Source organism: Neltuma alba, unplaced genomic scaffold, assembly GCF_004799145.2.
Source record: "Neltuma alba isolate B1F8T4 unplaced genomic scaffold, ASM479914v2 tig00003226_pilon, whole genome shotgun sequence".
Taxonomy (NCBI): domain Eukaryota; kingdom Viridiplantae; phylum Streptophyta; class Magnoliopsida; order Fabales; family Fabaceae; genus Neltuma; species Neltuma alba.
Window position 1 is genome coordinate 63,941 of NW_021633195.1, and position 72,089 is coordinate 136,029.

Below are 72,089 nucleotides of genomic sequence, written 5' to 3' on the forward strand. Positions count from 1 at the left end.
CATAACCGCTTTTGTCTTTTTCTTAGATATTTTCCTCTATTTACTTGGCTCTCATTTTTTAGGGTTTCTTCATGGCTTTTTGGAGCTCTAAAAATTATTCTGTCTACTCCAAAAATTCTTTTTACCTTTAGAAAAAATCTATGAATTTTCTTAAGCCATGACTCATCCTGTAGGCCCCACTTAAAAATCATGCTTTAAAATGGCATTTTATCAGCATAATCAGCTTTATATTTTGTTAAAGCCATTTCATTGGCCTTCTGGGAGCAGAACTAATTTTATAAATTAGTACAACCTTTTAAGTATTTAACATTATTTTTGCCTACATTTTTTAGGTCTCTTGCTATTTTAAATAATTATCTTAAATGGTGTACTTTTTACTGGCCATAATCTTATAAATTCTATTTAAGTTGCCTCAGGGGTATTCTCATCATTTCTCTTCACAAAAGAGTCTTAAAATAATATTTTCCATTTTCTAGGATCTTCCTGGAATTTTTTGTTTACTTTTCATTTTTACCCTTATCGACCATAACTTTCTAAAATTATAATTTAGTCTCTGCTTGGACTTAACCTTCTAAAACATCTCTTTGAGGCTTCTAACTTAACCTTTGGCCTGTATCTAGCCACTTTTCTCTTTATGGACCCTTGAGACTCTCTTGAAATCTTAACATTATTTACACGTTTGCCTCCTAGTAATTTTCTTACTTTACAGTTTAGTCTCTGAAACTGCTTTGACTTCTTTTCTCATTTTTGGGACTTTTGCTTCGAGGGGCTTAGTAGCCTAACTATTTTGGGCTACTCCCAGGGCTCCTAAGTCTAAAAATTAGGATGTGACAAAGACATTTTTAGACCAGCCTGGATTTGTGAAACTTATGGCGGAAATCGCGGAGATTGGCCATACACAGCAGGTCAAAATTTGTGCTATCATTATGGAATAACCCAGACACTTTGCGAGGGAGTATTGCCTTGACAAAAGAGGGAACTTGTAAGTAACCTAAGGTGACTTGAGATATGATTTGTATAAATAATTTAATGATTATTTATACGCCAGCCATTTTTATATTACATGATTATAATGGGTAATTAGGCTTTCCTGTGATATGTCGCCATGTGAATTCTATATTTTCACTCCCACTAGCACTAGAGTGGTACCCTTTGGTGTGTATTTGAATTTTGTTGTCTGGTATGTGTCTTGCTAAACCATTCTTGACCTGATATGTGTGTTGTCTTGTGATATTGATTTGGAAATTGGCCTGAATTGATTTTCATTTAACAATATTTCCCCTGACTGTAAACATTTGAAACTTTAATCTTTCCCCCCCCAAGGAACTTGTCTCTTGCCTAGAGGTGAGATAAATTTTACTGATGAGACCCGAACAGTGAAATATTAAGGTAGGATTGCCAAGGATACATGGTAACTTTTTGGTAAAAGCAGAGATAGAAGAGGAAGTAGAGGAAATGCCAATGATAAGGGAATGTTCGGAGAAATTCCCAAAAGAGATTAATAAGCTTCTACTGGAAAAGGAAGTGGAATTTATGATTGAGGAGATACCCAGAACGGGTTTGATTTTTAAAGGCTCCTCATTGTAATAAAACAATTGAGAATATGGTAAGCGCGATAGAAGTAAGAGTCTATGACGAAAGCAGAGTGACAACTTAAACCTCAAGTAATCGATGTAACCTTGAAAGAGACAAGGTAACAAGACAAAATGTTTGAGGTTCGTTAAATCCCTAAATAGTGGTAGAAATTCCTAAGGAATGGTAAACCAAGAGGGACAGAGATTAGATGATGTTGAATGGAGAATTAATGATAAGTTAAATGCCTAACTAGATACAACACAGTAAGGTGATTAAATCGTTGCTGTGTAATATGATTGGCCTGTGATCATCAATATTTAACCATGGGAATGATTGATCAAAAGGTAAAGAAGTTAGTAAAATTGGTTTTATGACCAAATTACCCTAAGAGAAATTAGAAAAGAATTTAAGGGTGATTTAGGCCAATTTAAGGGATTTTATTTGGAAAATTTCAAATAAATATTTTTAAGGAGAATAAAATCCCAACGAATTATAAGAGATTATGAAATTAAATGAAGACTCTCAAATATCCAAAATTTTTTCCAATACCTTTGAAAAGTGAAAAAAATCCCTAAAGAGAAGGAAATTAGTTTTCCTTTTTATTTAATTATTGAAAATTAATTTTGAGACAAAGAGGGCATTTTGTGTCACATCCAGTAATATGACATTTAGGAATAGAGATATTTCTAAATAATTAAGGGTCAAGAATGATTATGGAAAAATATTTCTAAGCCTCAAAAAATTAAGAAAAAATAAGTATGATATCCCTTGAAAATTATATGGGATTATAAAATTGGTTTTATGACCAAATTGCCCTTAGAGAAATTACAAAGGAATTTAAGAGCGATTTAAGCTAGTTTAAGGTCCTTTATTTGGAAAATTCCAAATAAATATTCTTAAGGAGGATAAAATCCCAAGAAAATTCCTATGACATCCCAAAGAATTATAAGAGATTATGGAATTAAAAGAAAACTCTCAAGTATCTAAGATTTTTTCCAATTCCTTTGAAAAGTGAAAAAATCAATAAGGAGAAGGAAATCAGTTTTTCCTTTTATTTAATTATTGGAAAATTAAATTTGAGACAAAGAGGGTAATTCAGGAAGATAAAAATGAGGAGAATAATTTATGGATCTAACAGAAAATAATTACAGAGGCCAGAGCACTGTAATTATAGAAAAGAAGTTAAACCCGGAGTCAAAGTGCACCGATAAAGCAAGACTAGAGTCTTACAATTCAAATGGTTCACATTTAGCCATGTGTCAAGCCCCTAATGGAGAGGATTTAAAGCTTTCCAAGTATCAAGCCTCAAGTGGAGGAGAGTTTGACTTTTAGAAATTAATTACACTTGGAATTAAGTGATTAAGAGGGAAATTTCAAGAAAGAGTAGGCTTTTGACACTTGGCTTCTCATTAATGCTAGTAGGTGAAATATTTTATGCACACTAAATGATTAATCCTCCCCCTAAATCAGATGCTAGTTTCGTCCAAGAGCAAACCAAGAGGGAAAAGAGAGAGTTCGAGGGAAAATCAAGAGAAAAGGCACCAACTTTGATCATCCAACCAAGATCCAAGGTTAGTTTTTTGTTCTAAGTTATTCCTTGCCTTGTTTGCTTGAGTTATATGGTTGAAATTTCTGGTTTTCTTCCTTCCTTGGTGCTGGCCAAAATTTATAATAAGTAAGGGAGGAAGTTTTATGGTTCAATCTTGCTAGAACACTTCAAAGCATGTTAGATCCTAGTGGTTACAAGAGTTTGTAGGTTAATTTTGAAGTGTTTTCTTTGTTATGTTGCATGAGAACCTTTTAGGCCAAAGTAAGATCTGGATCCTAGGATGTGTTCTTCAAAGTTTTGAGGCTTCCATTATGTTCAAAATGAAAAATGGTATAGGGTAAAGCTAAAGAACAAGTGTTGGAAGCCATAGAATCAAAGTTGCAATTTTTGGATTTTGAACCCTAATGGTTCGGCCCAGCTGAAACTAAAAAAAGGGATTTTATTTTGTTAAATCCAAGTAGATATTTGGAATCTACATGAAAAATCATGTAAGAATGAGTCAAGAGGGAATTTTTAGGGTTTAAGGAAACAAACTCTAAAATTTAAAGAACAAAGGTGGATGCTTTAAGGGACAAAGGTTGTCTTTGAGTTATGTTGTGGACTTTTATGTGGAATGGTTGATGATTCTTGCTACCCATTTTGTGGATTGCCATGTTAGGGTTTGGCATTTATGGAAGCAAGAAAGAAGAATAAGAAAATCAAAGAGCATTGGATCAAGGTAGTAAGATTTAATTAACCTTAATGTTGAGTGTTACATTGATTGCTATGCAATTTCATGTGCTATTATGTGGTTAAACTAGATGATGATGATGATGATTGTGTAGCTATACTCCTTGCTTTATGTGCCTTGACTATTGCATGTTAGAGTACTATATGTATGAGGTAAAGTAGTTCCCTATTAATAGCAAAAGGTTGGAATGCTTGTAATTGATGCATATTAATGTTTTGGTTGATTGATCTTGCTACTGGGATTTCTTAAAATCTCATCCCCCAAATACAATCTAACATTTTAGGACCTAAAAATTCCAAGAGCAAGCTGCAGATTGGAGGCTAAATTATGGTTCACACCATAAAAATTCGTGGACTTTTCGTTATGTAAATATTCGGCTGGACAGTGTTGTAATCCCTAAGCAGGATGTCAGTTTAGAGCCACGTTTTATTAAGTTGGTGAATGAATTTCTGCACGAAATTTAGTATGGTTAAATTTGACGTCATGAGCTTCAAATTGATAGGCAGTGCGTTAATTTCATAAAAACCTGATACTTTTTCAAATGGAATTGGTTCATAAGATTATTTTTCCTTGAAAAAGAATTCAAAGAGCTTTTTATAGAATTTTGAACCACTCCATTTTGATTCTTTTAGATTAAGTTATGAATTTTTGAAGTTGGGCCAGAAAATTGAATTTTTACCCTATGAACAGTAAAAATCTGAAAATTAGCGTTTTTCATGAATTTTTGAGCGCAAGACCATCCAATGTAGTCTAAAATGGTTCTAATTAAACCCTAAGTGGATCTCATAGTAAGGTGTGACATTTTGGGAAGATAAAAATGAGAAAACTAAATTAGGGATCTAATAGAAAATAATTATAGAGGCCAGAATACTGTAATTATAGAAAAGAAGTTAAACCCAAAGTCAAAGTACACCGATAAAGCAAGACTAGAGTCTTGCAATTCAAATGGTTCACATTTAGCCATGTGTCAAGTCTCTAATGGAGAGGATTTGAACTTGCCAAATGTCATTCCTCAAATGGAGAGGATTTTGACTTTTGGTAATTAATTTCATTTGGATTTAGTTAATTATGAAAGAGAAAGTAAGATTAAAGGGGGTAATGACACTTGGAATTGCATCTATGATGGTGGTTGGGATATTTTGGCTCATTAAACAAGCACTCCTCCCCCTAATTTTAGATGTTATGTTCAGCCAAGAGGAGAGAAAGAGGGAAAAGAGAGAATTTCAAGAGGAACCAAGGAGAAAGGCATCAACTTTGAGTATACAAGTGAGAATTAAAGTTAGTTCTTGGTCCTAAATGGATCCTTGTCTTGTTTTCTTGCTTTGTATGGTTGAAAATTCTGTTTCTTCTCCTTATTGGGTGCTGGCCGAACTGATTATCATGTGGGGGAAAAAGTTATGTTGGTCAAACTTGCTAGAACACTTCAAAGCATGATATTTCCTAGTGGTTGCACGTGATTGTAGGTTGTTTTTGAAGTGTTTTCTTTGTTGTTTCTCTTGAGGTTTATTTCAGCCAAGGTAGTAAATGAACCCTGGGATGAGTTTTTCAATGTTTTAATGCTTCCTTTGTGCTAAAAATGAAAAATAGTGTAGGATAAACCTAAAAGAACAAGTGTTGGAAGCATTAAAATCAAAGTTGTAAATTTTGGTTAAGGAACCCTATTGGTTCAGTCAAGAGAAAACTAAAAGGAAGAATTTTATTTTCTTAAATCTAAGCATATATTTGGAATCTACATGAAAAACCATGTAGGAATAAGTCAAGAAGCAATTTTAGGGCTTATGGAAAACAAAGTTCAAAAATAAAAGAACAAAGGTAGAAGCTTTAAGGAGCAAGAGTTATGTTTAAGTTGTGTTCTTGCTTTTCCTTAGTTTGGTTAATGATTCTTGCTGCCCTTTTTGGTGGATTGTCATGCTAAGGTTTGACATTTGTAAAGGAAAAGAAGAGAAACAAAGAAAGCTCAAGCTTTTGGAGCAAGGTAGCAAGTTGAACCTAACTACTAATATTAACTTGGCATTATTGATTATTGCATGATTAATTGCTATTATGTGGATGAACTTTCTTGATTGTGATGTGGCTGCTCTGATTGAGTTTGCCAAATGATAAGCATGCTAGTTCACCAATAGTAGTTAATGTCGTTATGCACAATGATGATGCTTATTGATGATATAGTTGGTTAATTTGCTATTGGGATTTCAATAAAATCTTATCCCCCAAATGCAACCTAACATTTTAGGGCCTAAAACTTCCAAGGGCAAGCTGTAGATTGAAGGTTAAATTATGATATCATACCATAAAAAATTCGTGGACTTTTGGGTTATGTAAATTTTATGCTGGGCAATGCTGTAAACCCATTGACACTGTCATCTTTAAGCGATGTTTTCATTAAGTTCCCAAACGCTTTTAATCATGAAATTTGGCATGATTGTAGATCAACGTTATGAGCTTCATTTTGATAGCTAACACGTTAAAAATGGCCAACTACATGATTTTTTAGTGATTTTTTAAAGTTAAGGTTCAGAATCTGGAAAAAGGGTTTTGCCTAATTGACAGAGGTGATTCACAAAAACTTGATGCTTTTTCCAATAGAATTGGTTCACAAGATTATTTTTTCTTGAAAGAGAATTCAAAGAGATTTTTATAGAATTTTGAACCACTCTATTTTTATTTTTCTAGATTAAGTTATGAATTTTTGAAGTTTGGCCAAAAAACTGGAATTTTACCCGATGAACAGTAAAAATCCGAAAATCAGCATTTTTTGGGATAAAATTGAGCCCAAGACCATCTAATTGGTCTAAAATAATTTTAATTAAACCCTAAGACGATGTGATAGTAAGGTGTAACAACGCCACTGCCTATGGAATTAAGCAATTTTAGTACAGAGGGTCCTTTTAATAGGGATATGGTATTGACAAGTGTACCCTGATAGAGATTGAATACAAGGAAGGTCTTGACTATGAAGTACCTCTCCAAGATTAGATGCGCTCCTCTGCCACAGAATTAATACTGATCTTATGAGAGCAAGTTAATCTTGACAGAAATTATAGATGAATAGCCTGAATGGAGTTGATAGTGATATATCCCCCATCGGTAGTACTGGAAATAGTGGATAGATAGTTGCTCTGGTATGAGCAATGCATCCTCTCACGAGGACAAATCCTCTAACAAGGATAACGGGAAGCAGCCGAGGCAAGGCACGGAGTGGATCTTATCCTGAGGAGAACGAAACTGGTCAAGAGTAATGGCAAAAGTATTATGAGGTAGATACATGAGACTCCTCGAACTTAATAGGGTACTATAATATGGTGACGAATAATGAGAATATGATGATATAAGTCCTCTCCCGATACTATTTCAAATTGATAAGAGGTAGTAAGGACTATAAAGTCCTAATGCAAGGCAGATCAACATTAACATGATGACAAGCTAATAAGCTCTACAGATGGGCCAGTGCCTGAAGATTCAAGAGGTACCATGATAGCATACCAGAAGGCATTCAATTTGGAGGTCATGAAACCCAAATAGCACTCAGCCCAAATAGCACTCCAAAGTATTCAAGGAATTTATAACTCGAGAATGCTTACATGGATCATTCCTTGGATAATGACATGGACACGTGGAGCTTGACATGACATATGGAAGGCCACCCTAAAAGCCACCATGGCATGTTAGTCATTGGAATATGAATACTTGGACCTTGTGGAAGACAAAAGCATATTCTAAGAGCCTAAAAGGAGCGTTTGAATTCAATTCCCATCTTATTTCCATCCACTTCATTTCTTATCAATGCTTCTACCCCTTCTGTTGTTTTTTTAAGTGACTTTGTTTATCCTTGCATTAGGAGGGAAAAAACAAAACAAAAAAGAGAAAAAAATCGTGCCAAGAAACAAAAAAAATTCATCCAAAAAAAGAAAAAAAGTGATGTTATGCTGAAAAGAAAGGGTGAACAAAAAAAAAAAAGAAAAGAAAAAAAAGGTGCAATTGTGTTAGGAGAAAAAGGCAGAACAATTGAAAAAAAAGGAAAAAAATTTAGAAAGTTAAAACTTGATACGAGGGGATGTACAGACCAGCTAGAAACAAGTATAGGAACGGAATGAGACCCCAAGAGAACCTGCCTCTTGTAAACCTAAACACAAAGAATCAAACAGATGATTGAGGTAGGACCTTAAGAGAACATATCTCTTACAACCTTAGCCATGAAGACACCACAAGGCTGATCAATCCCTTGATACTATCACGTATTCTCACAAGAATATTAAGATACAAACAAAGCTCATACAGAGAGAAATAAAATTCTCATATTATTCAAAATCATCTCTCCTCTAAAAAGAGTACACATGAATTATTTATAAACTAAGACTCTTGAAAACCCTAGTATCAAAACCCTAATTAGTTAACCTAAGCCATATAAGCCCATTATAAGCTATTAGAGCCTAAAATACTAACTAAATAAAATGCATCAAAAATAGATGCGAAAATACATTAAAATTGGGAAAATCAGAAGACCTTCTAGAACACTCTAACTTGCTAGCCAAGATAGAATAATCTAGATCACAAACTACCTAAGAGAATCCCATCATTAATGAGAAGGATCTTTATTTGACTCTACTAATTAATGAAATACATATTAGGTAAGTCTTTGCCTTCAAGAAGCAATTAATACAAAATAGGAAATTGTAAAATAGAAAACTAATTAAAACAAACAGAATTCTATCTAATGTCATATTAGATCACTCTTAATGCTTCTTAAATCTTCTTGGATCTTTCGAATTGATCTTCATAAATGCTATTCACGTCCATAAGTATATATGGGTCTTTTAGACATCTATTTGGCCTTGAATATGGTTTAATCACATTCTGAAACTCCCATGGTCCATAACATAATGTATTTGGGCCCCAATTTAAAGGATTATAGCTCTAATACACTCCTCCATACACATAATTGTGTTGGGCCTTTAAAAAGAATGAAATTGACTTCAAATGCTCTTTTTGGGCTCTTAGAACATGCTCTTGTCTTCCTCAAGGTCCAAGTGTTCATATTCCAATGACTAATATGCCATGGTGGCTTTCAGGGTGGCCTTCTATATGTCATGTCAAGCTTTGCATATATCCATGTCATCATCCAAGGAATGATCCATGTAAGCATTCTCGAGTTATAAAATTCCTTGAATACTTTGGAGGGCTAGTTGGGCCTCTAATTGAATGAGTGCTAGTTGGGCTTCATGACCTCCATATTGAATGCTTCTTGGTATACTATCATTTAGGGGAAAGTGACCTAAAGTAGCTAAACTCAAGGGTTAAGGAAATATGAGAAAGGTAAGAATTTTGAAGTTAACAGGAAGCATTAAGGAAGGTCTAAGAAGACAATATTGGTATCTGTGATCAATCTTGGGAAATGATTAGTCAAGTTATCTATGAAGTGGAGATGACTTATTTTATTACTCAATCCTGTGGTCTAGGATCTCCTAGAGGTCTTAACATGGCAAGTGATGATGAGGATAATAGTAATGGTAATGATGATGATGATGATAATGAGAATGACAAGGATGATATTCCAAGGTCACAGTAGATCCTAAAGAGGCTTACAATGAAGCACAGCGGCTCCCAAGGTCGTGTTAGACCAAGCCTAAAGGGAAGATGCTAAGCTGAGAGGGTGATGCCTCTTGAGGTATGAGCATGAGATGACATGCTAAGCCATGAGGGTGATTCCTCTTAAGGCTTGATAACAAGATGACCAGGGATGAGTTTAAGATATAAAAGGCCCCTCTAGTAGTTAACTAGTACAGAGAGAGTACCCTTGACTTTTTCATAGATACCATTGTTGTCGATTAGGCCAAGAGCTATAAGTCCTGAATAGTATGCATTTAGGCAAGCTAATTGTAAAAGGAGAAGGTAAAAGAAGAAAAATAGACCTTTAAGGTAAAGAGAAGATGATTGAATGTGCCAACACACTTGTTAAAGGTAAACGTTGCCTGTGATAATAGTTACCATTCCAACATACCAGTGGCTTTGTGTGAATCCTTATACGGCAGGAAGTGCTGATTACCACTGTGTTGGACTGAACTAAGAATAAGAAGAGTTTATAGTCCACGGATGGTGAATCAAGTTTCAGGGCAAAGAAAGATGAATCGACAAAGATTATTAGCAGTATAAAGTAAACAGAAAAGCTATGCAGGCGTACAAGGGAAGCCATTAGAGTTTGTGGTTGGAGAGACTAACCACAGGAATGGGTCAAAAACCTAAGGCGAAATATGAAGATATAAAGACCCTTCCAAATTTTGTTAAGAGTTAAGCTGGTAACTTATAAATTGGCCCTAACCCCTAATCTTGATTAGATACATGATGTCTTTCATGTTTCTTAACTGAAGAAGTACCGGTCAGATCCCTCTCACATCTTGAAATATGAAGATATAAAGCTGCAAGATAACCTTACTTTTGAGGTAAAACCAATAAAGATCGTGGATCAACGAACTAAGCAGCTATGGAATAAGACCATTCCAATAATCAAAGGTGATCTGGATAGGTCTAACTCAGGAAGAGGCTACACGGGAAAAAGAAGACAACATGAAGGTTAAATATCCAGAGTTATTTCTATAAGGTATGTTTTAAATTTCGAGGACGAAATTTATTTTGGGAGGAGAAAATGTCACATCCAGCAAAAATTAACCCACGCAATAGATATGAAAGATTAAGTCAAGGGCCAAAATGAAAGGTAGACTGGCTAACAAAGCCAGGCATGACATAAAATCCAAATAGGGTGCGGATTGATGTTTTTAGAATTATCAGTTTAGAAAAGGCAAAATGAAAAAATTCTAGAAAATGGTAAAAAGGTAAATTAGGGGTTTTGGAGCCTCAATGGAGGCCCTAGAGGTGAAAATGGTCTAAAAATAGTTTATTACATAATTTCCTAAAAACGGAGGTTTTTCGAGAAAAAAATAGTGAAAAGTGAGTGAAAAATAATTATTATAATTATTTAATGGCCTCAATAATTCTGGAAAAAATGTGGAATAATTATCTAAATATTTGATAAAATTTATAAAATTGATTTCAGGCACTGAAAGCATAAGAATTAATTTTAGGAAATTTATTCCCAAAAGTCTTACGATAAAGCCCGGAGGAAATTCAAAATAAATTGTTAAATGTGGAGAAAAATTCTAAAATTTTCTAGAATGCATTCTTATATTAAAATAGAATTTTTTATGGAGAAAAATGTGATTTCGGAGGCCTAGCAAAGTTATAAAAAGTTATAAGTAAATAGTAATTGATAAACTTCCATATTGGTTGGAATTGATATCTAAATGGTGGGCCAACTTTTTAGACCATTCCAGCCCAGAAGTGGGCCCCACATTGGGCTAAGAAAGCCAAAAATTCGTGCTAGTTATATGAGGGGATGTACGGACTAACTAGAATCAAGAAATAAACAGACGGTTGATCTGGGTAGGACCTTAAGAGACCCTATCTCTTACAACCCTAGCCATGAAGACACGACAAGGTTGATCAATCCCTTGATACTGTCGAGTATTCTTACAAGAATACAAGAATGTAAGCAAACCTCACACAAAGAGAAATTGATGGAGGAGCATGGTGTGATCAGGAGCACAGGCAAGGAGCCCAAACAAAGAAGTCCAACATTCCAAAAGATCCGCTACAAGGCATTGGAGGCCCAATGACAAGAGCAAGGACCAAAGCTATGAAGGAGGCCCTAAATTGTCTAATAAGAGAGCTAAAAGAGCTGGAGCCCATTTATTTCGAAGAAGCACATTTTAATGAGCCTAAAAGGAGTCCAAAAATGGTGATCACATTGCTAGAAGCCCAACAAGATGATGTATAAGGCCCATGTGGGGTTCAGATTGAAGAATTCACTTAAAATACCATGTGACAAGCATGTGCCTTGGGCAAGGGTCATAAGTGACGTCCAAGAAGGATCAAGAAGGCCTCATTATGAATTGACTATTATTTAAATTCATTTTTTTGGTCAAGAAGTGTTCTAGAAGATCATGTTTTGATCTACTTTTCTATTTTTAAATAGCAGACTTGTTTTTGAAGTTTAAGTTATTTCCTTTTATTTCCATGTAATAAATGGTGCCTCCCATAGTCAAATAATCATAAATGAGGCATCCTCCCTAGCATTTATGTCTTAGGATGCTGATTCTAGAGTGTTCTATTTTGCCTATATATAGGCTACGTTTTTTGTAATTGAATTCAGATTTAGATGAATTAGAATTGAGTTTATCTCTCTCAGTGTGAGCTTTGCTTGCATCCTTATATTCTCGTGAGAATACTCGACAGTATTAAGGAATTGATCATCCTTGTGGTGTTTTCATGGCTAGGGTTGTAAGAGACAGGTTCTCTTAAGATCCTACCTAGATCAACCGTCCGTCTGTTACTTGATTCTAACCGGTCCGTACGTCCCCTCATATCAAGTGGTATAAGAGCTAAGGTTTGCTAGCTTTTAAGTTCTATCCTTTTGGTGTTTTCATTTTTTTTTTGCTTTCTATATTGCTTCCATTTCCCTTTCGTTTCCATTCTCCTCATTTTGTCTCACTCCTTTCTTCCTTATTTCCATCCCTTTTATTATTTTTTTTCATTTTTTTTTCCTTTTCATCTCCTTCCCACCCATTGTTTTTTTTGTTCATTTGACTTGCTTTGTTCTTTTGAGTAGCAAAAACAAAAACAAAAAAAGAAAAAAAATTCGTGAAAGAAAAAGAAGAGAAAAAAAGTGCTGTTGTGTTGAAACAAAAAAAAAAGGCTATAGAATTGCTGGAAAAAAATTCAAAAATTGAAAAAAAAAAAAGGGAAAGAGTTTCAGATTTTGGAGATTGCAACATAAAAGGCAAGTTTCCTAATTTGAAAGAGCTTCCATTTCAAGTCACAATTAATTTCCTAAATCTTTATACTTGGGTGGTAAGACTCCTACTTTCCTATTTCTACTTTTCTTTATTTTATCTAGTTTCCTATTTTGATTTCCTTTCCTTTTCATATTACTTTCCTATTTTCTTTCTTCAAGTTTCCTTCTTTCTTTTGTTTCCTATTCCTTTTCCTTCCTTTTGCATACTACTTTCCTAATTTCAGTTCTTTTCTTGCAAGGTACTCACTTTCCTAAAGTTGTCTCAAGGTAGTACCTTTACTAATTACTTTGTTTCCTATTTTCCTTTACTTTCACAACTTTATTTTCATTTTGCAATTTCTGCTTCCCTTTTCCACGTTTTTTTTCTATCCATTTTTTTTCCATCATAAACTTCTTCTCTTCTCATTTTTCCCCTCCTTTCATTCCATCCTCACGTTTGGCCTATCCTTCTTCTTTCATCTCTTATCTTTTCCCCTCTTTCACATAGTTGCTGGCTCTTACAATTTCTGGTTGTGAAGGTTACCACTTTCTAATATTGTCTCTTGGTTTTTGTTGAGTTTCAATCAATAATACTATAGGAGACAAGCTTGAGTGGTAAAAGGCAAGAGTATTTTACTTCAATATAAAAGCCAAAGTTGAGAGAAACACGAGTGGCACCAAATTGATTGAGTGGCACACGCGAGCAGAGTGGTAAGGTCCTTTATTTCTATTTCTTTTCTCTTTGCTTCAACTAACATCTCAAGTTAAAGATGAGCAGGAAAGAATCCAATAATGAAGAATTCAACACAGATATCAAAGTATTCATGAGGGCTATGAGAGATGAGTTTCTCAAACTCAAGATGGAAATGGAAGAGTTAAAGATATCCAAAGCAGATAATAGTGATGACGGGGTGATTAGATCTGATTCGTCAACTTCAAAGAGCAGGAGCAAACATTCCAAAAATGACACAGCCATAATTGATCCGAAGATCAAGTATCCTACTTTCAAGGGTAATACTGATCCAGACAAATATCTTGATTGGGAGATGAAGTTCGAACAGATTTTCAGATTGAATGATTGGCCTTAAGAAAAGAAGGTAAAATTAGCTTCATTTCATTTTTCTGACTATGCTACTATTTGGTGGGAAGATTTGCAGCTTAAGAGACGCCTTAAGGGCAAAGGTCCCCCTCGTACTTGGGAGAAGCTAAAGAAACTCATGCGCAAGAAGTATGTTCGTAGTTTCTACTATCAAGAGCTTAATAGAAAGTTGCGACTGTTTAGCCAAGACTCTATGATAGTAGAAGAGTATGTACATGAGCTTGATCTTCTTAAGATGTGTGCTGGAGTACAAGAAGATGAAGAATCAAGCATGAGCAGAATTATTGATGGTCTAAGACCTGAAATTAGAGACAAAGTTTAGATGTACACTTTTGTTGATAAGGAGGAGTTGGTGCACAAAGCCATCAAAGTTGAAAAATGGTTTAAAGAGAAACACTCCAAATCCTCATCCCATGGCTGGAGGGACTCTAAACCAACCTCCAAGTGGAAGGATTCCAAGGCTAAGGATGCAGCAAGATTCACCCCTAAGGCCAAGGAGGAATCAAAGCCTAAGGGTGATGGTGGTAAGAAACTTGACTCTAAAACTTCTTTTACTGATAAAACCTCTTCTCTTAAATGTTTTAGATGTCATGGAAAGGGGCATATTGCTTCCAAATGTCCCAATAAGAGAGCCATCATTATCAAAGACAATGGTGAGTATGACAGTGAATATTCTAGTGATGATGACATGCCCTCTTTGGTGACTGACTCTGAATTGGAGATTGATGAAGCTGAACCTGTTACGGGAGAAGCATTGGTGGCTAGAAGATACCTAAATATTCATATAAAGGAAGATGATGAGAAAGAGCAGTGAGAGCTTATCTTCCACACTAGGTGTTTCATAAAGAATAAGGTATGCAGCATGGTTATTGATAGTGGTAGTGTTACCAATGTTGCTAGTACCTTACTTGTTGAAAAGCTGGACTTGCCTACTATGAAGCATCCTAAACGTTATAAATTGCAATGGTTGAATGATAGTGCTGAGGCTAAAGTCACTACGCAGGTTTTGGTTTCTTTTTCTATTGGGAACTATCATACTGAAGTTCTATATGATGTGGTTCCAATGCTTGCTAGACATCTCTTACTCGGAAGGCCATGGCAATTTGATAGCAAAGCTCACCATGATTGTTATAAAAATTGTTATTCTATACCATTCAATGGAAAAATCATTGTATTGAAGCCTCTTAGGCCAAAAGAAGCTTATGAGGACCAAGTAAGGATTGAGCAGGATTGCAAAAGAATGAATGAGTTAAAAGAAAAGGAGAGAGTGGAAAAGAAAGAAACTAAAGAGAGAGAAAAGAAAAAGAAAGAACATGAGAAAAGTGAAAAAAAGATAGAGAGTTTAATTTCTGGAAAAAGTGAGGTTAAGAGAGCACTGTTGAGTGAGCAAGTCTTAGTGCTTGTGTGTACGGATGCTTATTTTTCCCCTAACGATCTTAACCCCTCTTTGCCCTCTAGTGTTGTGTCTTTGTTGCAGGAATTTGGTGATTTATTCCCAAATGAGATACCTGATGGGCTTCCTCCCTTAAGAGGAATTGAGCATAGGATTGATTTTATTCCTGGAGCTTCTCTACCTAATAGACCTGCTTATAGAGCCAATCCTGAGGAAACTAAAGAAATTCAACGCCAAATAGATGAGCTTATGAGGAAAGGCTTTGTGAGAGAAAGCTTGAGCCCATGTGCTGTTCCAGTACTCTTAGTGCCTAAGAAAGATGGTTCGTAGCGAATGTGCGTTGATTATAGAGCCATAAATAAAATAACAGTTAAGTATCGCTACCCCATTCCCAGATTAGATGACATGTTGGATGAGTTGCATGGTGCTACTTTATTCTCTAAAATTGATCTTAGGAGTGGTTATAATCAAATTCGCATGAAAGAGGGAGATGAATGGAAAACAGCATTTAAAACTAAATTTAGATTGTATGAATGGTTAGTTATGCCTTTTGGGTTAACTAATGCACCTAGCACTTTCACGAGCTTGATGAATCATGTTTTTCGTTCATTTATTGGGAAGTTTGTGGTTGTCTACTTTGATGATATTCTTGTATATAGTAGAACAATAGATGACCATGTTATTCACTTGTATGAGGTGTTTCGAACTCTTAGGGAGAATAGCTTATATGCTAATTTTCAGAAATGCTCCTTTTGCATGGATTCTGTTGTGTTTCTTGGTTTTGTTGTAGGTGCTCAAGGGATCCGTGTGGATGAGGAAAAGGTGAAAGCTATAAGAGATTGGCCAACCCCAAAGAATGCCAATGAAGTCAGGAGTTTTCATGGACTAGCAAGTTTCTATAGGAGGTTTGTCAAAGATTTTTCAACTATTGCTGCACCTCTAAATGAGCTTGTTAAGAAGCATGTGACATTTAAATGGGGTAAAACACAAGAAATAGCTTTTAATACCTTGAAAGAGAAATTAACCAATGCACCACTTTTGTGTTTACCTGATTTTAATAAAGTTTTTGAAGTTGAATGTGATGCTTCTGGGATTGGTATTGGTGCTGTTCTAATGCAAGAGTCTAGGCCTATTGCCTACTTCAGTGAGAAATTAAGTGGAGCTTCTTTGAATTACTCTACTTATGATAAGGAACTCTATGCTTTAAAACGAACTTTAGAAACATACAAGAAATAGCTTTTAATACCTTGAAAGAGAAATTAACCAATGCACCACTTTTGTGTTTACCTGATTTTAATAAAGTTTTTGAAGTTGAATGTGATGCTTCTGGGATTGGTATTGGTGCTGTTCTAATGCAAGAGTCTAGGCCTATTGCCTACTTCAGTGAGAAATTAAGTGGAGCTTCTTTGAATTACTCTACTTATGATAAGGAACTCTATGCTTTAAAACGAACTTTAGAAACATACAAGAAATAGCTTTTAATACCTTGAAAGAGAAATTAACCAATGCACCACTTTTGTGTTTACCTGATTTTAATAAAGTTTTTGAAGTTGAATGTGATGCTTCTGGGATTGGTATTGGTGCTGTTCTAATGCAAGAGTCTAGGCCTATTGCCTACTTCAGTGAGAAATTAAGTGGAGCTTCTTTGAATTACTCTACTTATGATAAGGAACTCTATGCTTTAAAACGAACTTTAGAAACATACAAGAAATAGCTTTTAATACCTTGAAAGAGAAATTAACCAATGCACCACTTTTGTGTTTACCTGATTTTAATAAAGTTTTTGAAGTTGAATGTGATGCTTCTGGGATTGGTATTGGTGCTGTTCTAATGCAAGAGTCTAGGCCTATTGCCTACTTCAGTGAGAAATTAAGTGGAGCTTCTTTGAATTACTCTACTTATGATAAGGAACTCTATGCTTTAAAACGAACTTTAGAAACATGGCAACATTATTTATGGCCCAAGGAGTTCATTATTCACTCTGATCATGAAAGTTTGAAGTTTCTAAAGTCTCAAGGTAAGCTTAACAAGAGGCATCCTCGCTGGTTGGAATTCATAGAGACGTTTCCTTATGTGATCAAGCATAAGCAAGGTAAAGAGAATGTTGTTGCTGATGCTCTTTCTAGGAGGTATTCTCTTATCACTTCTCTTCATGCTAGATTACTTGGATTTGAATTATTGAAAGGGTTGTATAACTCTGATTGTGATTTTTCCAAAATTTGGCTTTCTTGTGAAAAGCATGGGGTGAATGACTTTTATAGATCTGATGGGTTTCTTTTTAAAAAAGATAAATTGTGCATTTCCAATTACTCTATGCGTGAGCTGCTTGTAAAAGAAACTCATGGTGGTGGTTTGATGGGTCACTTTGGTGTTGACAAAACATTAGCTATTTTGAATGAACACTTTTATTGGCCTCATATGAAGAAAGATGTCATTTCTGTTTGTACCAAATGTGTCACATGTAAGCATGCAAAGTCTAAGGTTCAACCTCATGGCTTGTATTCCCCTTTACCTGTGCCTTCCCAACCTTGGGTAGATATTTCTATGGATTTTGTGTTGGGTTTGCCTAGGTCTCAATCTGGAAAGGATAGTGTCTTTGTTGTGATTGATAGATTTAGTAAAATGGCTCATTTTATTGCATGTTCTAAAACAAATGATGCAGTCCATATTGCTGACTTGTTTTTCAAGGAAATTGTTAGGTTGCATGGATTGCCCAAAACCATTGTGAGTGACAGGGATGTGAAGTTTCTTAGCCATTTTTGGAGGACTTTATGGAGTAAGCTAGGAACTAAGTTGTTATTTTCTACTGTGGCACATCCCCAAACTGATGGGCAAACTGAGGTAGTCAATAGAACACTTACTACCTTGTTGCGTGCAATAATCCAAAAGAACTTAAAGAATTGGGTCAGTTGTCTGCCTCATATTGAGTTTGCATATAACAGAGCTGTTCACTCTTCTACTTCCTTCTCTCCATTTGAGGTTGTCTATGGCTTTAATCCTTTATCTCCTTTAGATATATTACCATTGCCTTCTAATGAGCAAGCAAATCTTAATGGCAAGAAAAAGGCTGAGTTTGTGCAGGGATTACATGCTAAGGTGAGAGCCAACATAGAGAGGAAGAATGAGCAATATGCTAGGCAAGCTAACAAAGGTCGTCGGAGGATTGTCTTTGAGCCTGGAGATTGGGTTTGGGTATACCTGCGGAAGGAGAGATTTCCCGATCAACTGATATATGGTACGGATGCGGATCGGCTAGAAACAAATCAGGAAACTAGACGAACGATCGAAGGTAGGACCTTAAGAGAACTTGTCTCTTACAACCCTAGCCATGGAGACACCACAAGGATGATCAGTCCTTGATACAGTCGAGTATTCCCACAAGAATACGAGGCGGCAAGCAAAGCTCACTCAAGAGAAATAAAATTCTCTAAAATTCATTCATTCAAATCTGATCCCCAATTACAAAAAATGTAGCCTTATATAGGCAGTAAAAGAACAATCTAGAATCAAAAACCCTAAGTCATAAATGTGCCTTAATGATGATTGACTATCTTGGTTGGCACCAATTAAGGCTAAAGGAAATAGGAAATTACCTTTTCTTGAAGAAAAAGGCTGCTACCTAAAAATAGGAAACTAACCTAAAATATTCTTATGCAATCTTTGACCAAAAGGCCTTATTTAATGCAAATAAAAATGGAAACTTAAAAAAAACGAAATTAAACCATAACTAATACATAAAGACGCCTTCTTGATGCTTCTTGGACCTTCCAAATAGATCTTCATAATTGCTATTCACGTCCATAAGCATGTATGGGCCTTTAAGACACCCATTTGGGCTTGAATATGGTTGAATCACGTTCTGGAACTCCCCTGGTCCATAACACAATGCATTTGGGCCCCAATTTAAAAGATTATAGCTCTAACGGACTCCTCCGGGCACATATAATTATGTTGGGCCTTTTAATAACATAAGAATTGGCTTCAAATGCTCCTTTTGGGCTCTTAGAACACATGTTCTTGTCTTTCTCAAGGTCCAAGTATTTATACTCCAACGACTCATATGCCATGGTGGCTTTCGGGGTGGCCTTCCATATGTCACATTAAGCTCCGCACGTGTCCATGTCATCATCCAAGGAATAATCCATGTCCTCCTCCATGTAAGCATTCTTGAGTTATAAATTTCCTGAATACTCTGGAGGGCTTGTTGGGCCTCTAATTGGATGAGTACTACTTCGGCTTCATGACCTCCATATTGTATGCTATCATCAACGCAAATCTAAGTTACATCCAAGAGGAGATGGCCCTTTCCAAGTCTTAGAGCGGATCAATGACAATGCTTATAAAATAGATTTGCCTAGTTCCTATGGTAATGTTAGTGGTACTTTTAATGTTGCTAATTTGTCTCTCTTTGATGTTACAGATTCGAGGACGAATCCTTTTGAGCAAGGAGGGAATGATGGAGGAGCATAGTGTGATCAGGAGCACACGCAAGGAGCCCAAACAAAGAAGTCCAACATTCCAAAAGATCCGCTACAAGGCATTGGAGGCCCAATGACAAGAGCAAGGACCAAAGCTATGAAGGAGGCCCTAAATTGTCTAATAAGAGAGCTAAAAGAGCTGGAGCCCATTTATTTCGAAGAAGCACATTTTAATGAGCCTAAAAGGAGTCCAAAAATGGTGATCACATTGCTAGAAGCCCAACAAGATGATGTACAAGGCCCATGTGGGGTTCAGATTGAAGAATTCACTTAAAATACCATGTGACAAGCATGTGCCTTGGACAAGGGTCATAAGTGACGTCCAAGAAGGATCAAGAAGGCCTCATTATGAATTGACTATTATTTAAATTCATTTTTTTGGTCAAGGAGTGTTCTAGAAGATCATGTTTTGATCTACTTTCCTATTTTTAAATAGCAGACTTGTTCTTGAAGTTTAAGTTATTTCCTTTTATTTCCATGTAATAAATGGTGCCTCCCATAGTTAAATAATCATTAATGAGGCATCATCCCTAGCATTTATGTCTTAGGATGCTGATTCTAAAGTTATTTCCTTTTATAGGCTACGTTTTTTGTAATTGAATTCAGATTTAGATGAATGAGAATTGAGTTTATCTCTCTCAGTGTGAGCTTTGCTTGCATCCTTATATTCTCGTGAGAATACTCAACAGTATCAAGGGATTGATGAACCTTGTGGTGTCTTCATGGTTAGGGTTGTAAGAGACAGGTTCTCTTAAGGTCCTACCTAGATCAACCGTCCGTCCGTTACTTGATTCTAGCCAGTCCGTACGTCCCCTCATATCAGAAATAAACTTAATTCTTATTCATCTAAGTCTGACAAGTACAAAAAACGTAGCCTATGTTATAGGCAACTATAGAACACTCAAGAATCAAAATCCTAAGACATAAATGCTAAGATGATGCCTCATTGATGATTATTTAACTATGGGAGGCACCATTTATTACATAAAAAGAAAAGAAAATTACTTAAATTTCAAGGATGAGTCTGTTATCTAAAAAAATAGGAAACTAAATCAAAACAAAAGGTTCTAGAACAATCATTGACCAAAAGCCTTATTCAAAGTAAATGAAAATGCAAACTTAAAAAAAAATTAAATCATAACTAATGTATAAGGACACCTTCTAGATGCTTCGTGAATGTTTTTAAATGTTTTTGGATGTCACTTATGACCTGTATCAAAAGGGAAGAAATTAAAATTTTTAAAAATCTTGTGAACACAATATTTACTTAGGAGAAGAATCTTGTATGTGAAGTTATTGGTCCTTGCTAGAACTTGAGAGGGGTCTTGATTCCTTAAAGTCACATGAGGATACTCTAATATTGGAAGTTGGTGAAAAATGCTTTGGGTTAGAAATCTTTTCTTTCTCATATGCACCCAAATATAAATGATAATTTGAACCTCTTGTGTAGCTATAACATAGCCTAGAGCAAAAACAATATCCACATAATAGGAAAGCCTCTTAACCACCACATGCGTATGATAAGAACACCTATGAACAACAAAATTCATGTAACAATTAAAATCCAATGCGTGAAGTTCAAGGCATCTTAAAGAAAACAAGTCATCAAGAATAACAAGATTTAGGCCATCAGAATGAGCTTCAATATTGTTTGAATGACACAAGAATCCATCAGATGGCTCTTTAGGAAACAAATTAAATACCTGCAACATAGTAGAAACACAAGGCAAAGAATGATTAAGATTGGTAGTAATTAAAGAAATATCCTTGCAATCACTCTTAACCTCATTTTTCTCACAATTCTTTTCATGTTCTTTCCACTCAAATCAACACTTTCATTTTTACTCTCATTATTTTCACAACACTCAATGCTCTCTATTGCACTTGTTTCTTTGCTCAAACTCTCTTCTTTTTCATAATTATTCAAACTAATAGAGTTATTGTCATTTGAATTAGATAAGGAGATGACATCTTTCTCTTAGTTATTCTCCTTTGAAGAGGAGCGTTTTCTTTCTGAATGCTTCTTTCTCTTGAGTTCTTGCTTATGCTAGCCAAGTAGAGAAACAAAATCATTAATCTCCATGAAACTGCACATTTCTGCAACACGAGCTAATCTAGGACTAAGCCCACATATAAATGATCCATAGTGGCTTCTGGAGTCTCTTTCACACCAGCTTTAATCATAGTTAACTCTATCTCATGGTAATAATCCTTAACATTCATGGAGCCTTGTTTTAATTCCTGTAATCTTCTATGTAATTCTCCCTTAGATTTGGAGTTGCAACTATACTTCAAATGGTCTAGTTCAGCATTTAGCTTTTGCACTTCTTTTAAGAAGGACTTGAGATCTTCCCTAAGTTCTTTGTGACCATAAATTTTTTGGTGCTTGAAAGATTAGAAATAGAGAGAAAATAGACCTCACTACTCTACTCACATGTATCACTCAAAATAATTTATACCACTTGTGTTTCACTCAAATTTGGCTTTTAAATTGATGTCGTGTAACACTCTTGCCTCTTACCACTCAAGCTTGCCTCCTATAATATTCTTAATTGAAACTCAATAAAATCAAGAGACAATGTTAGTTTGTGGTAATCTTCACAACCAAAATTGGTAAGAAACTATGAGAGAAAGGAAATGAATATGCGATGAAAGTAGGGGATAAAGAAAAATGTGAGAAGTATGTGATGAAAATAAGGACGGGAAAAGGAAAAAAATGTACAGAAAAAATGACAGAAAATGTATGGACATAAATATGAATGTGGAAAGAAGGAAAGTGGAAACAAAGAATTTAGAAAAGGTACTACCTTGAGAGCATTTTAAGAAAGTGAGTACCTTGTAAGAAAATAACTCAAATTAAGCAAATAGTTTGAAAAAGGAAACAAACGAAAGAAGAAAACTTGAAGAAAAAGAATAGAAAAATAAGATAAAAAGAAAAGAAAATCAAAATAAGAAACTAGATAAAAGAAAGGAAAGTAGAAATAGGGTTTAGGCTAAAATAAAATCAGCTACAGATGAGTGCCCAAGTGGTTAAATTGAAGAATGATATCATGCTTTCAAGAATCCTCACATAAAATAGAGCCTACAAGGAGTGTTTCCACTGAATTCTCCTATAGTAACGTGATTTATCTTCTACAGGGCTCAAATAGGCTAAAATAAAAGCGACTCCTGATGAGCACCCAAAAGGTTCAATTTAGTAATGATATCTTGCTTTTTGGAATCCTCATGCAAAATCTAGCCAAACAGGAGTGTTTCCACAGAATTCCAAGATAATGATGACATTTATCTTCTGTAGGCCTCAAACGCGCTAAAATTAAATAAGCTTCTCATGAGTCCCAAATGGTTCAATTTTAGGGATGATATCTTGTTTTATGGAATCCTCTTGCAAAATTGAGCATAACAGGAGTATTTCTCCCGAATTCTGAGACGGTGACGAGATTTTTCTTCTGTAGGTCTCAAACTGGTTCAAATCAAATCAACCAGAGATGAGTGCTTAAACAGTTTAATTTAGGAATGATTTCTTGCATTATAGAATCCTCATTCAAAATCTAGCCAACCAGGAATGTTTCTACCGAATTTCAAGAATAGTGACAAGATTTTTCTTTTGTAGGGCTCAAATAGGTTAAAATCAAATCAGTTTCGGCTGAGCATCCAAATGAACAAATTTAGGAATGATATCTGGCTTTCTAGTGTCCATATACAAAATCAACCCTAACGCAAGCGTTTCTATCAAATTCTGAGATAGTGACGAGATTTTTCTTCTCTTAACCTCAAACAGGCTAAAATAAAATTGGCTACAGATGAGCGCCCATGTGGTTCAATTAAAGAATAATATCCTGGTTTTGGGAATCCTCATGGAAAATAGAGTCTAACAAGAGTGCTTCCACTAAATTTTGAGATAGTGATGAGATTTATCTTCTATAGGGCTCAAACAGGCTAAAATAAAATCAGCTTCTCATGAGTACCCAAATGGTTCAATTCTAGGGATGATATCTTGCTTTTGGAATCCTCATGCAAAATTGAGCCTAATGGGAGTGTTTCCGCTGAATTTTGTGATATGGACAAGATTTTTCTTCCGGTCTCAAACTGGTTCAAATCAAATCATCCAGAGATGAGCGCTCAAATGGTTTAATTTAGGAATGATATCTTGTATTCAAGAATCCTCATTCAAAATCAAGCCAAATGGGAGTGTTTCCACCAAATTTCAAGATCATGACAAGATTTTTCTTCTATAGGGATCAAACAGGGTAAAATCAAATCGGCTTTGGTTGAGCGCACAAATGAACGAATTTAGGAAAGATATCTAGCTTTCTCGAATCCATATACAATATCCATCCTAATGATGCGATACAGCAAGCTAACTCCTCAACTTCCAATGATCCATTGCAAATCCCAACTGGACCAATCACAAGAGCAAGAGCTAAAAGAATTAAGGAAGCTTTGAGTGGGCTAGTGCAAGACACCTTGACAAAGCAAATGGCATTTATTGGAGTATCAAATCTGGATAAAAATGCTGAGGATGTCACTAATGTCATTTGGGCTGAAAATGGAGCTACTGATCATATCTTGGGCTTGGAGACTTCAATTTAAGGAGCTTGGATCAAGTACAACACATGAGAAGACTCATTTGGGCCTAATTAATCATATTTTGGGCTTGATATGCTGATTATATTTCATTAAATGCATTTGTGCGAAAATTCATAATTAGTTGGCAGATTTGACTTTTGAATTTCCAAGTTACCTAAATCAAGTCCTTATGAATTTATTATGTTTTGATTTTCTAGATTGCATTTAATGCTTTTTAGGTCAGATCTTGAATGTATCCTCTATAAGATATTGTAACCCTCATTTTGGGAGGAGATTTGGAATTTTGAATGAAAACTTGCATTTTGCAATTTCTGATTGAGAGGAGTTCTTTCTAGGGTTCTTCATTGAACTAACAGACTTATCAAGGCTTGATCAATCTTGTGGCGTCTTTCAACACTTCGGGTCCTTGTTCTTCTGTGTTCAAGGGTTCAAGTAGATCACCAGACCTTTGTTTACGTTCTTGGGGTGCGTATATTCAGATCGGTTGTGGGTTCGTGGGATTTTTCCTTGTGGGTTCTCACCATCTTGGTATCAGAGCTTTGGATCTAAACTCAGGTCATATTTTTCTGTTAGTTTACCTTCATTTTCGTTCTTCATTTGGTGCCTTTTCTTGTGTCTGTTCGTCTTCTGCGTTTCTGTTCATCACCGAAATTGTCATCCTTGTCCATTCACTTTTCTGTTGAGTTTTGTGAAGTTTAATAGGTCATTTTCATATTTCGGAATCCCTTCTTTCGTCTCGTTTTGGTTTCATCTTAATCCGACTTTTGTAGGGCAAGTTATACCCATTTGAAAAGGACGCGTTTTCTGGAATTTCTGGGTTCAGATTGCTTGTTCTGTTTTGTTATAGTATTTTTGTGATTTTCCTTGCATTATTCAGTGAAAAAAAAAAAGAAAAGAAAAGGGAAAAGACAAGGAAAAAAAAAAAAGGTACCCAAAAGAAAGGGACAGAAAAAAAAAAACGAAAAGAAATTATAGTGCTGGCAGTGTTTTGAGCAAATCATCTTCATATCCAAATTCTATTTTGGCTTTTGCAATACTTGTGTCAATTGAGTTTCTGACTTTTCTTGAAGGTCCATATTCAATACTCTTAATTTCTCAAAGTTCCTAAGTGTTGGCTGATTCTGCATATTGTGATTGCTTTGTTTAAATTGTTTAGTTCTTTAAAGAGCCTCAAGAGGGATTTCAGAGTGGAAAAAGGCAAGAGTGATATACCTCAATTTAAAAGCCAAGTTTGAGTGAAACACGAGTGTTGAGTGTCATTCTTGAGGGAAACACGTGAGGAAATTTGTGAGGAACTTTACTTCACTAACATAATTAATTTTCCTTGAAGTCACAATGTCTAATGCAGATGGGACATCTGGTGGTAGTGGAAATCCAATGAATATTGAAGACACCCTTAGGGCAATGCAGCAACATTTTCAACGGATGAATGTGGTTTATGGAGAGATAAGGGATAGAATGGATAGACAAGATGAAAGGATTGTAAATCTGCAAAGAGCCCAACCTAAACCTAGAAGGCATGGAAGGCAAAGGGAGGTTTCTATGGATGACTTTGAATCTGAAAATAACAAAGTTGGTGGTAGTGAGGATGAAGTCAATTCTGAATCTGAAGTTGAACTGATAAGGAATAGGCATAGAGGGGATAGGTATGGGAGAAGATATGGGAGAAATAACCCAAGGGAGAGAGATAGAGTAGATGGGAACCTTGGGAGCATCAAAATGAAGATACCATCATTCCAAGGTAGAAATGATCCTGAAGCCTACTTAGAGTGGGAAAAGAAAATAGAAATGATCTTTGAGTGTCATAATTATTCTGAAGCTAAAAAGGTGAAGTTGGCAGCAATAGAATTCACTGATTATGCCATTGTTTGGTGGGATAAATTGGGTATTAATAGGAGGAATAATGGAGAGAGGCCTGTAACAACTTGGAGCGAAATGAAAGCTCTAATGAAGAAGAGATTTGTTCCCAACCATTATTTTAGAGAGCTTTATCAAAAGTTGCAGACCCTTACACAAGGTCCTAGGAGTGTAGAGGAGTACAATAAGGAGATGGAATTGGCCATGATAAGAGCTAATGTGCAAGAAGATAGAGAAGCAACAATGGCCCGATTTCTAAGTGGGTTGAACAAAGATATAGCTGATATAGTTGAATTGCATCATTATGTAGAACTAGAAGACATGGTGCATATGGCTATTAAGGTGGAAAAGCAACTCAAGCGAAAAGGTGCTTCAAAATTTCATTCTGGATCAACTTCTTCTTTCAAACAGAATTGGAAGAAAGGAGAAAAAGCTATCCAAAAGGAGACCACTAGAGGCAAAGAAGAAGCTTCATCAAAGAGCAAAGGTAAATCTGATTCCCAAACTTCTAGAAATAGGGATATAAAATGTTTCAAGTGTTTGGGTACAGGTCATATTGCTTCTCAATGCCCCAACAAGAGAGTTATGATTCTGAAAAATAATGAAGTTGTGACTGAAAGTGAGAGTGAAAGTGATGACTCCATGCCCCTACTTGAAGATGCTAGTGATGATGGGATTGAGTATGCTGTGGAAGGAGAATGCCTTGTGGTTAGAAGAGCCTTGAATTGTCAAGTGAAGGAAGATGAGTTGAATGAGCAAAGGGAAAATATTTTCCATACTCGCTGCCTCATTAATAACAAGGTATGTAGTTTGATAATTGATGGTGGGAGTGTTACAAATGTTGCAAGCACTACAATGGTTGAGAAATTACATTTGCCCACTGTTAGACACCCTAGACCATACAAGCTGCAATGGCTGAATGAATGTGGGGAGATTAAAGTTGATAAGCAAGTTCTTGTTTCTTTTTCAATTGGGAAGTATTGTGATGAAGTATTATGTGATGTTGTTCCTATGCATGCTGGACATATACTTTTGGGAAGACCTTGGGAATTTGATAGAAAGGTAAAGAAAGATGGGCTTACAAATAGATATTCTTTTGTAATGAACAACAGACCCATTACTCTTGTACCATTGACCCCAAAGCAAGTGTATGAGGATCAACTTAAGATGAAAAAAGAGAGAGATAAAAAAGAGAGTGATATGAAAAATGTGAGAGAGACATCAAAAAGAAATGGGAGTGAAAAGGAGAGAAAAGATGAGAGTTCAAAAAAAGAATTTCAGAAAAAAAATGAAGAGAGAAAAGAGAAAAGAAATTGAGTTTTTATGCAAAAGAAAGTGAAGTGAGGAATGCCTTTTTGGCTGAACAACATTTGCTTCTCCTTGTTTACAAGGAATCCTTTTTGGATACTAATGACATTAACTCTTCCTTTCCAAGTGTTGTTAGTTCTTTATTGCAGGAATATGTTGATGTGTTCCCAGAGGAGATTCCACCTGGATTACCACCCATTAGAGGAATTGAGCATCAAATTGATTTCATTCCAGGAGCAACAATTCCTAATAGGCCAGCCTATAGAAGCAATCCAGAAGAGACAAAGGAACTTCAAAGGCAAGTGGAAGAGCTCATGGCAAGGGGATATGTTAGAGAAAGCTTGAGTCCTTGTGCTGTTCCGGTACTTTTGGTCCCAAAGAAAGATGGAACTTGGAGGATGTGCATTGATTGCAGAGCTGTGAATAACATCACTATAAAGTATCGCCATCCCATTCCTAGATTAGATGATATGCTTGATGAATTGCATGGTTCTATTGTCTTTTCTAAGATTGATTTGAAATCTGGATACCATCAAATTAGAATGAGGGAAGGGGATGAATGGAAAACTGCTTTCAAAACAAAACATGGTTTGTATGAATGGTTAGTTATGCCATTTGGGTTAACTAATGCACCTAGTACTTTCATGAGATTAATGAATCATGTTTTGCGTGCTTTCATTGGGAAATTTGTTGTGGTTTATTTTGATGACATTCTGATTTACAGCAAGAATCTTGATGAGCATTTGAATCATTTGCATTGTGTGCTTGATGTTTTGAGAAAGGAAAAATTGTTTGCAAATATGAAGAAGTGTGATTTTTGTATGGATAAAATTGTTTTTCTTGGCTTTGTGGTGAGTGCTAAAGGAATAGAAGTTGATGAAGAAAAGATAAGAGCTATTAAAGAATGGCCAACACCTAAAAGCATAACTGAGGTGAGAAGCTTTCATGGTTTGGCTAGTTTTTATAGGCGCTTTGTCAAAGATTTTAGCACACTTGCTGCACCACTCACTGAAGTTATTAAAAAGTCTGTTGGTTTTAAATGGGATAAAGAACAAGATGTTGCATTCATTAGGCTTAAGGATAAATTGTGTTCTGCACCTGTATTAGTATTGCCTAACTTTAACAAAACTTTTGAGATTGAATGTGATGCATCTGGAGTTGGAATAGGAGCTGTTTTGATGCAGGAAGGAAAGCCAATTGCTTATTTTAGTGAAAAGTTGAATGGAGCAGCCTTGAAGTATCCAACATATGACAAGGAGCTCTATGCACTTAAAAGAGCATTAGAGAATTGGCAACACTACCTTTGGCCTAAACAATTTGTAATTCATACTGATCATCAATCTTTGAAGCACATTAAGGGTCAAGGTAAGCTGAACAAGAGACATGCAAGGTGGCTGGAATTTATTGAGACATTTCCGTATGTCATCAGATACAAGAAAGGTAAAGAAAATGTGGTGGCTGATGCATTGTCAAGAAGGTATACTCTTCTTACTACTCTAAATGCTAGGTTGCTTGGTTTTGAATATATCAAGGAATTGTATGCCATTGATGCTGATTTTGCTGAAGTGTTTCTTGCTTGTGAAAAGAAAGCATTTGAAAAGTTTTATAGGATTGATGGGTACTTGTTTAAAGAAAACAGATTGTGTGTGCCTCAATGTTCTTTGCGAGAATTACTTGTGAGAGAAGCACATGGGGGAGGATTAATGGGTCACTTTGGTGTGAAAAAGACTTTGGATGTTTTGCATGAACATTTCTTTTGGCCTAAAATGAAACGTGATGTGGAAAGAATCTGTGCTAAATGCATAACTTGTAAAAAGGCTAAATCTAGAGTCTTGCCACATGGTTTGTACACCCCATTACCTGTGCCTAGTGAACCTTGGGTAGATATATCAATGGATTTTATTTTGGGTTTACCTAGGTCAAGAAAGGGTATGGATTCCATATTTGTGGTTGTCGATAGATTTTCTAAAATGGCACATTTCATTGCTTGCCATAAAACTGATGATGCCACATACATTGCTGATTTGTTCTTTAAGGAAATTGTAAGACTTCATGGTGTTCCTAAAAGTATTGTTTCTGATAGGGATACAAAATTCTTGAGTCATTTTTGGAGGATTTTGTGGGGTAAGCTGGGTACTAAATTATTGTTTTCTACTGCTTGTCATCCACAAACTGATGGACAAACTGAGGTAGTTAATAGAACTTTAACTCAATTGCTTAGAACTGTGATTCAAAAGAACTTGAAGAATTGGGAAAATTGCTTGTCATTCATTGAATTTGCTTACAATAGGAGTGTGCACTCATCTACTGATTATTCTCCTTTTGAAATAGTGTATGGTTTTAATCCACTAACTCCTTTGGATTTATTACCATTGCCTATTGATGAGAGGGCCAGTCTTGATGGGACAAAAAAAGCTGAAACAGTGAAACAACTTCATCAAAAAGTGAAACAACAAATTGAAAAGAAAAATGAGCAATATGCATCCAAGGCTAACAAAGGAAGAAGGCGTGTTCTCTTTGAACCTGGTGATTGGGTGTGGGTGCATATGAGGAAAGAAAGATTTCCAGCTCAAAGAAAGTCCAAATTAGCTCCAAGAGGAGATGGTCCATTTCAAGTGCTTGAAAGAATCAATGACAATGCTTACAAAATTGATTTACTTGGTAAGTATAATGTTAGTGCTACTTTCAATGTGGCTGATTTATCTCCTTTTGATGCAGGTGATGATTCGAGGTCGAATCCTTTTGAGGAGAGGGGGAATGATGCGATACAGCAAGCTAACTCCTCAACTTCCAATGATCCATTGCAAATCCCAACTGGACCAATCACAAGAGCAAGAGCTAAAAGAATTAAGGAAGCTTTGAGTGGGCTAGTGCAAGACACCTTGACAAAGCAAATGGCATTTATTGGAGTATCAAATCTGGATAAAAATGCTGAGGATGTCACTAATGTCATTTGGGCTGAAAATGGAGCTACTGATCATATCTTGGGCTTGGAGACTTCAATTTAAGGAGCTTGGATCAAGTACAACACATGAGAAGACTCATTTGGGCCTAATTAATCATATTTTGGGCTTGATATGCTGATTATATTTCATTAAATGCATTTGTGCGAAAATTCATAATTAGTTGGCAGATTTGACTTTTGAATTTCCAAGTTACCTAAATCAAGTCCTTATGAATTTATTATGTTTTGATTTTCTAGATTGCATTTAATGCTTTTTAGGTCAGATCTTGAATGTATCCTCTATAAGATATTGTAACCCTCATTTTGGGAGGAGATTTGGAATTTTGAATGAAAACTTGCATTTTGCAATTTCTGATTGAGAGGAGTTCTTTCTAGGGTTCTTCATTGAACTAACAGACTTATCAAGGCTTGATCAATCTTGTGGCGTCTTTCAACACTTCGGGTCCTTGTTCTTCTGTGTTCAAGGGTTCAAGTAGATCACCAGACCTTTGTTTACGTTCTTGGGGTGCGTATATTCAGATCGGTTGTGGGTTCGTGGGATTTTTCCTTGTGGGTTCTCACCACCTAAGGTGAGTGTTTATACTGAATTCTAAGATAGTGATGAGATTTTTCTTCTTTAAACCTCAAACAGGCTAAAATAAAATTGGCTATGGATGAGCACCCAAGTGGTTCAATTGAGGAATGATAACTTAATTTTGGGAATCCTCACATAATATAGTGCCTAACGGGAGTGGTTCTACTAAATTATGAGATAGTGACGAGATTTATCATGTGTAGGCCTGAAACAGGCTAAAATCAAATCGGCTTCTGATGAGCACCTAAGTGGTTTAATTTAATAATGATACCTTACTTTCTGGAACCCTCATGCAAAATCTAGCCTAAAGGGAGCGTTTCTACTGAATTCTGAGAAAATCATGGGACTTTTCTTCTGTAGGTCTCAAACTGGTTCAGACCAAGTTAGCTTCAGATGAGTGCCCAAACGGTTTAATTTAGGAATGATATCTTGTATTCTAGATCCTCTTTCATAATCAAGCAAAGCGGAAGGGTAACCTCTGAATTTTGAGATAGTGACAAGATTTTTCTTCTATAGGGTTCAAAACAGGATAAAATCAAATCACCATTAGCTAAGCACCCAAATGAATGAATTTAGGAATGATATCTGGCTTTCTATCCATATACAAAATCCACCCTATCCATCTTTTCTCTATGCCTCAAAAGGGCTAAAATAAAATTAGCTATGCATGAGTGCCTAAGTAGTTCAATTAAGTAATGATATCTTGCTTTCGGGAATCCCTATGCAAAGTCTAGCCTAACGGGAGTGTTTCCATCAATTTTTAAGATAGTGACGAGATTTATCTTCTGCAGGCTTCAAACATGCTAAAATCAAATCGGCTTCTCATGAGCACCCAAATGGTCCAATTTTAGGGATGATATCTTGCTTTCTAGAATCCCCATATAAAATTAAGGCTAACGGGAGTGTTTCCACCGACTTCTGAGATCGTGACAAGATTTCTTTTCTATAGGTCTCAAACTAGTTCAAATCAAATCAGCCTCAGATGAACACCCAAACAGTTTAATTTAGGAATGATATCTTGCATTGTAGAATCCCCATTCAAAATTAAGCAAAACGGGAGTGTTTTTACCAAATTTCTAGATCATGACAAGACTTTTCTTCTGTAGGCCTCCAACAGGCTAAAATCAAATTGGCTTTTGCTGAGCACCCAAATAAATGAATTTAGGAAAGATGTCTGGCTTTCTAGAATCCATATATAAAACGGATCCTAACACAAGAGTTTCTATTGTATTCTGAGATAGTAAGGAGATTTTTCTTTAAACCACAAACAGGCTGAAATAAAATCAGCTACAGATGAGTGCTCAAGTAGTTCAATTGAGGAATGGTATCTTGCTTTTGGGAATCCTTAGGTAAAATAGAGCCTAATAGGAGTGTTTCCACTGAATTCTAAGATTGTCATGAGAATTATGATCTGTAGCCCACAAACAGGCTAAAATCAAATCAGCTTTTGATGAGTGCCCAAATGATTCAATTTAGGAATAATATCTTGTAGCCTAGAATCCTCATTCAAAATCAAGCCAAACAGGAGCATTTCCATCGAATTCTAAGAAATTGATAGGATTTTTCCTCTGTAGGTCTCAAACGGATTCAAATCAAATCAGCCTCAGATGAGCGCACGAACGGTTTAATTTAGGAATGATATCTCACATTCTTGAATTCTCTTTCAAAATCAAGCCAAACGAGAGTGTTTCAACTGAATTTCGAGATATGACAAGATTTTTCTTCTATAGGCCTCGAACGGGCTAAAATAAAATCAGCTTCGGCTGAGCGTCCAAATGAACGAATTTAGCAAAGATATCTGGCTTTCTAGAATCCATATACAAAATTGATCCTAACAGGAGTGTTTCTATGAATTCTGTGATAGTGACGAGATTTTTCTTCTTTAGGTCTCAAACTGGTTCAAATAAAATGAGCCTGGGATGAGCGCCCAAATGGTTTAATTTAGGAATGATATCTTGCATTCTAGAATCCTCATTCAAAATTAAGTAAAATGGGAGTGTTTCTAATGAATTTCTAGATCACGACAACATTTTTCCTCAGTAGGCCTCTAATAGGCTAAAATCAAATCGACTTTAGCTGAGCGCCCAAATGAACGAATTTAGGAAGGATGTCTAGTTTTCTAGAATCCATATACAAAATCGATCCTAACACAAGAGTAGAACTCAATCTAAGCTATTGGATTGTAGAGGGAGTTTCACATTCATCTATTCTTTTCAAGTACTACCCGTTTTGTCTCTGGTTGCAACGATTGTATTGGACGTCGTCCATGGCAGAGCTGTAATCTGAGTTTAAGAAAGAGGAGGTCCCTATCATGTGTGGCTAATTCTGTAAATTCTTCTAAGAGTACAACCAAATCTGAGCTATTGGATTGTAGAGGGAGTTTCACATTCATCTATTCTTTTCAATTCTTATTTGCTATACAAGTTGTAGAGTAATTAGAAGAAGAATTCAGTTGTATTCTATTTTAGACACTGAGATGAATGTTGAGTGATTGAATGCTGTAGAAGACTTGGTATTTCACTTATGAATTTAGAAGTTGATCAGATCCTTATTTCAATTCAGTTATTTGAATATTGTGGTTTGATTAATTGATTCACACAAATAGAAGTTCTGTTTGGTTAAGAGTGTTTAGTCTATCTACACATTCAGTAATACTTAGCTCCAAATTAGATAATGCGATGAAGATAAAGTGAAACTCTTGGAAGGCTTAATATTCTGATTGTCTCTCTCTCTCTTTTACTACATTTTGTTATTGCATTTATAACTAAACAAAGAATTTTTCAGCATTAATCTGATAATCTGAAAACATTGTCCTATCTCGACATTCATAATTTGTACTAATTTTGCTTAGGAATTTAGAGAGTTATTAGACTAAGTGATTCGACACCTAGGTTGTATCATTGTACCGCATGCCTCTTCTCTAGTGTTTTTGATTGCCTATATGACTAAGGATAAATCAGCTTCTCATAAGTGCCCAAATGGTTTAATTTTAGGGATGATATCTTGCTTTCTGGAATCCCTATGCAAAACTGAGCCTAAAAGGAGTGTTTCCATCGAATTCTGAGATTTTTCTTCTGTAGGTCTCAAAGTAGTTCAAATCAAATCAACCTCAGATGAGCACCCAAATGGTTTAATTTAGGAATGATATCTTGCATTCTAGAATCCTCTATCAAAATCAAGCCAAATGGGAGTGTTTCCACCAAATTTTGAGATAGTAACAAGATTTTTTCTTCTGTAGACCTTGAACAGCTAAAATCAAATCGGCTTCGACTGAGAGCCCAAATAAAGAAATTTAGGAAAGATACCTGGCTTTCTAGAATTTATATACAAAATCGATCCTAACAGGAGTGTTTCTATCAAATTCTAAGATAGTGACGAGATTTTTCTTCTCTATGCCTCAAACAGGCTAAAATAAAATCGACTACGAACGAGCACAAGTGGTTCAACTTAGGAATGATATCCTCCTTTTAGGAATCCTCACATAAAATAGAGCCTAACAAGAGTGTTTCCACTGAATTCTGAGATAGTGACGAGATTTTATCTTCTGTAGGCCTCAAACAAGCTAAAATCAAATCGGTTTCTGAAAAGCGCCCAAGTGGTTCAATTGAGGAATGATGTCCTGCTTTTGGGAATCCTAATGTAAAATAGAGAGCCTAACAGTAGTGTTTCCACCAAATTCTGAGATAGTGATGAGATTTATCTTCTATAAGCCTCAAACAGGCTAAAATAAAATCAGCTTCTAATAAGCGTCCAAATGTTCAATTTAGTTAGTAATGATATCTTGCTTTCAGGAATCCTCACAGGAGTGTTTCCACCGAATTCTGAGATAGTGGTGTGATTTATCTTCTATTGGCCTCGAGCACGCTAAAATCAAATTGGCTTCTCATGAGCACCCAAATGGTTTAATTTTAGGGATGATATCTTGCTTTCTGGAATCCTCATGCAAAATTGAGCCTAAAAGGAGTGTTTCCACTGAATTCTGAGATTTTTCTTCTGCAGGTCTCAAACTGGTTCAAATCAAATCAACTTCGGATGAGCACCCAAATAGTTTAATTTAGGAATGATATCTTGCATTCTAGAATCCTCTTTCAAAATCAAGCCAAATGGGAGTGTTTCCACTGAATGTCGAGATAGTGACAAGATTTTTCTTCTGTAGGCCTCAAACAGGCTAAATCAAAAAGGCTTCGACTAAGCACCCAAATGAATGAATTTAGGAAAGATATCTAGGTTTCTATAATCCATATACAAAATCGATCCTAACGGGAGTTTCTCTCTCAAATTTTGATATAGTGATGAGATTTTTCTTCTCTATGCCTCAAACAGGCTAAAATAAAATCAGCTATGGATGAGCACTCAAATGGTTCAATTTAGGAATGATACCCTGCTTTCGGGAATCCTCATGTAAAATAGAGAGTAACAGGAGTGGTTCCACTGTAGTCTGAGATAACAACGGCATTTATCTTTTATAGGCCTCAAACATGCTAAAATCAAATCAGATTCTCATGAGTGCCCAAATTGTTCAATTTTAAGGGTGATATCTTGCTTTCGAGAATCCTCATGCAAAATCCAGCCTATCAAGAGTGTTTCTACCTAATTCTGAGATAATAACAAGATTTTTCATCTCTAAGCCTCAAAGATGCTAAAATAAAATCAGCTACAGACGAGCACCCAAGTGGTTCAATTTAGGAATGATATCTTGCTTTCAGGAATCCTCACGTAAAATAGAGCCTAACAAGAGTACATGTATTGAATTCTAAGATAGTGATGAGATTGATCTTCTGTAGGCCTCAAACAAGCTAAAATGAAATTGACTTCCGATGAGTGCCCAAAGGTTCAATTTAGTAATGATATCTTGCTTTTGGGAATCCTCATGCAAAATCTAGCCTAATGGGAGTGTTTCTACTGAATCCTGAGATAGTGACGAGATTTATCTTTTGTAGGTCTCAGGCACGCTTGATAAACCATATTTTACATGTGCTTAGAATGTATATTTTGGGCTATTTTAAGAAATAGACTGAGCATTAATTGCATTAATAACTAAATAAAAATATTGATGGAGTTATGATATTTTTAATAATTTTTCTTATGACATTCCACAATTGGAGATTACTTCTGGATTATTATTCTGGATATAGGGGCAGAATTGGAATTATGAAGCAGCAGAAATGCCTTCCTTTTTAGGAAGGAAAGAACAGTCTAGAGGAAAGGCAACTCTATCACTAATTGAAACCAGATTCCATCACTAACGGGAAAGGGGTTCCACCAAAAATGCAAATTCAGATTCAGGAATATCCATTTCCAGAAGCGAGAAACTAAAATTTGGTTCAAAAACTCTTTTAGTCCAACCAAGACCTAACAAAAATTGGTTGTAACAATTGGCACCCAAGTCTAGATGAGGACTGGAGGAACAAACCAAAGGGAGGGGAGATAGAAGAAGTTCTTCAAGGAATATAAAATGGAAAAAGGAAGACAAGTCAGAGGAGGATTTAGTACGGATTGAGATTTTCGTGGAGAGCTCTTATTTCCTAGTTCTGTTTCGTCTCTGTCTTCTCAAGTACTACCCATTCTGTCTCTAGTTGCAACCATCGTATTGGATGTCATCCATGGCAGAGCTGCAATCTGAGTTTAAAAAAGAGGAGGTCCCTATCATGTGTGGCTAATTCTATAAATTCTTCCAAGAGTATAACCAAATCTGAGCTATTGGATTGTAGAGGGAGTTTCACATTCATCTATTCTTTTCAATTCTTATTTGCTATACGAGTTGTAGAGTAATTAGAAGAAGAATTCAGTTGTATTATGTTTTAGACATTGAGATGAATGTTGTGTGATTGAAAGTTATAGAAGACTTGGTATTTCACTTGTGAATTTAGAAGTTGATCAGATCCTTATTTCAATTTAGTGATTTGATTAATTGATTCACACAAATAGAAGTTATGTTTGGTAAGAGTGTTTAGTCTATTTGCACATTCAGTAATACTTTAGCTCTATATTAGATAATGTAATGAAGATGAAGTGAAACTCTTGGAAGGATTAATATTCTGATTGTCTCTCTCACTCTTTTCTTTACTACGTTTGTTATTGCATTTATAACTCAAACAAAGAATTTTTCTGCATTAATATGAAAACATTGTCTTATCTTTGCATAAGTAATTTGTACTAATTTTGCTTAGGAATTTAAAGAGTTATTAGACTAAGTGATTCGACACCTAGGTTGCATTATTGTACTGCATGCCTCTGCTCTAATGTTTTTGATTGCCTATACGACTAAGGATAAATCAATTATAAAATCAAATCAGCTTCTTATTAGCGTCCAAATGGTTTAATAGGGATGATATCTTGCTTCCTGGAATCCTCAGGCAAAATCGAGCCTAATAGGAGTGTGTCAACCAAATTCTTAGCTTTTTCTTCTGTAGGTCTCAAACTGGTTCAAATCAAATCAACCTCAGATGAGCACCCAAACAATTTAATTTAGGAATGACATCTTGCATTCTAGAATCCCCTTTCAAAATCAAGCCAAACGGGAGTGTTTCCATTGAATTTTGAGACAGTGACAAGATTTTTCTTCCGTAGGCCTCGAACAAGCTAAAATCAAATCGGCTTCAGCTGACCGCCCAAATGAATGAATTTAGGAAAGATACTGGCTTTCTAGAATCGATATACAAAATTGATCCTAACAGGAGTGTTTTTATTGATTTCTGAGATAGTGACGAGATTTTTCTTCTCTATGCCTCCAACAGCCTAAAATAAAATCAGCTATAGACAAGCACCCAAGTGGTTCAATTTAGGAATGATATCCTACTTTTAGGAATCTTCATGTAAAATAAAGCCTAACGGGAGTGTTTCCACTGTATTCTAAGATAGTGACGATATTTATCTTTTGTAGGCCTCAAACGTGCTAAAATCAAATCAGCTTCTTATGAGTGCCCAAATTGTTCAATTTTAATGATGATATCTTGCTTTCAGCAAACCTCATGCAAAATCGAGCCTAACGAGAGTGTTTCCACTGAATTTTGACATTTTTCTTCTATAGGTCTCAAACTGGTTCAAATCAAATCAACCTTAAATGAGTAGCCAAATGGTTTAATTTAGGAATGATATCTTGCATTCTAGAATCCTCTTTCAAAATCAAGCCAAACGGGGGTGTTTCCACTGAATTTTGAGATAGTGACAAGATTTTTCTTCTGTAGGCCTCGAACAGGCTAAAATCAAATCGGTTTTGGCTGAGCACCCAAATGAACAAATTTAAGAAAGATATCAGGCTTTATAGAATCCATATACAAAATTAATACTAACAAGAGTGTTTTTACTGAATTCCAAGATAGTGATGAGATTTTTCTTCTCTAAGGCTTAAATATGCTAAAATAAAATTGGCTAGGGATAAGTGCCCAAGTGGTTCAATTTAAGAATGATATCCTGCTTTTGAGAATCCTCACGTAAAATAGAGACTAATAGGAGTACATCTATTGAATTCTGAGATAGTGACAAGACTTATCTTCCGTAGGCCTCAAACTGGTTCAAATCAAATCAGCCTCAGATGAGTGCCCGAACAATTTAATTTAGGAATAATATCTTGCTTTCTAGAATCCTCATTCAAAATCAAGCCAAACAGGAGTGTTTCCACCAAATTTTGAGATCTTGACAAGATTTATCTTCTATAGGCCTCAGACAGACTAAAATAAAATAAGCTTCGGTTGAACGCCCAAATGAACGAATCTAGGAAAGATATCAGGCTTTCTAGAATCCATATACAAAATCAATCATAACGGTAATGTTTCCATTGAATTCTAAGATAGTGATGAGATTTATCTTATGTAGGGCTCAAATAGACTAAAATAAAATCGGCTTTTGATGAGCGCCCAAAGGTTGAATTTAGTAATGATATCTTGCTTTCGGGAATCCTCATGAAAAATCTTGCCTAACGAGAGTGTTTCCACTGAATTCCAAGATAGTGATGAGATTTTTCTTCTCTAAGCCTCAAATGGGCTAAAGTAAAATCAGCTTCTAATAAGGGCCTAAAGGTTCAATTTAGTAGTGATATCTTGCTTTCAGGTATCCTCATGCAAAATCTAGCCTAACGGGAGTGTTTCCACCGAATTTCGAGATGGTGATGAGATTTATCTTATGTAGGCCTCAACCATGCTAAAATCAAATCGGCTTCTTATGAGTGCCCAAATGGTTTAATTTTAGGGATGATATCTTACTTCATAGAATCCTCATGCAAAATCGAGCCTAACGGGAGTATTTCCAACAAATTCCAAGATTTTTCTTTTATAGGTCTGAAACCGGTTCAAATCAAATGAACCTCAGATGAGTGCCCAAACAGTTTGAGGAATGATATCTTGCATTCTATAATCCTCTTGCAAAATCAAGCCAAACGGGAGTGTTTCCACTGAATTTTGAGATAGTGACGAGATTTTTCTTCCGTAGGCCTCGAACAGGCAAAAATCAAATCGGCTTCGACTGAGCGCCCAAATGAATGAATTTAGGAAAAATATCTGGCTTTCTAGAATCCATACACAATCAATCCTAACAAGAGTGCTTCTATCAAACTCTGAGATAGTGATGAGATTTTTCTTCTCTATGCCTCAAACAGGCTAAAATAAAAGCAGCTACAGACAAGCACCCATGTGGTTTAATTTAGGAATGATATCTTACTTTCAGGAATCCTCACATAAAATAGAGATTAACGGGAATAGTTTCATTGTATTCTGAGATAGCAATGAGATTTATCTTCTGTAGGCCTTAAACGTGCCAAAATCAAATTGGCTTCTCATAAGTGCCCAAATGGTTTAATTTTAGGGATGATGTCTTGCTTTTTGGAATCCTCATGCAAAATTGAGCCTAACTGGAGTGTTTCCACCATATTTTGTGAAACATCCTTCTTTTTTAACCCCTCAAAGTATACATTTCAAAGCGTTACGGTTCAAGCGATTCACAAAAGAAGCCCATAGATTGAAATTTGCAGTTGGTTCTTGGGTTACTATTTATTGTTTAAATTTCAAATTATAGGTCCAATTTCAAAAAACTTATAACTAATTCTATAAAAATTGTATTAAGGTGTTCCAAAATTCTACTCGAAACTCTTTCAATTCTCTATAAGAAAAAAAATATGAAACTAGACTTTCCTTACACAATTCGTACAGTTTATTTATTATTAAACTTTACTGTTTATTTAGTTAAAATTGTACATTCCAGTTTCTCTGCCCTAACTTTGATCAAGAATAACTCTTAGGACACACATCCATTTTAAGTGATCTACACTTGTTTTAAAACTTAGAATGTGTACTTTGACCATACCAAATTTCATAGGCAGAATCAGTCGTTTGTTTAACTTTCACTCTGTCTCAATTTCGTTGCTCACTTTAAGGATAGTTTATTCCCTTAACTTGTATTAATAAATCATAATTAATTCTTTCCTTACATAATACCATTCCATCAATCCATAAAATATTCCCATACATTATCATAATCAATTATACATGCCGTCATCATGATTTAACATCACATAACATTAATGGCATATTTATATCATACATGAACATACAAATTATACAATTTACTGTGATAACTTTCTTTAATTCTTTTCCTCTTTCCTTACTGACTTCATGCATCCTTTGCTTGATCATTATCACCTATTATGGTTGGTTAAGGGATAGTGAGATTTAGAAGAATCTCAGTAGCAAACATTACCATTATGCATGGAAGATGGATGCAAGTGTATGACATGCTTACTTGATCTAACCCATGCCTATTTATAACATTTTCTCATGCTCAATATTTCATATAAACATACATGGCCATAGAAAACATCAATGAAATAGAGCATCATAATAACATCAGCATCGCATATCATCATCAAACAATATAATGCATATCAACACACAAGCATACACCTCAAGCCCACAAGAAAGGTAAGTTCACTACCTTGTATCCTTAAGCTTGCTTCTTTTTCCTTTTTGCTTCCAACCATTAAGATTGCTTACTCAACCCTTGCCATTCTTTTTTTTTTTTATGTCTCATGGCCCTAAATGCATCAATACATTATTTCTATTCATTTATTAGAGCCATGGTAATCAACAATATCAATACTTTGTTTTTCTTTGAATTATATTAACTTCTAACTTTTGATCTTGATTTCCAACCTTTTTAAAATTAATTCCACATGCTCATCCTGCACAATTTTGTATGTAAAATCCATTTCTAAGCTCAAAATAATCAAAATCAAACTCCTTCACCATGAACTAGCCTTGACCGATAGTATGCACTTAGGGTCCAAAATTTTCATTTTCAACTCTAATGCTTCTAAACTTGTTTTCTCACCTTTTTCCCACAAAATTTTTCAATTTAAATACATTGGAAGCATCAAAATCATCAAAATCCAATCCTAACCTCAAGAATCAGCTCTGGCTGAAATATTACTCAACTTACACAATCATGAAATTCAACAAATTTCAACATAAAACCACTTGATTCTTGTTCCTTTCAAGCTTCTAAACATTATTCTAATATCAATTTCATCTTCTCCTATTCTTAAGAATTTCGTGCAACATGTCCCCCAGAGTTTCAAGCTCCCAAAGACTATTGAAATCCATAAGCAATCTCAACAACAACAAGGATAGCAAAAACTACATCAAAAATTATAACATACCTTATTTTAGAGCTTGATCTTACATGGGATCACTTGGCCTTTATCTCTCCTTCTTTCTCTCTCTAGAATTCATTTTTCAAGAGTTTCCCCATAAGTTCCATGGCTTACACGAAATGGGGGAGGGAAAAGGGGTATTTATAGGAAACAAGACTGAATCTCAGCTGTTGATCTTAAAAATATGTGGCTTGATCTAGACCGTCCATTTTCTCTTTTTATTTTGTGATGAAATGTGTCCTATGACATCATGCTTACATCATCAAGCCACATGTCTTTAATCCAACCATACACGTGTTTCATATCTGATTGCATACGTGTCTTGCATCCAATCGTACACGTGTCTCTTCTATCTAACTGTACACTTTTCTTTCATCTAATCATACATTTGTCTCTTCTATGTCCCCTTATCATTTTGGCATTAAAATAGAAGGAAATTAATATAAAATTCATGCAAAATATAGCCCTTAGGCATTCCTCCATATATCTTGCCATTCTCCACAATATCAGGTACTTTTTGGGGTCTTGACTTACCCTGTACTACTGGGACATGTTCTAGCACCATGTTCTCATCTCAATTAAGTACAAAAATGGCGCCATCTTAAAAGAGCATAGAAGAAAATAATTAACTTAACTGACAGTCTACTTAGCCTTACTGAGTCATGTAATAGTGATTTTACTATAACAGGTAGACAAAAGACTGTCTAAAATATACCTGTACTGCGTTCTGATTTTTATACTGTCTATAAATATCCCCTGATGACTTAGCATGCTGACTCAACACCCTCATTATGGCTTTTAGATATTTTCTTTGGTTTTGTCTCCTATTTAGGGGATAAAATTATTTAATATTTGACTGGAGCATTTTATTCAATCCAAAGCTTTGAAAATTCATCTAAAAATATCATAAAATTCCTCAAATTTTATAAAAAAATCTATGAATTTTCTTAGGCCATAACTCAAATTGTAACCGTGCTTAAAAATTATTCTTTAAAACACTCTTTTGGTATAACTAGCTTTTTAATATTCTTAAAGCCATTTTGTTGGCCTTCTAGGGATGAAACTAATTTTATAATTTTTTATAATCTCTTAACTCATGAATCCCCATTTTTAATTACATTTTTGAGGCCTTCTCATGGCTCAAATAATTAAATCTATCTTTATTCCTGAAAATGAGCCTTAATCTTAAAAATTCATTTAAAATTAACCCAAAGGCATTTTTGTCATTTTTCTTTATATACAGGCCTTAACATGCCATTTCCCATTTTTTGGGATCCTTTTTGGAATTTTTGGGCACAATTTCTATTTTTTCCCCTTGCCGGTCCGAAACTTTACAAAATTACAATTTTCTCCTTGGTTTGGCTTAGCCCCATAATTCACCTCATTGAGGCTTTCAACAAAACCTTTAGCCTCCACTCATCTCAATTTCTCATTCTTAAGCCTCAAAACTTCATTCGAGTCTCTAACTTTCTCTTCCTTCAATCCCAGCAAACTTTTCATTTTTGATTTAGTTCCTAGGAATCTCTCTGTCCCTCTAGGGAACCTCTAGGACCTCTACCAAAAGGGGTCTAGTAGCCTGTCAACTTTAGGCTAATTCTAGCTATTATAGGCCTAAAATTCAGGATGTTACATTTTAATATTTTTCTTCTGTATGTCTCAAACTAGTTTAAATCAAATCAACCTCAGATGAGCACCCAAATGGTTTAATGTAGGAATGATATCTTGCATTCTAGAATCGTCTTTCAAAATCAAGCCAAACGGGAGTGTTTCCACCAAATTTAGAGAAGAAAAATCTCGTCACTATCTCATAATTCTAGAAAGCTAGATATCCTTCCTAAATTTGTTTATTTGGGCACTTAGCCGAAGCCGATTTGATTTTAGCCTGTTCGAGGCTTGCGGAGTGGTATAATTTAGGAATAATATCCTGCTTTCAAGAATCCTCACATAAAATAGAGCCTAACGAGAGTGTTTTCACTATATTCTAAGATAGTGACAAGATTTATGTTCTGTAGGCCTCAAACATGCCAAAATCAAATCGGCTTCTCATGATCGCCAATAGTGTTCAATTTTAAGGATGATACCTTGCTTTCAGGAATCCTCATGCAAAATCAATCCTAATGAGAGTGTTTCTACCGAATTTTGAGATTTTTCTTTTGTAGGTCTCAAACAGGTTCAAATCAAATCAACCTTAGATGAGCATCCAAATGGTTTAATTTTAGAATGATATCTTGGATTCTAGAATCATCTTTCAAAATCAAGCCAAACGGGAGTGTTTCCACCAAATTTTGAGATAGTGACAAGATTTTTCTTCTATAGGCCTCGAATAGGCTAAAATCAAATCAGCTTTGGGTAAACGCCCTAATGAACGAATTTAAGAAAGATATCAGGCTTTCTATAATCCATATACAAAATCCATCCTAACGGGAGTGTTTCTACTCAATTCTGAGATCGTGATGAGATTTTTCTTTTCTAAGCCTCAAGCATGCTAAAATAAAATTGGCTACAAACAAGCGCCCAAGTGGTTCAATTTAGGAATGATATCTTTTAGGAATCCTCACATAAAATAGAGACTAATGGGAGTGCATCCATTAAATTCTGAGATAGTGACGAGATTTATCTTCTGTAGGCCTTAAACTGGTTCAAATTAAATCAGTCTCAGATAAGTGCCCAAATGGTTTAATTTAGGAATGATATCTAGCATTCTAGAATCCTCACTCAAAATCAAGCCAAACGGGAGTGTTTCCACTGAATTTTGAGATCTTGACAAGATTTATCTTCTGTAGGCCTTAGACAGGCTAAAATCAAATCGACTTCAGTTGAGCGCCTAAATGAACAAATTTATGAAAGATATCTGGCTTTCTAGAATCCATATACAAAATCAAACCTAACAGGGGTGTTTCTATCGAATTTTGAGATAGTGATGAGATTTTTCTTCTTGAAACCTCAAATATGCTAAAATAAAATTGGCTACAGACTAGCGCCCAAGTGGTTCTATTTAGGAATGATATCTGGCATCCTAGAATCCTCACTCAAAATCAAGCTAAACGGGAGTGTTTCCACCAAATTTTGAGATCTTGACAAGATTTATCTTTTGTAGGCCTTAGACAGGCTAAAATCAAATCGACTTCGGTTCAGCACCCAAATGAATGAATTTATGAAAGATATCAGGCTTTCTAGAATCCATACACAAAATCGATCCTAACGGGAGTATTTCTATCGAATTTTGTGATAGTGATAAGATTTTTCTTCTTGAAACCTCAAATATGCTAAAATAAAATTGGCTACAGACTAGTGCCCAAGTGGTTCTATTTAGGAATGATATCCTGCTTTCAGGAATCTTCACATAAAATAGAGACTAAGGGGAGTGGTTCCACTATATTCTGAGATAGCGACAAGATTTATCTCCTCCAGATCTCAAATATGCTAAAATCAAATTGGCTTCTAATAAGCGCCTAGGTAGTTCAACTGAGGAATGATATTCATGCTTTCTAGAATCCTCGCATAAAACAGAGAGCCTAACAGTAGTGTTTCCACTTAATTTCGAGATAGTGACGAGTTTTATCTTCTGTAGGCCTCAAATAGGCAAAAATAAAATCAGCTTCTGATGAGTGCCCAAAGGTTCAATTTAGTAATGATATCGTGCTTTTAGGAGTCCTCACGCAAAATCTATCCTAACGGGAGTGTTTACACTGAATTTTGAAATAGTGATGAGATTTTTCTTCTCTTAAACTTAAACATGCTAAAATAAAATCAGCTACGAACGAGTACCCGAGTGGTTCAATTTAGGAATGATATCCTACTTTTAAGAATCCACACGTAAAATAGAGACTAACAGTAGTGGTTCCACTGTATTCTGAGATAGTGACGACATTTATCTTCTGTAGGCCCCAAACGTGCTAAAATTAAATCGACTTCTCTTGAGTGCCCAAATTGTTCAATTTTAAGGATGATATCTTGCTTTTGGGAATCCTCATGCAAAATCCAGCCTAGTGGGAGTGTTTCTACCAAATTCTAAGATAGTAACGAGATTTTTCATCTCCAAGCCTTAAATAGGCTAAAATAAAATCGGCAAACTAACGAAGTGGTTTAATTGAGGAATGATATCTTGCTTTCAGGAATCCTCCCTTAAAATAGAGCCTAACGGGAGTGCATCTATTGAATTTTGAGATAGTGACGAGATTTATTTACTGTAGGCCTCAAACTGGTTTAAATCAAATCAGCCTTAGATGAGTGGCCGAACGATTTAATTTAGGAATAATATCTTGCATTCTAGAATCCACATTCAAAATAGCCAAATAGGAGTCTTTCCATTGAATTTTGAGATCTTGACAAGATTTTTCTTTTGTAGGCCTTAGACAGGCTAAAATCAAATTGACTTCGGGTGAGCACCCAAATGAATGAATTTAAGAAAGATATCAGGCTTTCTAGAAGCCATATACAAAATCAATCCTAACAGGAGTGTTTCTACCAAATTCTGAGATAGTGACGAGATTTTTCTCCCCTGAGCCACAGACATGCTAAAATAAAATCTGCTATGGACGAGCGCCCAAGTGGTTCAATTTAGAATTGATATCCTACTTTTAGGAATCCTCATATAACATAGAGATAAAGGGAAGTGGTTCCAATATATTCTAAGGTAGCCACAAGATTTATCTTTTGTAGGCCTCAAACAGGCTAAAATAAAATCAGCTTCTGATGAACGCCCAAATGGTTCAATTAAGGAATGATATTTTGCTTTCAGGAATCCTCATGTAAAATAAAGAGCCTAACGGTAGTGTTTCCACTGAATTCTGAGATAGTGATGAGATTTATCATCCCTAGGCCTCAAACAGGCTAAAATAAAATCGGCTTCTGATGAGCGCCCAAAGGTTCAACTTAGTAATGATATCTTGCTTTTGGGGATCCTCATGCAAAATCTAGCCTGACAGGAGTGTTTTCACCGAATTCTCACATAGTGATTTCATTTATCATCAATAGGCCTCAGGCACACTAAAATCAAATCAGCTTCTCATGGGCACTGAAATGGTTTAATTTTAGGGATGATATCTTGCTTTCTGGAATCCTCATGCAAAATTGAGCCTAACAGGAGTGTTTCCACCGAATTATGAGATTTTTTTCTGTAGGTCTCAAACTGCTTCAAATCAAATCAACATTTGATGAGCACCTAAATGGTTTAATTTAGGAATGATATCTTGCATTCTAGAATCCTCTTTCAAAATCAAGCCAAACGGGAGTGTTTCTACTGAATTTTGAGATAGTGACGAGATTTTTCTTCCGTAGGCCTCAAACCGGAAAAAATCAAATCGCTTCGGCTGAGTGACCAAATGAATGAATTTAAGAAAGATGTCAGGCTTTCTAGAATCCATACATAAAATCAATCCTAACGGGAGTGTTTCTACTGAGTTCTGAGATAGTGACAAAATTTTTCTTCTCTAAGCCTCAAACATGCTAAAATAAAATTGGCTACAGACAAGTGCCCAAGTAGTTCAATTTAGGAATGGTATCCTGCTTTCAAGAATCCTCATGTAAAATAGAGACTAACAAGAGTGCATCCATTGAATTCTAAGATAATGACAAAATTGATCTTCTGTAGGCCTCAAACTGGTTCAAATCAAATTAGCCTCAGATAACTGCGCTAACGATTTAATTTAGGGCTAATATCTTGCATTCTAGAATCTGTATTCAAAATCAACCTAAACAAGAGTGTTTTCACCCAATTTTGAGATCTTGACAAGATCTATCTTCTGTAGGCCTTAAACAGGGTAAAATCAAATCGACTTCGGTTGAGTGCCCAAGTGAACAACTTTAAGAAAGATATGTGGCTTTCTAGAATCCATATACAAAATTGATCCTAACGGGAGTGTTTCTACCGAATTTTGAGATAGTGACGAGATTTTTCTTCTCTAAGCCTTAAACAAGCTAAAATAAAATCAGCTATGGACGAGCACCCAAGTGGATCAATTTAGGAATGATATCCTGGTTTTGAGATCCTCACGTGAAATAGAGACTAATGGGAGTGGTTCCACTATTTTTAGAGATAGCAACAAGATTTATCTTCTACGGGCCTCAAACATGCTAAAATCAAATCAGCTTCTGATGAGTGCCCAAGTGGTTCATTTGAGGAATGATATCTTGGTTTTGGGCATCCTCACATAGAATAGAGAGCACAACAGTAGTGTTTCAACTGAATTCTGAGATAGTAACGAGATTTATCTTCGGTAGGCCTCAAACAGGCTAAAATAAAATTGGCTCAGACGAGCACCTAACTGGTTTAATTTAGGATTGAGATCCTGATATAAGGTACGGATATGGATCGACTAGAAACAAGTTAGGAAACTAGACGAACGATCGAAGGTAGGACCTTAAGAGAACCTGTCTCTTACAACCCTAGCCATGGAGACACCACAAGGATGATCAGTCCTTGATACAGTTGAGTATTCCCACGAGAATACGAGGCGGCAAGCAAAGCTCACTAAAGAGAAATAAAATTCTCTAAAATTCATTCATTCAAATTTGATCGCCAATTACAAAAACGCAGCCTTACATAGGCAGCAAAAGAACAATCTAGAATTAAAAAAAACCTAGGTCATAAATGCCATAAATGTGCCTTAATGATGATTGACTATCTTGGTTGGCACCAATTAAGGCTAAAGGAAATAGGAAATTACCTTTTCTTGAAGAAAAAGGCTGCTACCTAAAAATAGGAAACTAACCTAAAATATTCTTATGCAATCTTTGACCAAAAGGCCTTATTTAATGCAAATAAAAATGGAAACTTTAAAAAAACGAAATTAAACCATAACTAATACATAAAGACGACTTTCTGATGCTTCTTGAATATTCTTGGACGTCACTTATGCTCCTCCTCCAAGGCACATGCTTGTCACATGGTATTTTGAGTGAATTCTTCAATCTGGACTGTACATGGGCCTTGTACATCATCTTGTTTGGCTTCTAGCAATATAATCATCATGTTTGGACCCTTGATGGGCTGATTAAGGGATGCTTCTTCCAAATAAATGGGTTCTAACTCTTTAAGATCTTTTATCAAACAATTCAGCGCCTCTTTCATAGCTTTGGTCCTTGCTCTTGTCATTGGGCCTGCAATGTCTTGTAATGGGTCTTTTAGAATATTGGACTTCCATCTTTTAGCTCGGGCTCCACGCTCCATGTTTTGGTCTTCCTTTGATGCTTGATCATGCCATACTCCTCTATCATTCCCTCCCTGCTCAAAAGGATTCGTCCTCGAATCTGTAGCATCAAAGAGAGATAAATCAGTCACATTAGCACTTACATTACCGTAGGAGCTAGGCAAATCTATTTTATAAGCGTTATCATTGATTCGTTCCAAGACTTGGAAAGGGCCATCTCCTCTTAGCTGCAACTTAGACTTTCGTTGTTTTGGAAACCTCTCCTTTCACAAGTGTACCCAAACCCAGTCTCCAGGCTCAAAGACAACCTTCCTACGACCTTTGTTAGCTTGCTTTGTATATTGCTCATTCTTTCTCTCGATGTTGGCCCTCACCTTGGCATGTAATTCCTGCAAAAACTCAGCCTTTTTCTTGCCATCAAGGTTAGCTCATTCACTAGAAGGCAAAGGCAGAATATCCAAAGGAGATAGAGGATTAAAGCCATAAACAATCTCAAATAGAGAGAGAGAAGTGGAAGAGTGAATAGCCCTGTTATATGCAAATTCAATATGAGGCCAACAGTTGACCCAATTCTTCAAGTTCTTTTGAATTATTGCACGCAACAAGGTAGTGATTGTTCTATTGACGACCTCAGTTTGCCCATCCGTTTGGGGATGTGCCACAGTAAAAAACAACAACTTAGTTCCAAGCTTACTCCACAAGGTCCTCCAAAAATGGCTAAGAAACTTTACATCCCTATCACTCACAATGGTTTTAGGCACTCCATGCAATCTAACAATTTCTTTCAAGAACAAGTCAGCAATATGCACAGCATCATTTGTTTTAGAACAAGCAATAAAATGAGCCATTTTACTAAATCTATTCACTACAACAAAGATGCTATCTTTCCCAGATTGAGACCTAGGCAAGCCCAACACAAAATCCATAGAAATATCTACCCAAGGTTGGGAAGGCACAGGTAGAGGGGAATTGATATGAGGGGACGTACGGACCAGCTAGAATCAAGTAACGGACGGACGGTTGATCTAGGTAGGACCTTAAGAGTTCTCACGAAGACACCACAAGGTTGATCAATCCCTTGATACTGTCGAGTATTCTCACGAGAATATAAGGATGCAAGCAAAGCTCACACTGAGAGAGATAAACTCAATTCTCATTCATCTAAATCTTTATTCAATTACAAAAAACGTAGCCTATATATATAGGCAACAATAGAACACTCTAGAATCAGCATCCTAAGACATAAACGCTAAGGGTGATGCCTCATTAATGATTATTTGACTATGGGAGGCACCATTTATTACATAGAAATAAAAGGGAATAACTTAAACTTCAAGAACAAGTCTGCTATTTGAAAATAGGAAACTGCAAAATAGGAAACTAAAACAAAATCTAATTAATGTCAATAATATTACACTTGATGCTTCTTGAATCTTTTTGGACCTTCCAAATGGATCTTCATAATTACTATTCACGTCCATAAGCATGCATGGGCCTTTTAGGCATCCATTTGGGCTTGAATATATTTGAATCACGTTCTGAAACTCCCATAGTCCATAACACAATGCATTTGGGTTCCAATTTAAAAGATTATAGCTCTAATGGATTCCTCCATGCACATATAATTGTGTTGGGCCTTTAATAACATAAGAATTGGCTTCAAATGCTCCTTTTGGGCTCTTATAACACGTGCTCTTGTCTTGCTCAAGGTCCAAGTATTTCTACTCCAACAACTCACATGCCATGGTGGCTTTCGGGGTGGCCTTCCATATGTCACATCAAGCTCCGCACGTGTCCATGTCATCATCCAAGAAATGATCCATGTCCTCCTCCATGTAAGCATTCTTGAGTTATAAATTTCCTGAATACTCTGGAGGGCTTGTTGGGCCTCTAATTGGATGAGTGCTACTTGGGCTTCATGACCTCCATATTGTATGCTATCAAAACTTAGATGGAATAACTTTTGAACTGAGATCAGATCCAGGACTGGATTGTTGTTTTAAAATATCCGATAAATATTGGTCAGTATAGGAAGGTACATATGGAATTCCTAAAAATTCTCAGAAAAATCATGAAAAATAGAAGAAAGGGCAAGGAACAATGTTTGAGGGCTGAAAACTGAATATGTGATAAAAATAATTTATCTTGGAATTTTTATTATTTTCTTGTAATTTTGGCTAAGCAAGGCAAAATTGGATAGATTGAATTATTTAAAATACTTAGATGCCTCAATAATTCATGAAAAAATTTAGGAAAATTCCTTGGGGATTATCATGAATTTTAGAATCATTCCCAGCCTTAGGAAGTGCAGAGGATAGCTTTAAAAATATTTAAAGCTTAATTTCTATCAGTAGGAGAGGCTGATTTTGGAAAAAAAATTTTAGGGGATACGAGTCGAAATAAATTTTGAGAAAATTTGAGAAATCTCTCATCATTAAAAGAAAGCTATTGGCACAAAGAAATAAAGTTTTAGAAGTAGTGGATTTAACAGGATCCAAGAAAAATTCAATCAATAACAGGAGATTATACAGTGTGATGAGTATAAGCTTGGTGAGACAAAATTTCTTCCTAATTTTTGGTGAAAATGGCACTCAAATTATAAGGCAAAAAGATATTTACCTAAGGATAAGATTTAACCATCCTACATATATGATCTTCCCTCCCTTCTTGAGACACTTTTTGACCAATTCCAAATAGTGAAAGGGAGAGAATATTTTAGCCAAGCTAGGGAGGAAGAAGAGGAGAAGAGAATCAAGTGATACCTAGTCAAATCAAGTGTCAAATGAAGTTAAAAGCTTGAATTTCTCTTCTAATTCAAGTTTTCTAGTAGTTTAATGGTTTAAATTATAGTTGATAGCATGCCAGGAGGCGTTTAATATAGAGGTCATGAAGTCGAAATGGAACTCATTCAGTTAGAGGCCTTACAAGCCATCCATATTATTTAAGGAATTTAAAACTCGAGAATACTTATATTGAGGAAGACATGGATCATTGCTTGGATGATGACATGGACACATGTAGAGCTTAACATGACATATGGAAGGCCACCCCGAAAGCCACAATCACATATAAGTCATTGAAGTATGGATACTTGGACCTTGAGGAAGACAAGACACTACAAAAACAGTAGAAGTACCAGCAGAACATTTCTAGCGGTTACAGAAAACCACTACAAATTAAAACATTTCTAGCGGTTTAATCGCAAACCGCAAGAAATTCGTAGCACTTTGACCCAAAACGGTGTGGGCCCCACAATTTTCTAGCGGTTATTGGTAAACCGCTAGAAAGTGACCACCAGAATCGTTCGTACATTTTGGCACGAAGTTTGCGCCAAACTTCTAGCGTTTATTTTCTAGCGGTTTAGGTGATGTAACCGCTAGAGAATGCAAATTGCCATTCCATTTTCTAGCAGTTAGAGAAACCGTTAGTAATTCAACAAACTTTCTAGCGGTTTTAACGGAAATCGCTAGAAAACCGCTAGAAATTTTTTATTTTTCCCGAGGAGTTGTGCCACATGGCTGAATACAAGGGGTGGTGTGGTGCAACAGCTAGAAATTTCTAGCGGTTTTAATAGAACCACTAGAATTTTCTAACGATTCTTTTAAAACTGCTAGAAAATCGCGGCCTATATATACCCCCCACCGCGTCATTTTCATTGTTTGGCCAATTTTGAAGCGGAGCTCTACCGAATTCTCTCCACGAAGTATATCCAGATCCAGATCTAGATCCAGTTGCAGATTCATATTTTCAGATAAGAATAGTAATTTATTTATAAATAATTTTTGTTTTTATTCTTTATTTTATTATATTTTTTATATTAACTTTGATAGACTAGCTTAATTTAGTTAGAGTTAATAGAAATTTTTTTTTATAGTAGGCTACTTTTCATAGAGTTAATAGAAGTAGTTATATTTTTTTTAATGAGTTAACAGAAAATTTAGATATAGGAATATCTGTTTTTCAATTAATATTATTTGATATTATTATTTAGAGTTAATGGAAATAATTATTATTTGATATAATTATTTCTTTTGAATAATTGTTAGTTATAAAATATATTTTTTAATTTCAATTGCTATTTGCTATTATTAGGATAAGTCGTCGACGAGGGAAAGAGCCGATTGATGCTGAGAGAGCAAGACTCAGCGAGGATCGTGGTGGTGGCTGTCATGATGCTGGTGAGCCATTCCCGAGTATTCATGACTACGATCTAAACGAGGAGGATATCCTGAGCTTTATGGAGCACGATGATATCCAGCAGACTGAGGAGGCTCATTTTTCAGGGGATGAACAACCCCATGGTGATACTGGTGAGGAGGAGGAGCAGGTTCAGGGGAATAAGAATCCCCATACTAAGCAGCGCCCTACTCCCAGACGCCAGACTGGTTTTGAAGTGGAATTTGAGGGTAAGTATTATTTAACTTTTTTAAATTTGGTAACTATTTAATTTATATAGAAATTGTTTTAATTCATTAATACATAATTAATTTCTTAATTAAATTTTGCAGACTCTTAGAGGAACAGGTCCTATAGGAGGCTGACAGCCAGAGAGCTATCTATGACGACTAGCGGACGAGTGGTTGTGCCGCTGAATGAATTGGGCCAACCGACCAAGAAAGGTGGCCAGCTGTATAACAAGTATGTGCGCCTTCTTGGTCAGCAGTGGACCCTGTTCCCTATTTATTTGAAGGATTAGAAGAAAATCACTCAGGAGAAGAAGCAAAAAGGTTGGGAAATGATGAAAGTAATATAAAATTATTATTTATAATTTTTTAATTTAAGTAAATGAATATATGTTTTTTTTAAATTACTTAAATGAATATATATTTTTTATTTAAATTACTTAATTGTTTGATTATGATTTGTTATTACTGTAATTTATTTTTATTGATAATATTTTGAAATTAGTTAAATGAATATATATTTTTTTATTTAGATTACTTTATTATTTGATAATAATTTATTATTTATTTCATTAATTTATTACTTATAATATTTTTAAATTAGTTGAATGAATATATATATTTATTTAAATTACTTAATTATTTGATTATGATTTGTTATTAATGTAATTTATTTTTATTTATAATATTTTAAAATTAGTTAAATGAATATATATTTTTTATTTAAATTACTTAATTGTTTGATTATAATTTGTTATTTATTTCATTAATTTATTGTTTATAATAATTTTAAATTAGTTGAATGAAAATATATTTTTATTTAAATCACTTAATTGTTTGATTATGATTTGTTATTGCTGTAATTTATTTTTATTGATAATATTTTGAAATTAGTTAAATGAATATGTATTTTTTATTTAAATTACTTTATTGTTCAATAATAATTTTTTATTTATTTCATTAATTTATTACTTATAATAATTTTAAATTAGTTGAATCAAAATATATTTTTATTTAAAATACTTAATTATTTGATTATGATTTGTTATTTATAATTTATTTTTTATTTATAATTTTTTAAATAAGTTAAATGAATATATATTTTTTATTTAAATTGCTTAATTGTTTTTCTTTATTTTTTTAATTACAGAGTAAATTTATACTGGGAGAAGAGTTGATGGCGGATACGATCAAGAGACTGGGGGTGGCATGAAAGAATAGGAGGGCTGACCTATGGCGGGAGAAGAAAGGTGACGGGACGAGGCCCCTACAGGAGATACTGACAGATATACCTGGTGGAGTCTCGGAGCAAGACTAGTCAAGTTATGTTTATTTTAGGATGTCGGCTGACCAGATGGTATGATAATATTGCATTAATTATAATTTTTTTATTTTTTTGTCCAATTTGACTAATTTAATTTAATTTTTTTATATTTTGTTTTAGGCTCTTTCCCAGAGAAATACTAGGAGCGTCAGGCATTAGACAATACGTCATAGAGTTGGATCCAGGAGCTTTGCTATCACCTATGACGAGATTGTAAATATTTGAAAAGAATTTGTTAAATGTGTATATGTATTTAATTTGTAATTAATAATTTCTTTCATTTCATTTACAGAGGGAAAAGATGCGGCAGGAGCGGGGATACACGCACACCTATGGCGAGATGTGGCCGATTCTGTACAGACCTCGAGACAGGCTTGCGCCGGATGAGGTTGAGGAGATGGCGGTAAGTAATTAATTAAATATTAATATCATATCGCAGTATAAGTACTATTTCATACTAATTAATATCTTTATATTAATTTTGATAGGCGCGGATGACTTAAGTCGATGCCGAGTTGCGTGAGTCTCAGGGGTCTGCCTTGGATCCCACCGCCTCACTTTTAGCAGGTCGTGGCTGAGGACAGCACCCTGGTCAAGTTAGCGGGCTCGGTCTTGGACCCACATCGACTAGGTTGCCCTGCTCCAGTGGCGCTGGCCCTTCATACACTGTAGGGAGCTCTCAGGCGAGCGCAGGAGCGAAGCGGCCGGGTTCCTCATCCTCAGACAAGCTGCGAGAGGAGCTCAAGCGAGAGATGGAGGCCAGGATGGAGGAGCGTGATCGTTAGTTCCAGTTACAGCTTGACCAGTTGAAGGTAGCTGCTATGGCTATGCGTGATGTGGTGATCACTATCGCTCCAAACATCCTGATTCCTAAGATCCCTGACGTATGCCTGCTACCAGTCCCACCCCTGCATGACCAGTAGTTAGTCCAGCCCCAGCACGATCAGCTGCCTGCCCACCCCAGCAGAACTAGTAGGAGGATCCAATGGCCGACGATCACGATGATGCTGCTTCTGCCCCTCACTCCTGATTTCCCCTATTTTGCTTGTGTAGGATTTTATTTGGATTTGGATTTTATTATCTTATGTTTTATGTGGAAATTTATCTAAATTTTATGTTTATTTGTTTACTTTTATTATTTATTTCTATAATTTTATTTATATTAAGTATTACTTAATATATTGTTGCACTATATAAAACATGCTAAACATATATTCTTTTAACATTAAAATTCATTCTTAGAATATGTATTTTAATATTTAACATATCATGAAATTTTTTAAATTTTAGGCATACATATATTATTAATACCTTTTAATACCTATTTATTATTTTAATATTTTTGTAAAAGTTAATATAATAAATATTAATTTATTCTAACGGATATTTTGTAGCAGTTATAAACGGCTGCAAAACAAAAATGTTAACAATTTCTAGCGGTTAATTAACCGCTAGAAAATTCAAATTTCTCTCCTCCCTCGAAATTTCTAGTTGTTGTAAACTGTTAGAAAATAAAAAATTTCTAGTGGTTAATTTACTACTAGAACATTCACCGGAAATTCAAATTTCGTGCTCCCTCAAAATTTCCAGCGGTTATAAATCGCTAGAAAAAATGTAACCATTGTCACGGCTCGAAACTTCTAGCGGTTTCGAATCGCTAGAAAATATATAACCGCTACAAAATGCTCTTGAATGCAAATTTCTAGTTGTTAAAACCGCTAGCGGTTTATAACTGCTACAAAAAATTGACCGTTACGTAACCTTTGACAGCCTTCTTTATAAGCTGAAGAACTCCATTTGAAATTCATTTTAACTTCTCTTTGAGCTTCCTATGTCATATGTTCATGAAATTTGAGCAACATAGTGATGGATAGGTCGTGGATCAACTTGCACCGGTCGACTCCGCAATACTTGGCTGGTCTAAACTATTTCTTAGATTTTTCTTTTGCTAATGCCGCCGTAAATGGTAAGATCCAGTGTCCATGTCCTAAATGTAATTTCAAAAAGTGGCATCCCAGAGATATTGTTAGAGAACATTTGATCTTTAAGCCCTTCCTGCGAGAGTATATATTTTGGCAACTACATGGGGAACGACCAGATATGGTTCCTGAGTCAGTTCCAGCAGTTTCACGGATAGGAGTTCGAGTGGATGAAGCCGATGCCGTGAATGATACTGTGCGTGATGCTTTTGGCGTTCATGAAAGTGAGAATCCCAACGAAGATGAAGTAGAGGGGCCTCAACTAGAGTTTCTTAGAAACGAAACTGCTCAGGAATTTTTTAACCTCATGAGCGAAGCTGACACTTCTCTTTATTCTGGGTGTACAAAGTATTCTAAGTTGTCATTCTTGGTGAGATTGTATCATATCAAATGCTTGCGTGGTATGACTGACAAGGCAGTGTCCATACTGTTGGAATTACTGAGAGATGCTTTCCCTCAAGCTAAATTCCCTCCATCTTTTTGTGAAGCAAAGAAGATTATTAACAAGCTTGGCTTGAACTACAAGAAGATAAATGCATGCCCAAACGACTGTATGTTGTACTAGGGAGATGATACAAACAAGGAGATTTGTACAAGATGTAAGACACCTCACTATAAGTCAGTACGGAAAGGGAAAAAGCATAAGAAGAAACCAGCCAAAATTCTCAAGTACAATTTATTATAATGTGTTACTTGTTCCATCTTTAAATATTCGATATTTGAAATTCTTAATACAATTGATTGTAATGTGTTACTTGTTCAGTATTTAAATATTTGATATTTGAAATTTTTAATACATTATTTCTTTAGATACTTTCCTTTGAAACCATGGTTGCAAAGAATGTATATGTCATCAAAAACAGTTTAGCACATGAGGTGGCATATGACTTAGCAAAATCTAAATGGCAGGTTAAGGCACCCACGAGAAGATTTAATGCAAAATTTCCAGACTTTGCCAGTGATCCTAGAAATGTACGTCTTGCATTAGTAACCGATGGTTTCAATCCCTTCGGAAACATGAGCATAAGTTACAGTGTCTGGCCGGTGGTGTTAATTCCATACAATCTACCACCTTGGATGTACATGAAGCAGAGCTCCTTTTTACTTTCCATGATCATTCCTGGCAAGAAAGCACCAGGAAGTGATATAGATGCATACCTGCAACCAATGATACACTAATTGATCGACCTGTAGACGAATGGTGTTGAGGCATATGACTTATATGACAAGTGACTATTCAATTTCCGTGCAGCCTTGATGTGGACAATAAGTGATTTTCCCAGTTTGGAAACTTTGTCTGGCTAGAATGTGCATACTGGGTTGGCCTGTCCTGAGTGCAATTTTAATTTCGTGCCATGTCGCCTTCCACACAGTCGCAAGTGGTGCTTCATAGGACATCGACAGTTCCTTGATTCCAAGCACAAATTTAGATTGCAACAAATTTGCTTTGATGGGAAACAGGAGAAGAGAGATCCTCCTGTTACTTTGTCTGGTGTGGATATTTTGTGGTAGTTAGAAGATGTTAATGTCAAGTTTGGTAAGAATGTCGATCCCGATCGACTGGGATGACAATCTCGTGGGACATCTGATGCGCAACCTATGCAATGGTGAAAGAGAAGCATATTTTTCACTCTTCCTTATTGGGAATCTAATTTGCTATGACACAGTTTGGATGTTATGCACATTGAAAAAAAATGTGTGCGATAATGTGCTATATATGTTGCTCAATGAAGCTGGAAAGTCTAAAGACCATCTCGCAGCTAGAAAAGATTTCAGGCCTAGGGAATTCATGAAGAAGCTTGGCTTGATGAAAACGACAAGTTTCAACCAGCTAAACTCACCTTGACGAAGTAGAAAAAGGATATCTTTCTTTTAACGCTGAAGAAGATAAAAGTACCAGATGGATATTCTATCAACATCTCAAGGTGTATCGATCTGCAGGCTCGAAAGGTTACTGGGTTAAAAAGTCATGACTCCCATGTTCTTATGCAACAGTTACTTCCATTGGCCTTGAAAAACACACTTCCTTCTGATGTATCAGTGGTTTTGGTGGAATTGTGTTCATTTTTCAAGAAGTTGTGTGCGAAGGTCTTGATAGCAGAAGAGCTTGATCAGTTGCAAAATAAAATAATTCTTACACTTTGTCACTTGGAGATGATATTTCCTCCATCATTCTTCACTGTTATGGTTCACTTGACTGTCCATCTTGTTTGAGAAGCAAAGGTTGCTGGTCCAGTTCAATATCGATGGATGTACCCTATAGAGAGGTACAATTGATTATCTTTTATCCCTAGCCGCCTCTTTCAATTTCACATTGTTATTTCATTTGCTCGCAATTATTAACGGAATATTAACCTGCAGGTACTTGGAAAAATTAAAATCATATGTTAGGAATAAGGCGTGGCTTGAGGGGTCAATAGCAGAAGGTTATTTCGGAGATGAGGTCCTAACTTTCTGTTCAAGGTACTTTGATGACATGGAGACATCTTTTAATCGCCCGCGTTGCGTAGATGATTCTCCTCCTGGTCCTTCCACGTCAACTTTATTTCCTCCTGTCAGGAAACCAGTTGGAGGATATGAATTCCTTAGACTCACTCCCACAGAGAAACTCCAGGCACACAAACATGTTTTGATAAATTGTAGCCAAGTTGAACCCTTCATGCAGTAAGTATTATATAAGCTCACTAACTTTTACGCTTTATATTTATTTCTCACTGACTCTTTTAACAAATTACACTTCATTATAGTGAGTTTAGAAGTTACCTCAAGTGGCAGTTACAGGAGCATGCGCGTTCCGCTGACATTGATAAAAGAGTCCACAAAGAGTTTCTCGGTTGGTTTACATGTCGAATACGTAATGACAACAGCCCATACACAGATGAATTCAAAGCTCTTTCCCTCGGTCTGTTAGACCATGCATGAAGGTTTACTGCGTGTAATGTCAACGGCTTCAAGTTCTGTACGGTTGGACGTGATCAGGGATTGCTCACACAAAACTTTAGAGTTTGTGGGACATTCGAGACGAGATGTTATGCTAGCAATAGTGACGGTGATATGCGCTTTAGAGGCGTCACTTACTATGGAAAGCTAATTGACATCATTGAGTTAAGTTACCAGCTTTTCACCATAACTTTGTTGAAGTGCTCCTGGGCAAATAAGACAACTCCACGGGGACTCACTACTAACCACTTGGGCATCACCTCTGTTAATTTCTCAAGACTTATTCATACGAGGGAATCTGAAGATGATGAACCATATATTCTTGCTTCCGAGGCATACCAGGTTTACCATGTCAAGGACGAGAAACATAAAGACTGGAATATGGTCGTTCACCTTAAGCCATGGGATCTTTATGATATGGGTGATGGTGACATTATTTACAACAGCGAACCCTTCCAACCCCTGAATTTTGAAAACTTCTTTCCTGAAGGAGATGATAATTTGGCAATTATCAAGTATATGTCTTTTCTTAAATTATTTAAATAATTAACTACTAATTACTAATTTTTTCTAAATATATTATAATTCTAACATAATTTTTTTAAGTATCTCTTTTCAGGCAGGATGATGATCAAGAATAGCAGTTTTAAAAATTTTTATCATTCAAAAAATTTGCCTTTCATAAATAAATATGTATAAATTAAAATTGGTTCAGTTTTTTAAAAAGTAAAAAATTACAATTTGTAACCGCTACAAATTGTGAAACTGCTACAAATACTAGCAGTTTTATAATACGCTAGAAAATGCAAGGCCGCTAAAAAATAAATCAAAACACTGCAAAAAAACTGCTACAAATGTCTCATTGATCTCTATAAATATCATATCACCTCTTCATTCATTTATCCCATCTCTTTTCCTTCCTCTCCCATTCTTCTTTATAATTCTCTTTTTTTTTTTACTCTTTGATATGGTGGTTTTTTTCGTTTCATTATATGGCAAGGTGATTTTTATTTTATAAGTATTAATATCTTGTATTTGTTTTTATTTATAATTTACTAACATATTTATTTCTCTTTTTCTTTCAGATTTTTCTTCTTCACATTTGTCATACCTTCCTCAACTGATTCAAGCACTTCTCAACATAATAGTTTAGGTTCAATATTATAAACTATTTCATCTTTAACTCAACTATCTTATTAAATTTAATTCACTTCATTTGACACAATCATAACTTAATTACTTATTATTTATTAGAAAATTCAAACGCATAACATGTAATACATTAGTAATTATACATATTAACAAAAATTCTCTAATATAATCTACTTAATGGTTTTTAAATTTATAAGATTATATTTTTTAATAATCAAACATCTCAATTTGTTTTTTTTGGCCTGGAATAAACTTTCTATCAGTTTGAAAACCGCTAGAAAATGAAAAAAAAGAAAAGGGACAAATTTCGTAAAATTTAAATATCCCCCACATTTCTAGCGGTTATGAATCGCTAGAACCTTTTTGGCGCCAATTCCAAAATTTTGATTCCCGGCAAAATTTGATATTTTCCAATTTTCTAGCGGTTATTAACCGCTAGAAAATTATTGCGTCAAAATGAAAATTTTTGTTTCTCGACAAAATGAAATTTCGCTCAGAATTTTCTAGCAGTTAACTAACCACTATAAATTTGTCAAATAGTTCTAGCGGTTTGTAACCGCTAAAAATTTTGTATCATTCCTGTTCCACTACTTGTTTTTTGGTTATTTTAACCGCTAGAAATTTTCTGGCGTTTTGACCATACTGTGTAGCGGTTCACGTAACTGCTAGAAATCCCCTTTCTAGCACTTGATTTTCTAGCGGTTTGTGTAACTGCTAGAAAAGTCATATTTTAACTGCTACAAAATACATGTTTTTTTGTAGTGAGAGCACGTTCTAAGAGCCTAAAAAGAGCATTTGAAGTCAATTCCTATGTTATTAAAGGCCCCACACAATTACATGTGCCTGAAGGAGTCCATAGGAGCTATAATCTTTTAAATTGTGGCCCAAATGCATTGTGTTATGGACCATGGGAGTTTTAGAACGTGATTCAATTATATTCAAGCTCAAATGAAAGTCTAAAAGGCCCATACATGCTTATGGACGTGAATAGCAAATTACGAAGATCCATTTGGAAGATCTAACAAGATTCAAGCAGCATCATGAGTGATCTTATATGACATTAAATATGATTCTATTTGTTTTAATTAGTTTCCTGTTTTGTATTGATTGCTTCTTGAAGACAAAGAGTTACATGATTCATTAATTAGTAGAGTCAAATAAGATCCTTATCATTAATGATGACATCCTATTAGGTAGTGAGTGATCTGGATTATTCTATCTTGACTAGCAAGTTAGAGTATTCTAAAAGGTCTTTTGATTTTTCTAATTTTATTGTATTTTCGCATCTATTTTTGGTGTATTTTACTTAGTTAGTGTTTTAGGCTCTAATAGCTTATAATGGGCTTTTAGGCCCTAGGTTGTCAATTAGGGCTCTCATTTTAGGGGTTTCAAGGGTCTTAGTCTATAAATAATTTAGCATGTACTCTTTTTAAAGGAGATGATTTTGAATAATATAAAAATTTTATTTCTCTTTATGTGACCTTTGCTTGCATCCTTGTATTCTTTGAGAATACTTGACAGTATTAAGGAATTGATCAACTTTGTGGTGTCATTATGGCTAGGGTTGTAAGATGTCATACCTTACCTATAGACCATATTTTACCTCAACAAGAATTGTTTTGGATTATTTTTTATGGCTTTAAGTTGGAAAAATTTGAACCTTAATTTTTCTTAAATTCGGGTTACTATTTATTATAACCTTTATAAAGGCCAAACTTTAAAAATTTGTAACTAATTCTAAAAAAAATCAAAATGAGATGTTTCTAAGTTCTATGGAAAGCTCTTGACATACTCTTTAAAGAAAAAAAAATACTCATTGGTATCCAGAACTCATCCATCAATCCCAGATTTTGTTCAAAGTCGTACTGTTCATATAGTCATTTTTTAATTTCCTAGAATTTATGCCCAACTTTGAAAGGGCATAACTTTTTGCACAAAACTCCAAATTTAATGTAATACCACTGGTTTTAAAGCTAAAAGTATGATCTATAAATCTATCAAGTTTCATCCAATTGCACAAAATTTCATTGGTCAAACTTTACACTGAAAAAGTCAACCCTTGTTCTTTTTTTTTGGGGGGGAATTCTTGCCCTTTTTCTTTTCTCTTTAACCTATGTGACCATTCCAATCACACATCACTTGCTTAAACATGATTCCTTAGTCAAGTGTTCACATGTAAAGTGTTTTTTTTAATCATTATTACAATATTCCAACATAATTCCCAATAATACATAACAATTTATAATAATTACGAAACGTAATTTCAATGGCATTAGGTTCAACCATCTTGGTAACACCACTTGGCCTTTGGTAACACCACTTGAAATTCCTATTGATTGTTTATACATTGAGAGGAATGAGATTTTATAGAAATCTTAGTGGCAAAGAAATGACAATAATAATATTAAACATGCAAGATATATTAAAATCAATTCATAAAACATTTCTCTACTTGTTTGCCATATAAACACCATATCAAATCATTCGGAATCAATAAATTAATGCATTATGCCAAGGCATACTATTCAAGCAAATCAAACACATTATCATCAAACAATTTCAATTAACATATAGCATATATTCCAAGGATAATATCATGTAATAATCAAGCAATTCAACATTAAAATTGTAGATTCCATGCTACCTCTTTTAATTCACAATTTCGGCTTCTCTTAAGGCTTGATGTCCCTCTTTGTTTATAATGCCTATCAATTCAAGCATAAATACGTTCCAAATTACCAACAATTCAAGCATAAACATTAATATTCAACCTTGAAGTCAATTAAACTCATTTTTTCTTGATTTTTGACATAATTATTTCCTCCTTGTTTCCATTAATCTCTTGGTCCATTCCTAGACAATTTTTCATGTAGAATCCAAATATCAAATCAGATTCAACAAAATCACACTCCTTCCCCTTCAATTCACTTTGGCCGAATAGGTAAGATTTATATTCCAAAATTTCCAATTTTGATTCTAATGATTTTAAACACTTTTTCTTGGTGTTTCCCTACACAAAAATATATTTTAAACCCATTGGAATCATTAAATTACATTGAAACAAACTTTTACCCCAAGAAATCATAGTGGCTGAATAGGGCTATATATAGACCCTAACTTTGGTTTTCTTTCAAAATTCAATCCAAACACCCTTTAAACATGTTATTCTAAGTTCATTTTCAAGGCTTCTATGCTTCCCTAAACCATATTCAATCTAACCAAAAATGGATAGCATAATGACCTCAAGTTACAACTTGAATTTCCAGCAAAAACAAGCTTTAAACTCAACAAAAATCAAGGTCAAACTTACCTCAATTAATCCTGATCAAAGCTTGATATTTTTTTCTTCCAATTACATGATCTAGGGCTCTCTCTTAAGGTTAAGTTTTCAGTTTGGCAGCATCTCCCCTAAACTCTCCAATTTTGGTTGAATTATTCAAAATAAGGGAGTATTTATAGGAATTTTTTTGGCCAACCTTCCCTCTGCAATTGCAGCCAAAAATTAGACACCAAAATGACCATGTGTCCCCCTAATTAAGCCTCTAATTTTTTGATTTGTTCAAGTGTCTTGTTTCATGATTTTTCTATTGATATTTTGATTTTATTTGGGCTTAAGACTCCTTAATTATTGGGCCACAATTTTCATGAAATTTTTGGACCCTCTTGGCCCAATATGAAGCCCAAATATGATTTAAAGAGGAAGAAAAAGTGGGGCCCACTCATAAAAATCAATTTTTGACTAAAACTCACTATTTTGGTTACCATTTTCATAAATAGTTCTAGGTCTCTAAAAATTCATTTCTCTCCATCAAAAACTCCTTGTTAATATAGGAAGGCATTTTGGAAAATATGGAAATTCATCTCCACCTCTAACTATTTATTTTGAATTTTCTCCGAAATAAGGCTTTATCGATAAGATTTTGATAATAAATATTCTAAAATAAATCCTTTCACCTCTAGAGCTTAGAAACAATTTTATAAATTCAAATAAATCATAAATAATTTTTTTCAAATTTTTTTCAGAATTATTGAGGCCTTTATATATTTAAAATAATTATTTCAGGCTAATGTTTCACTGTTTTTCCTAAAAAACCTTTGTTTACAGAGAATTTTGTAATAATTTATTTCTATGCCATTTCCACCTTTAGAGTCTCAATATAGGGTTCCAAAACCTCTAATTTACCTCTTTACCCTTTTCTGAGAATTTTCTGAAATTGTTCTCTAATTTTTCCATTTTGCTCTTCTTAGACCGATAATTTCAAAATTATCAATCCAGACACGAGTCAGAGCTTAACTCAAAAGTTGTTCTACCTCTAAGTCTACTTTATTGCTTGAATCTCTATTTAATTTATTATTCACATTCTCAGGGTCAAATTTGGCGAGATGTGACATAACAAATATGTTCTCTTAGGTCCTACCTCGATCATCCGTTCGGTTTCTTGTGTTTAAGGTTACAAGAGGTAGGTGAAGGAATTGAAAGACGACGCACAGCGGAAATCAACTTAAAATTTAAAACTTTCAACCCCTTGCCCGGATCTACCGATCGCGTTTAAGTTAGGTAGTAAGAAGCATTACCTTCGGTGTTTGATTTCCAAGTGGCTCGGTGATTCCGCCGTTCAGGATGCCTCTGCTCGCCTCCTTTGTCATTCGAAGTCGACAACTCCGGTCGGCTTCCTCTACCAGTATCCACACGAGTAGCCCTCAATGTCGAACGACGTGCTAGCGTCTATGTCCGTCTAGGGTTTTCAAAAATCCGTCCTCTCTTCTCACTTTTGGCCGTCCCTTATCTGCTTAGTGTTTTCGCTCTCACACCTAAAATCCTAGCTCCTCATATCAAATATATAGGATGCTATAGGTTTAATGAATGATTTTTAATTTTGAAATTAATCCTAAATTAATTCCGAAATTAATACAATATCAAATATTGCCTAATCAGATAAGAGAATAATTAAATAAATGTGGTTTATATTAAATCCGTCTCACAGATTTAATTCACCTATTTATTTAATTCAAAAATAAAGATATGACGGAATTAATTTACATAGATCTAATTTATCCTTATAAATTAAATCTAACAATTAATATCTCTTATATTTATATAATATATATATATATATATATACATGTCCACCCTATATTATTCATTGAATCTGGACATCATAACTCGCTTTGGGCTATTTTGTGTGCGACCCTGTAGGCCCATATGAAGTTGGCAGTGGGCCATTAACTATAATGACTCACAAGTCGTAAGCGGTCTCTAGCAAGACATCACGACTACTCAAATCATATGAGGATCGTTGAACAATGTAACCTTTCATACAACCATATCGCGTCCCTTTTGTCACACGACATTTTGGTCATGGATGAGGCATGGAGAACGTCATCCTCCTATTCATGATCGTTACTTTCTCGATCCCTGAGTAGTCTGAGTATAGAAACGGAACTACCTTTCCATTATAGTATGGCCATACATTTCTCAGACTCACTCATCGAGGGGCCCAGTAATATCTCTCTACGAATGTGAGGGACAAATTCCATCTTGACCATTCACATTCCTCCGCATGAAAAACCACTAAGCCTGAACATAGTCTTTATGATCACTCGGTCAAAAGTGACTTTTGACTAGGTCAAAGCTAAGCGTTTCTCATGTAGGAATCCATGATGATCTCAGGTCAAAAGGCACAGTGACATGGTTAGTATATGAGAGAAGCTTATGACTTAACCCATGCAGCTCTCTCATAGCTGGTTGGTCCAACACCTTGTACTCTTACATGTGCCTATGACTTTAATTTATATCTCTATATATCTTTAAAGTTATACTGGTCTTATTTCATCTCTGCTCCCACATAGATGACCGACCAGGGACATTTAGGATAAACCATGAGTTATCCAAGGATAGTCATCACAGTAAACATGCAAATAATATGATAACGTAATTAATAAATTCATAAATTAACAATGTTTAAAACATAATGATTGGCCCCTAGGGCACAATTTCCAACAGTAGGTTCTCTTAGGGTCTCATTTCATCCTATACTTATTTATAGCTAGTTTGTTACATTCCCCCCTCAAGTGGCTCTCATTCCTTTTGTTCCGTTCTCCTTTTTCTCTCCTCCTCATGTCTTCCTTATTTTCATTCCTTTTGCATTTTTTTTTCTTTTCATCTTCTTCCTACCCATTGTTTGTATTTGGCTGATTTGCTTTGTTCTTTTAAGTAGCCAAAAAAAATAGTGCAAAAAAAGGGTGCAATTGTGTTAGTGAAAAAAAAAGGTTACAGAATTACAAAAAAAAGGAAAAAATTCTGAAAATAAAAAAAAAAAAAAAAGAGGAGGGAGTTGCAAGTTTTGAATATTGCAAAATAAAGGCAAGTTTCATAATTTGAGAGTGCTTCCATTGCAAGTCACAATTAGTTTCCTAAATCTTTGAGTTCGGGTGGAAAGACTCCTACTTTGCTATTTTTAACTTTTCTTTCTTTTATCTAGTTTTCTATTTTGATTTTCTTTCCTTTATACTACTTTCCTATTCTGTCTTTTCTTTAGATTTCCCTTTTTTTTCTTTTTCATACTATTTGCTTAATTTGAGTTTTTTTTTTGTTGCAAGGCACTCACTTTTCTAAAGTGCTTTCAAGGTAGTAGTACCTTTACTAAAGTCTTTGTTCCCACTTTCCTTTCTTTCCACACTCATATTTGTGTTCCTAAATGTTCTTCTCTTTTTCTATACATTTTTTTCCTATCCTTTTTTTTTCATAATAAAGCTCTCTTTCAGGTTGTTCTTTATCCCCCACTTTTATCCCCTTTCTTTTTCTCTCATAGTTTCTTAACAATTCTGGTCATGAAGATTACCATGAACTAACATTGTCTCTTGTTTTTGTTGAGTTTTAATCAAGAATATTTTAGGAGGCAGGTTTGAGTGGTAAAAGGCAAGAGTGTTTTGCATCAATTTAAAAGCCCAATTTGAGAGAAGCAAGAGTGGCATAAATTGTTTTGAGTGAAACACATAAGTAGAGTGGTAAGGTCCATTTTTCTCTCTGTTTCTAACTTTTTAGGTACCAAATCTGTATGTCATAAGGAGCTTAGGGAAGATCTCAAATCCTTCCTAAAAGAAGTCTAAAAGCTAAATGCCGAAATAGACCATTTGAAGTCTAATCGCAACTCCAAGTCTAAAAGAGATTTACATAGAAGATTGCATGAGTTAAAACTAGGCTCCGTGAATGTTGAGGATTATTACCATGAGATGGAGTTAGCAATGACTAGATCTGGTATAAAAGAGATTCCAAAAGCCACTATGGATCGTTTTATATGTGGGCTTAATCCTAGATTAGCTCGTGTTGCAGAAATGTGCAGCTTCATGGAGATTGAAGATTTGGTTTCTCTCCTTAGCAAGCATGAGCAAGAACTCAAGAGAAAGAAACATTCAAAAAGACAATGCTCGTCTTCAAAGAAGAACGATCAAGAGAAAGATGTCATCTCATATCTAATTCAAAGGAGATGGATTCTATTATTTTGAATAATTATGAAAAAGAAGAGAGTTTGAGCAAAGAAACAAGTGCAATAAAGAGCATTGAGTGTTGTGAAAATAATGAGAGTAAAAATGAGGGTGTTGAGTTGAGTAAAAAGAAAAATAAAATCAATTATGAGGAAATTGAGGTTGAGAGTGATTCCAAGGATATTGCTTTAAAAGAGGCTGAAAATATGGAAGTTGAGTTGAGTGAAAAAAAATAAAAAGAATTGTGAGAAAACTGACGCTAAGAATGATTGCAAGGATATTTCTTTGATTGCTAACAATGTTAATCAATCATTTCCTTATGTTTCTAGTGTATTACAAGTATTCGATTTGTTTCTTAAAGAGCTACCCAATTGATTCTGATTTTACTCATGTAATATTGAAAAACATTCTGATGGCCTAAATTTTGTTATTCCTAATGACTTGTTGTCTTTAAGATGCTTTGAACCTCACACATTAGATTTTAATTGTTACATGAATTTTGTTGTTCATAGGTGTTCTTATCATATGCATGTTATAATTAAGAGGCTTTCCTATTGTTTGGATATTGTTATTGCTTTATGTTTTGTCATAGGTGCACAAGGGATTCAAACTATCATTTATATTTGAGTGCATATGCGAAAGAAAAGATTCCTAGCCCAAAGCAAATTTCAACAACTTCTAAAATAAGATTATCCTCTTATGAATCTAACAAGTCCAAATCCCTCTCAAGTTGTGGCATAGACCCATTACTTAACTTTCAAGACTCCTCCCTTTGGTAGGTTTTGTTTCCAAAATGATTTTGGAAATTCTAATTTTTTTCCCCTTTCTCAACAAGACAAGATTCAAGGACGAATGTTTTTGAAGAGGGAGGGAATGATAACATACCAGGAGGTGTTCAATATGGAGGTCATGAAGTCAAAATAGCACTCATTCAATTAGAGGCCCTATAAGCCCTCCAGAGTATTCAAGGAATTTGTAACTTGAGAATACTTATATGAAGAGGACATAGATCATTGCTTGAATGATGACATAGACACATACAAAGCTTAACATGACATATGGAAGGCCGCCCTAAAAGCCACCATCGCATGTGAGTCATTGGAGTATAGACATTTCGACCTTGAGGAAGACAAGAACACGTTCTAAGAGCCCAAAAGGAGCATTTAAAGTCAATTCCTATGTTATTAAAGGCCCAACACAATTATAAGTGCTTAAAAGAGTCCATTGGAGCTATAATCTTTTAAACTGGGGCCTAAATGCATTGTGTTATGGTCCATGGGAGTTCCAGACTATGATTCAATCATATTCAAGCCTAAATGGATGTCTAAAAAGCCTATACATGCTTATAGATGTGAATAGCAATGATGAAGATCCATTTGAAAGAACCAAGAAGATTCAAGAAGCATCATGGGTGATCTTATATGACATTAAATATGATTCTATTTGTTTTAATTAGTTTCCTATCTTGTATTGATTGCTTCTTGAAGGCAAAGAGTTACCTAATATGTATTTTATTAATTAGTAGAGTCAAATAAGATCCTTATCATTAATGATGGGATCTCTTAAGTAGTGAGTGATCTAGATTACTCTATCTTGACTAGGAACTCAGAGTATTCTAGAAGGTCTTTTGATTTTTATAATTTGATTATATTTTTGCATCTATTTTTGGTGCATTTTATTCAATTGGTGTTTTAGGCTCTAATAGCTTATAATGGGCTTTAAGGGTCTTAGTCTATAAATAATTCTGTATGTACTCTTTTCAAAGGAAATGATTTTAAATAATATGATAATTTTATTTCTCTTTGTGTAAGCTCTGCTTGCATCCTCATATTCTCGTGAGAATACTTATCAGTATCAAGGGATTGATCAATCTTGTGGTGTCTTCATAGCTAGGATTATAAGAGACATGTTCGCTTAAGGTCCTACCTCAATCATCCGTTTGGTTTCTTGTGTTTGGGGTTACAAGAGGCAGGTTCTCTTGGGTCTCATTTCATCCTATACTTGTTTCTAGGTGGTCCATTACGTCCCCTCCTCAATATCATTAGTTTTGTTGAAGTTTAAAGTGTGATTTAGCTAAGGTTTGGTGCTGACCAAATTGATACATGTTGAGCTCTGAGTGGTTTAAAGGTTGTTTATGGATTAAGTGATAGAAAATGCTTGGTTTATGATGTTTAAGCTTGGTTTTGAAAAGAATTTCAACATGTGGAACAAAGAGGGGAATTTGACCAGTTAGGGTTCTTCTTCATGCTAGGTTTTGATTTTTGTTAATTTAATACTTCCAATAAGTTTAGAAGGTGAATTTGTGTAGGAGTATATAAGGATTGTGTGTTTGGAAGCATTAAAATTGAAAATAGAATTTTTGGAGTCCTAGACACCCTATTCGACCAAGTAAGGAAATAATAGAAGGAAAAAGCATGAATATCATATAGGAAAAGAATGTGAAAGTTAATTAGAAAAGGAGAATACTAAAACCCTAAATTAAGGTTGAAGAGGTTAGGGTTTTTGGTTAAGATATTCATGAAAGTTGTTAAAGTTAATAACAATGCCATTGTGTTGCTTGATTGTTAGGATTTGGCATTGATTAAAGGGAAGTCCAAGAGCAAGAGAAAGAAATCAAGGATTAAAGCTAGTAAGAGGTAGCAAGAACTTTCAATTTTTGCATTAAATTGTCTGGTTGTTTATGTTATATGTACGTACTATGATGTGGTTGAGTTATGGATATAGATATGTGATTAACTCCTTGCATTGATGTCTTGGCGAATATGTTTAGTTGAGTTATTGAATGGTATGGTTTATACTCCCTTTCCATGGCATATTAATGGTATGTTTATGGCTTGGCTAATATTCACATATATCATGAATTTAACTTGCTTTTTAATGCTTGAATTGATGTTTTTTGCTACTGGGATTCTTTGGAATCTCATTCCATTATATTTGAATTACAATTATTAGGAGATGGAAGCTCTAAGGGAAAGAGCAAGGAGGTAGCTTGAATATGAAGATTTTGCTTATGTTTTGTATTTTGGGAACTTGTTCTACATAACCTGTAATATGAGATGTTTGGTTACCTAACTTTAATGTGCTTTACAACTTGATCAAGCATCGTTCTTGGCTGTTTATTATGTTAGAGAATGGTTTTGGATTGTTCAAACGTTATGGTACAAGAATTGACATTAAGTGGATGAAGGTTGACCAATTAGAGCCTAAACTTTGACCTAAGACCTTTTAGACAATCGGACAAATTAAACTCTAAAACTTAACAATATAAGAGATCTCATTTTTAGCTTCAAAATGAGTGATAATTCACTAAATTTGGAGTTTTATACAAAAAATTATGTCTTTCCAAAGTTAGACATAAACTCTAAAAAAATTAAAAAAATGACCAAAGGAATGGTATAGCTTTCTATCAAATCTAGTAATGCATGAGAGGAATTCACAAGTTGGAGTTTTTTTTCCCCCTAAAGATCTCTCTAAAAGCTTCAATTAGAACTTGGAACAACTTTATTTTTATTTTTTTAGAATTAATTATGATTTTTCGAAGTTGGTCAGCTTTTAGGGTTATATGAATAGTAACTCAAGAAGAAAAGTTTTAGAAATTGAATTTGACCAACTTAATAATCTAATGAATGGTTCTATTTGCTTCTATTTGTTATAAAAATGGGCATAAAGTTAAGGTGTTACACGACACAACTAACACAAAAACTAAAAACTAAAAGGAAAGAAAATAACATAGAATAACAAAATGACATCAACTCTACATATCAGTAGCACCACCCCTCATGAAATGGGAGAGGAGGATATTTATAATGACTTAGCTTAATCTTTGCCATCGAACTTACTAAAAATTACAATGCTACTAGCCCTCTTTCCATTGGTCCACTTAGCCTTCTTGAGCCTTCTTGGATTTAGCAAATAAGAGAGGCTTCTAGTGGAATATTTATATGTGTTGGTTCTATTGATCCACATGGATGGTAACTTGAAATCCATAATTAATTACTTAATTCATTGCACTTGGTGACTAAGCACTCTTGAAATTTTTAGCCAACAAGAAGGCACACAAATGGCACCATCTAG

The 72,089-nt window shown here is 35.0% G+C and overlaps 1 protein-coding gene across 1 annotated transcript; it reads left to right on the forward strand.

Moving 5' to 3' along the window:
* Positions 1–13,538: 13,538 nt before the first annotated feature.
* LOC114740980 (uncharacterized) lies at positions 13,539–55,244 on the forward strand. Its single transcript, XM_028929235.1, has 13 exons — positions 13,539–13,689; positions 13,828–13,906; positions 14,363–14,587; positions 14,756–14,834; positions 15,255–15,434; positions 26,051–27,154; positions 27,550–27,798; positions 28,246–28,877; positions 29,010–29,780; positions 29,934–30,051; positions 32,211–32,263; positions 52,825–53,138; positions 55,132–55,244. The coding sequence occupies exons 1-13, from the start codon at positions 13,539–13,541 to the stop codon at positions 55,242–55,244; spliced, it is 4,068 nt and encodes a 1,355-aa protein (XP_028785068.1).
* Positions 55,245–72,089: the final 16,845 nt, after the last annotated feature.

What these genes read in the sequence shown, in the direction of transcription:
- LOC114740980 (XM_028929235.1), top strand. Translation starts at nt 13,539, where the DNA reads ATGGAAATGGAAGAGTTAAAGATATCCAAAGCAGATAATAGTGATGAC. An exon ending in GATTTATTACCATTGCCTAT is followed by an intron (nt 29,781 to 29,933) that starts TGATGAGAGGGC and finishes ACCTGGTGATTG; the next exon opens with GGTGTGGGTGCATATGAGGA. An exon ending in ATGACAATGCTTACAAAATT is followed by an intron (nt 30,052 to 32,210) that starts GATTTACTTGGT and finishes AACCACAAACAG; the next exon opens with GCTGAAATAAAATCAGCTAC.